This window comes from Hyalella azteca, unplaced genomic scaffold, assembly GCF_000764305.2.
Source record: "Hyalella azteca isolate HAZT.00-mixed unplaced genomic scaffold, Hazt_2.0.2 contig13709, whole genome shotgun sequence".
Classification (NCBI taxonomy): Eukaryota; Metazoa; Arthropoda; class Malacostraca; order Amphipoda; family Hyalellidae; genus Hyalella; species Hyalella azteca.
This window is the reverse complement of record NW_025943621.1, coordinates 348,223-420,311: the sequence shown is the minus strand read 5'-3', so window position 1 is coordinate 420,311 and position 72,089 is coordinate 348,223. Positions and strand designations below refer to the sequence as shown.

The 72,089-nt window shown below is 40.4% G+C and overlaps 2 protein-coding genes across 2 annotated transcripts; both read left to right on the top strand.

Annotated features, from left to right (window-relative positions):
- The first annotated feature begins 16,265 nt into the window (after positions 1–16,265).
- Positions 16,266–45,142, top strand: LOC108664735. Its single transcript, XM_018151410.2, has 27 exons — positions 16,266–16,373; positions 17,504–17,540; positions 18,326–18,446; positions 19,549–19,687; positions 21,083–21,238; positions 24,218–24,369; positions 25,247–25,517; positions 26,513–26,641; positions 26,915–27,076; positions 27,659–27,731; positions 28,111–28,244; positions 28,750–28,947; positions 29,479–29,607; positions 29,994–30,155; positions 31,399–31,532; positions 31,955–32,108; positions 33,314–33,439; positions 33,940–34,022; positions 35,383–35,542; positions 35,657–35,804; positions 36,436–36,584; positions 37,549–37,752; positions 38,255–38,394; positions 38,695–38,809; positions 39,617–39,739; positions 40,757–40,979; positions 44,858–45,142. The coding sequence occupies exons 2-27, from the start codon at positions 17,504–17,506 to the stop codon at positions 44,911–44,913; spliced, it is 3,678 nt and encodes a 1,225-aa protein (XP_018006899.1). The 5' UTR covers positions 16,266–16,373; the 3' UTR covers positions 44,914–45,142.
- An 18,432-nt stretch (positions 45,143–63,574) lies between these two features.
- Positions 63,575–64,200, top strand: LOC108664725. Its single transcript, XM_018151394.2, has 2 exons — positions 63,575–63,626; positions 63,660–64,200. Exon 2 carries the CDS (start codon positions 63,664–63,666, stop codon positions 64,108–64,110), a length of 447 nt encoding a protein of 148 aa, XP_018006883.1. The 5' UTR covers positions 63,575–63,626; positions 63,660–63,663; the 3' UTR covers positions 64,111–64,200.
- The last annotated feature ends 7,889 nt before the right edge of the window (positions 64,201–72,089 follow it).

The following is a 72,089-nucleotide window of genomic DNA, read 5'->3' as shown; positions in this document are numbered from 1 at the left end:
TTATTTAATTAGGCACATGATACTGATAAATGTTTAAAAAATACGTGTTTCCAGTCTCCTGAATTTACAGTCTTCCACATTTCTTAAAATGTTCATCTGTGCAGAAACCATCAAGAAGCCCCAGACTAGTATCACTTATTCATTTTCATGTTTCCTGTGAATTCTGGAATCATTATACCATGAGACTTGAAAATTTAGTTTTCCTGTCACTTCTTCTGCAATCATTATCGGTTTCAAACTCAAGTGATATTAATTAAAGCAAGTCCGAACTCTCAACCAACAAACAACCAAAATTTATCAATAAAATCGGACTTCTCGCTGATTTTGAAATTCCAATGAAATGTCAATTTTTCAACGATTAGTATTGTGGATATGTGGTAGAATAACCTCTATATATATTTTCAGTGTAAAGCTACAAATACTTTATCTCACACATTCTAAAACACAGTTAGAACAGATGTAATAGATAAGGAATGACATCTATGAAGTTTATTATCACTACAGCCAAGAAACTTCAACTTCTATATTTTATACTCCCTATGAGCTTCATTAATTTGCTCATTTTTCATCAGCTGAAATAAAATTTGTAAAAACTCAGGCTAAAAATTAAACTGACTCCTTCACCAATGCCTAAAAAATTGTTCCTTTCATGTCCAGGCGCCATGGGTAGAGGTGGAAACCATGCTTGCTGGAGATGCTAGGCGACTCTTTTGCCTGGACGGAGGGAGATGAACATCACCGACCTGAGCCCATACTTTCAAAAAAAAAATTGAAGAGATCGTAAGTTCGTCAGCCAATCATTGACGGCCTTTCAAGCAAAATCCACCAATCATAGACAAGAAAATAGAGCGTAAGTACTTACGTTCATTTAGCGAGTTATGAAAGTATGGCCCCTGAACCCCATCCTCTTCCATCTGCCCATCGCCATGCTCGTCAACGACACGCTCGCCATTGCCAGGCTATGGGTGCTTGATCGACTCGAGTTTGTAAAGGAATTCCGGAGCACTACCACAGCCGTAGTCCAGAGAAGCTGGAAAATTCCAATTACGGTCCAGGGTTAGCTCAGCCAAGGAATCTACCGCAACCAGACCTCGCCACGGGATGCAAATCGAAACACGCGAAGCTTACCTAACATTTAATAAACAATAGAAATAAAGCAGGAAAGGTAAAGGAGGGCAGGTTTACAGGTGCCCTTGAACAGCGTGAGTAAGTTTGCCGGGGTATCACGGTTCCACCAGGATGCACAGTCCCACCAAGATGCAAGGTTCCACCAAGATGCAAGGTTCCACCAAGATGCAAGGTTCCACCAAGATGCAAGGTTCTTACCCGAGAGTGGAAACGAGAAGTTCGCGTTCCACCTCCCACGAGTTTCAACGAGCTAATGACTAAGGCTACCTACGCTTACTTATTGGCTACGTATCTGCTGACGTGGCGCAGCGGACCAATGAAGATTGGCCGCTGTTGCCGTGCCTGATGAATTTCCTCTACAGAGTTGAATCTATTTTAATGAATAATCATCACTTATAACACCCACCCCCGCTTGAAACATTGATGACTTTCATTTTTTGCTACGCTTTTTTTATTTTTTATATCGCAATGAAAACAAAACTGTTCAAGCTGCTCTGTAGCTTTATTTTTTTTTAAATACCATTGACAGAAGCAAAAGGATGAACATAGCTGATTGTGTGATATAATTATCGTAATTATAATAATTTCAATAATTTTAAAGCAAAAGTGACATCATTAGCATTTTAATTATTATTTCTTAATCAACAACTGAAGACTCTTCATACTACACAGGAACGAAGAATTGAACCTCTGCATGAACAACTCGGTCAACAAGTCCGCCTCGTGCCCGAGTCAGGCCGAGTCTAGGGGCGAGGGGACAACACCGCGCGCCCAGTACATGCTGTCGCTGCGGGCGTGGCTCATCGAGAAGACCTACGGCGACCCCAGCAACTGGGACCGCGACACCTTTGCCAAGATGACCAACCTCAGCATCCTGCCCGACGCTGTCTTCCTACGCCTGCGTCCTGACGTCCTACTGACGCGCAAGGATGAGATCTTATCTGTGAGACAATATTGTAACTTGAGACGAGATATCAATACACCTTAAACTTTACTAATTCAGGAGCGTGGCGCCTTGGCATAATGGAGGCTCCTTATAGGCATAGGCCAATATGTAGTATGTACAGTAAGGGACAAAAAGAAGGAAACGGAAAAAACGTCAAATTAGTTCGCTTATTGATTAAATCAATGAATTGTGATGAAAATAATATAAAGTTTACTTCAATTATGCCATAACAAACTTGAAACACTCCAGAGAAAAACTTAATGTTTACAATCGTCAGAGAAAACATGCAAGTTTACATGCATGGTTCACAAGTTTTCGTCATCCTGTAAGAAGCAGAGTAATCCTAAATATAATAGTTTACATTTTTCTTGTTCCCTCATTCTAGGGACGGATCAAAGTTTAACCATTTTTTTACCTTTCTCTTACGGATTTCAAAATTTTCACATGAAAATGAGTGCAAATGTATCTTTCATTTGCAAACAGATCAAATTGAATACATCATTGAAAATAATTAGATCCCAAATTGCGCGTATCCTAACCACATTTTTTCTTGATTATTCCAGATTTATCGTTGTGTTACATCAAAATGATTAATTAACCCCGGGGCTGGAACCAAGGCATGCAATGCTGCAGATATTAAATTATTTTAAATGACTCTTATTGTAATTTTTCTCCTCGCCTTATTACTGATTTTATTTAAATTGTTAGAAATAAAAGTTTTTAGAGGCATGCCATAGTTTGGTTCAGCATCTAACGCTTCTATCATTTTCCCCTTACTGAAGTCTTTGCTAAATTTTTGGGATTGGTTTGTTTAGTAACTGCGAGTTACTTTTCTCTCAGTTATTATCATTTTAAAGAGTCCATGTTTCCTGAAAATTGTATCAAAGTGATATATATACGGTGTTTCATTAATTTTTACCTCAAATGAACAATATACAAAGGATTTTGTTTATATCTTCAGATATGTTTATCAGCATTTGACTTTGTCTGAATACTCCTCTTTCATTTCAAATGAAATTTTATGGAAAACGATTATGAAATCGTCTAACTTCGCGTGTATTATGTGTTGATAGTATTTTCTCATAAATTTCGATGTTGTTCCTGTTCCTCCACTTCATTTCCTGTCCCTATTATATGTTTCTAAAGTCTAATAAGGTTAGTTTCTATAAAGTCTCACTGAGTTATTGTAGAAATACTTGCGAGTCTACATTGAAATTTATGATTATGATGACACTTGCGACCTGACGGAAAAAGGCGTAATATCAGGATACCGAGGCATTAAAAAAACGAGAGACGGGAATCACTCGACATTGTGTTGATTAAGAGAAAAATTGAACAGAATCGAATAGTTGTGAGAAATCAATGCACATGAGTTGTAGGATTTGATTGGATGAACGGCTACATGGGTTTAACGAATTTCGATTCAAAAATATGAGTACAGGAGTTTAAGTTGAACGATAGCATCAATGGACGTTTGTGGCAATTATGAAAGAGAAGATAAAGACAACTGAGACGTCATGTGCCTAAAATCACTTGTTTGCTTAAATCGCAAGTTAACCAGGAATTTAAAAGCAAAGAAAATACCACAAATATTCACCATATCTTTATAAGAGAAAACGTTTCGGAGTCCAGCTCCATCGTCCGCTCATAACACAAAATTCTGTTCAGAAAAAGATCAGTCCTAGAAACAGAAACAAATCAATTAGTAACTTTAAAGGAATTCTGGGGCACTACTACAACCGTAGTCCAGAGAGCTGGAAAATTCCAATTACGGTCCAGGGTTAGCTCAGCCAAAGAATCTACCGCAACCAGACCTCGCCACGGGACGCAAATCGAAACACGCGTAACTTACTCAGTATTTAATAAACAAATAGAAATCAAGCAGTAAAATAGAAAAGTAAAGGAGGCCAGTTTACAGGTGTCCTTGGAACAGCAGAGGTAGTATGATCGCTGGGGTATCAAGGTTCCACCAGGATGCAAGGTTCCACCAGGATGCAAGGTTCCACCAGGATGCAAGGCTCCACCAGGATGCAAGGCTCCACCAGGATGCAAGGCTCCACCAGGATGCAAGGTTCCACCAGGATGCAAGGTTCCACCAGGATGCAAGGTTCCTCCGGGATGCAAGTGGCGCGGCTGAGTACTAAGCTTAAAGCGCCAAGGCAGGAATATGAGAACGAGGATGCGGATGTGGATATGGGCATGAATAAGGAGAAGGAGCCAGTACGTCTCACTCCGTGGATGAGTAGCCCCTTGGTGGCCAGTCAGGAGGTCTATCTGTAGCAAGGAACACGGGGGTCAACAATCACCGGTTTAGGGCTATTTGCACTCAAATAGCAAGCATGTGACAAGGAGCCAAGGTATTTTGAAAACTAACAGGAGAATCTAGTTGATTGATCGAAATAAAATACTATCATGAGCGTTAATATAGCCTAAGTGAATTCAGATCGAAGTTAGAACTAAGCGTAACTACAGCTTACCCGAGAGTGGAAACAAGAAGTGCGCGTTCCACCTCCCACGAGTATCAACGAGCTAATGACTAAGGCTACATACGTGTACTTATTGGCTACGTAACTACTGACGTGGCGCTGCGGACCAATGAAGATTGGCCGCTGTTGCCATGCCTGATGAATTTCCTCTACAAATGCACTGTCAGGTTTCAAAACGGAAAATAAATAAATAAGATATGAAATTATAATAAATAAATAAATAATAAGAAAATATGAAATTATCGCTAGTAAACGGCCCATCTATTTTCTATTTCAAGAGGAAAGGAGCTAAAAGCGGCATTCAGACTAGGCTTCTGTTTGAATATATACAGGGATTCTAAAATTCGTAGATCACTAACACCGGATGCGGAAGCTAGAATTTTTAAATCACTATCAGATAAGGTGTTACACTGCTCGGCATGAACACGTACAGCAGAATGAGGTGGATGTGCAAGCAGGTTCCCCGTTCTATAACTCCTGCCCTTATGCTCAGCCAGCCTTGTATAGAAATTGCGTGCCGTCATACCGACGTACGCTAATGTGCACGTCGGTAACTAGTGACGATCGCATAAGAACAGGTAGGGTATCCTTATACCTGAAAAACGAGCCGATTCTAAAATTGTATCAATTAGTAAAGTAAAATGCACTGTCATGTTTCAAAACGGAAAATAAATAAATGAATAAGACATGAAATTAACGCTAGTAAACGGCCTATCTGTTGTGGTTAACAATTTTGCTTCGAAACTGTAGGAAACTGCTTCGAAATTGCTGTAGCTTCGAAACTGAAGGAGGAAATAGGTTTCCAGTGACAATAAGTGTGAATGTTCAGTAAAGCCCGATAAAGTCCCGGGCGCCTCGAAATCGACATTCAACACTGCAAGGAATGAGACTAGACGATACTGGAGCTCAATTTCTATCAAGATTTGTTTGATGATCATGATACTCTATTTAATATTCTATGACTAATCCACTTTACTGCGTTCCGAACCCTGTAATTGTACGCATATATCATGAGATAGGTGTTTATAAACATCATATAGAGTTATTTGGTTATCATTACCATGAGATATTAATCAATACACCAACTGAAAAAATCTTTATTCGAAGTTTACCCAAATGCAAATTCAGCTTCATCGTATTAATGGGCTCTCGTGACTTACTAACAATCTCACTTGAATCACAGACTATATGGTGAATATATCGGCTCCATTATAACCATGGACTCGTTTCAACTCAAATTCTACTTTCCAGAAGTACAATCACTCATTTTCAAACTTGCCCTAAACCTCGTGTGAAGACCATGATACATTTGGTGATATTGGTACACTTGATTCACACTAAAAAACTTAGTTTTGATATTATTATGATTTTTGACGGTACTGTCTTTGAATAGAAGTGTTAAGTGGTTTAAGATTTATGTGTGTCTGCTATGTCGACCGCTTTTTATATTAGCGTAAAATGAAAAGAATGTAGATAATTTGCATCCCATCCACGTCCATTGAATTTGAATTCCCTATTTTAGCGATTAAATATGTGGGAATTTTAGAAATTTCATCATTTATCTGGATTTATAACTTAGTTAATTATGCAAATTCTCGAAGAAATTTATCCTGAGTGACCAATCTATTTTGAATAGGTGAATAAAATTTTTTCCAAAAATTGCAACCGACATATGCGTGTTACCATGTATTGCAACTCGCGTGGTATCAGCCTTAATTTCTTGTAATATTTAACACTTTATAATAACCAAGGCGGTCGTGATAGAACGAATTACAAACTGGTGACGTTGCTTCAGGTAGAAGTGTTTTTGGAGACTAGATGTGACTGTGATATTATATAATTATGATTGCGACTAACTGTAAGAGTTTTCGGAGCGGTCATTGTGGCATTCTTGACTGATTTTTAATAATATTAATAACATTATTAATTCTCTCCATACACGATTGAATTCAAGATTTCACTAAATTCTGAATAAAAATCTCAATTGAATTACCTTAGTATTTCTAAAAAAAATGTTTAGAGTAATCGTGTGGTCAATCATTGATTGCTCGATGACATCTGGCTCGATGGTCGCTATCATATAAAATTTCCTTTCAGTCTCGGAAATAATCCTCTGCGTTATTGATGTGTAACATGAATTCGTGGAAATTTTTTGCACTTTCTGATTATAATATAATTAAACTTCATTCATGTGCATCAGAAATTGCATTTGGTATGTTCAGAAAACCGTACCTGAATATAAAATATAGATACTAGTTTTTTGCCACCGTTTCTTGCTAAACAATGCTGACAAGTGTAAAGTACTTCACCTCGGGAAGAACAACGAACAGCAAGATTACAGTATGAGAAGACATGGTTGCAACGAGAGAGTAATGATTGAAAAGTCTAGTGTGGAAAAAGATCTCGGAGTTTATGTCGACAAGGAGCTGAAATTTTCTAAGCATGTTGAAACGCAAGCTAACACATCCAACAAACTTCTTGGACTAATCAGACGCTCATACGAGTTCCTAGATGCAGAAACGATAAAGCAGTTGTTTGTTGCCGTCGTACGCCCGAATCTAGAGTTTGGAAATGTTGTGTGGTCACCGAGATTTGAAAAGGACAGAAATTTAATAGAGAATGTTCAAAGACGTGCAACAAGGATAATTCCAGGCTTGAAGGGCAAGTCCTATGAAGAAAGATTGAAGATTATGAAGCTTCCAAGCCTCAGTTATCGACGTCTGCGTGGGGACCTCATTGAAGTATACAAGTATACTCATGGTCTATACAAGGTCCCTGAAGGGTTACTAGAATTTGAAACAAGAACCAATACCAGGGGCCACGGCTATAAGCTAAAAAAATTGCGCTGCAACATCTCCACGCGACAAAATTTTCTCTCGCTTCGAATCACCGACATGTGGAACAGCCTCCCCGATGACATGGTTGGCGCTCCAAGTATGAACGCGTTCAAGAACAGACTTGATAAAGCTATGGAAAAATATATGTTCAGATTTGAAATGCCTAGCTCCTTATCGAACCCGGTGGAAGTCTAGTAGCTACTTCAAACTATCGTCAGTTATGAAAAGATCCGGTCAAATGACACGAGTTTAGATCTATGAACAAGGCACGAAAAGGAAAAGAATCGGCGAAAGGCCACATCAGGCCTACACTTCAGCGCCGACATCACTATGTTATGTTAAACATGGTCTGGCTAAATGGCGCCTTGATTGCGTTTCATCACATACGTCATTAAAAGCATCCGATTTATTGTCATTTTAGGGGTTGATCGGTGAATTTACAAATATTTCTTGCATTTAAAGTTATTAACGTGGAATTGGCAAATATCTCTTGCATATAAAGTTATGATCGTTGAATTATCAAATATCTTCGTACATGCAGAGTTTTGGTTAATTTTTTATACATATTTGTTTGTTTATCACGAAATCAAGAGTGGTTCTCTACGTAAAAGCTTGCATTGCAGCTTACCCAGAAAAGCTTTCAGATATCCCCGCTTAAACTAAAAATAAATAGACGACTGCCTACTTCTTCTAGCTAAAATATTTTTGAGTTGATGGATCTATTGGTGCAGTTGGCCTCTCTTTACTAGCAACTCCGCTCATCAGAAAAACTTAGAAGAAAACGGATTAGAAGAAAACTCCGTTAAAAATATGTAAGTCTAATTCCTAACTTGAAATTCAGAAGCCGGTTTGCACTTGTGTCTTTTCGGTGAAATAAAATTGTCCGTGTAATTCTTAAGCGATGTTATACTTATCGTCAAGGAAAAGAGTTGATGAATGATGAGTCCGGCCACAAGAACGGTCATGCTTGTGAACTATCATTAAACTATAGAGGATCAGCAACGGTTAAAATATGGGTGAAAGCATTGCATGCTATACTTTCTTCAACGCTAGTATTTTGGGAACTATTACTGTTCTATTCTAGGACGCACAGCCCTGGCAGGATATGAAAAAAGTGTTCCAATATATACGGTTTTTTTTTTCAGAAAGCAGAAGAGAAAATTACATATGAAGTATACAGTGATGAGGTATAGAGTCATATGAACCAAATAATCAATAATCCAAGTAATTTCAAGATAAATCCAACGCCCCAAATAGCTTGGTTTGCCAGGGAACAGTAGGAATCTAGAAACAAATGCCAGAGTTGCAAGATATATGAAGTACGTCTAGTAGACTAACTTCTCGTTCGGCAAATTCTAACGAAGAAGGAATACCGAAGCTAACGATATATTACAAACTGCGACTTCAAGCATGAATATATCCCTAATTTTCCTTGGCAAATTTCATTGTTAATGTTTTAAGTTTGCATCAACGCCGTAAGCCCTCGAAGAGTTGGGGTTAGTTATATACTCCTCTTTTACTAAGTAGGTTCCCCTAAACTACACTGTTCCCATCTGAACACGGTAACACAAGACCAAATCACCCTTAACCGCGTAGGAAACTTTGCAAATTGTTCGTGGAAGAATGTATTATTTTTAAACTATTGTTATAGTTCGGCAGAAGTCTTTATATTATTCAAGTTTGAATTAAAGATCAGATAATGTCTTTATTATTGATCTTATTTTTTTCTATGAGTTGAACAATAATCCTTATTAGTTGGCATATCAAATGCAGGTTACCAAAAAACATTTCAACCGAATACGATATTTTGAAAGCTACTACGGTTTATAAACTTTTTAGCAAAATGATCGAGCGTATTCAGTCTTAACTATCCGGTTTACCGAATATTCTACCGTCAGCCTGTGGCGTTGTTATTTCAGACACAAAAACTAGATTTTCAAACAAAACTTGATCAGATCATAGTTCAGGGTGGCACAGTGGTTACAGTTCAGAGTGCCAAATTTGGAGCAGGAAGTTGCGGGCTCGACTCCCGCTTCTTGTAAAGTTCTGGCTGAATTATTCGTAACTATATGTATTTTTTCTCATACAAGTTGACAAAATGTATAATTTATGTGGCAATCTATCGGCCATCTGAAATTTACGTTGAAGGTGTTTCTTGATCATGAGAAAATGACGATAATTATATCGTTTTTAAATTAGAATACGCCGTTGCAATGCCTACAAATTTCTGAGTAAGTGCAAGCGTTCAGATTTAAGATTTTGAATAAAAATACCAGTTAAACTTCGCAAGTGGGAAACGGCAAACAGGCAAAGTTCAAATATAACCATAACAACCACGCAACATTATCACATTTTTCAAGCTTACGTATGTTTCAAAATTATCGCAGCTTTAATTTTTCCAAATGATTTAAAAAAATTTTAGGCTTCAAGATCATAGCAGGTTTCAAGATTATCATATGATTAAAGACTACAGTACGCTTCAAGATTCTCGAACATTTCAAGATTATCCTACGTTTCAAGATTATCGCATGATTATATATCATCGTGCGTTTAATATTTTCAGATGCTTCACGATTAACGTACACCTAAAGACTATCGGATACTTCAGGATTGCCGCAATTTTTGAAGTTATCGTACATTTCACGATTATGCTATGATCGTCTTATGATTAGCTTTTCCCTTGGATCATAGTTTGTTTCAAGATCATCGTGCATTTCACAATTATCGTACATTTCAAGATTATTGCACGTTACGAGATTATCAGTTTTCCATAATTCTTGTATGATGGATAATTATCGTATATTTCAGAATTATCGCATGTTTCAAAATCGCATACGTTCAAATCAGGGTCAGGGATGATGAGTTAACTATATACGTAAGATTTTTTTCATTTCGTATAAATATTTTGAGTTTTTATTCAAAGGTATGGTCTTGAATGAACATGAATAACCTGTTGATCATCACCATGACTGCGCTCGGTACAGACTCTAATATCGCTTTGTATCGCAGGTCCAGTAAACAGGTACGGTAAGAACCAGTTGACCATCAACCATGACTGCGCACGGTACAGACTTTAATAATGAATTATATATACTCTAATATCGCTTTGTGTCGCGGGTCCAGTAAACACGCACGGTTGCTACAACAGCGAGCTCTTGTTATGGCTCCAGTGAGCGAATCGATAACTGAATAATACCTAAGGCGAGTGACAAACAACTTTTAGCTAACCAATTGTCAGCATCAACACGTTGACTCCGATTGCATCATCTAGTACTATTATTTCATTTTTCTACTATCATGAAAATTTTCATGTACCACTATTATGAAAATTATTATGTACCAGAACATGCTGGAGAAATACACCTCGTGGTACGCATATGTATCACTTGGGAGTCAACGTGTTAAATATAGCACTGAAATAATTGGTACATCGATCAATGGGGTGAAGTGACTAATTATAGGAATGAATTTCGTTAGTGGATATCTAATTGAATGATTTACTGAGGCTGCTCCGGTACCAACGAGTTAGACAAAAATATTCCCTTTGGAATTTCTGTGGCTAGTTTTAGATAAGTATATCAACCTATCCGCCGGTGAACGGTTTCTAAGGGAAAAGATGCAAAGAACATTTTTCTAAACCCTCTGCAGCGCAACTAATGATGCACATAAAATAGGGAGTGACAGACAGACAGACGAGTAATTTTTTTCAATTTAAATGAGGGGCAAAATTCTCTATGCATCGGTTACTTCTGATCAGTCTCACCCAATCCGAGCAGTAGCGAAATTTGTAAATTTTTGTACAAACATGAAGGCTGCAGTGCTGCCGTTATTTAGATTTATTATTCTTAATGAATTATTATTGTTAATAATAATTATTGGAAACTCTGGAAGAAACAGGTGCAGTAAAACAAAAGCATGATATGAATGGTTTGATTTCTACTTTCATCTTTAAAAAATCATTCATTTTTCTACCTAATAACGTGAAACTATACTAACTTTTACGTGGAAACTTTTGTTAATCTCTTTATCCTTGAAATTATTATTAATACTAGCACGACATACGAGAGTGATGTTTAGCTAAGAGAGATGCCAAAATACGAGTATATAACTTAACCAATTACTTGCATTGATTAACTTGCACTGACCCAAAAATAAACAATTTCGATAATAAAAGTAAGATATTGAAAATCTTAGTATCTTTTTTAGAATCTTAGTATCGCTATTTTTTCAAACAAAGATACATAGAACGATGAGTGAGGTACAACAGCAATTCTATAATCGTATATACTTTGAAGGTAGACACGTCACGTCAAATTCTCTATGGCCTATACTGAATTCAGTGTTCTTTGTTTCATTTTTGTGAAATAATGAAAGATACAAAGAATTTTCCATAACAAAATAACAAAACCACAGAAAAATTGCATAAATAAGAAAGAAGAATACACCATACACGAAAATTATTCAAAACAATTCAATTGAAATAACAATACAAAACAAATAAATTGAAATAACAATACAAAACAAATAAATTAAATAACTGCAAAAGCGTCGCAAGCAAGAAGTGCTGCACTAAATCACATCAATCATACAAAAAATATAACTCAGTGCTCACTGCAGTGAGTGACAGAGAGCGCATTTTCTCGTCGACGAAAACTTGAGGTCACGGACGGACGGACGCACGGACAGACAAAAAATATAACTCAGTGCTCACTGCAGTGAGTGACAGAGAGCGCATTTTCTCGTCGACGAAAACTTGAGGTCACGGACAGACGGACGGACAGACAGACAGACAGACGAACGGACGGACATGGCGAGCACAATAGTGCATTTTTTTCATAAATGAGCAAATGCGCTAAAAATTGAAATGACTGCAAAGTCGTGACAGTAAATCACGCGATCAATGAAGACTCGCGCTGGTGAATCGATAGCCTTGCCATACATCACAGAGCGCAGGCACAGCGATAGGCACCTGCACCACGACTGCGTCTGGGCGGCGCGTCGTGATGCACGATCGATTCCTGTCCTGGACACGATCATCTGGAGGCAACAATTTACAGCTGAGAATATACTGCCTATAATATTTTATTATTAAATAGAAAAAATTTGAGTATACCATTGTCGCTAAAATATTAGTTTTATGATTATTATGATTATTATTATTATTATTATTATTATTATTATTATTATTATTATTATTATTATTATTATTGCAATTATTATTAATATTATTGAATTTCAATCCCCTAACTACCGGATATTCTAAAACTTTGCGTTACTACTCATAGTGATTCTCTTGTTCAAATTTTCAACTTGTATCCTATTTACGTGTATTTACGTTCTAATGTCCATCGAAATTTCATTAAAAAAATACTTCAAATCACTTGAAAATGAATGTTGTTGAATTAAAAACGTTGATAATAAAGTAAAATTAATTCCTTAAACCTGGTTTTTGCTCATTAAACGTCAACTGAAAAAAATTTTCGACTCCCTGTAAATTTTTTCTCAAATTCATTCTCTGGTCAGTAATCGTGCGTGTAGGAAGCAACTTCTGCCATCTTACGCTAATATTGTGAGTTGAGGATATCTACGTCGTGTAATACCTGAAATTTTCAGTACATTTTCAGCGGTGGGCTCATGAAGCATTCACGATTCATTCATGGGCATTTAAATTCAAGATTCAAGTTTCAGCTTCGAGTTTGTTTATAAAAACTGTAATATTTCAAATTTTCTTCAGATCTTCATAATATAGAAATTGAGTTAAACGGGCATATTTTCACTTATTTTTATCTCAAACTTAGAATGGAGCAGTATTTCCTATTAGGTTCAGTTAAGAAATTGCAAACATAACATTACATAGTGATGTCGGCGTTGAAACATAGTCCAGATGTGGCCTGTCGCCGATTCTTGTCCTATTCGTGACTTGTCCGTAGGAGATCCAAAAGCATGTCCTTTGACCGGATCTTCTCAGGACTGACGATAGTTTGAAGTAGCTACTCAACTTCCACCGGGTTCGATATGGTGCTTGGCATTTCAAATCTGAACATATATTTTTCCATAGCTTTATCTAGTCTGTTCTTGAACGCGTTCATACTTGGAGCGCCAACGATGTCATCGGGGAGGCTGTTCCACATGTCGGTGATTCGAAGCGAGATGATTTCATACTCATGATAGAAGACTTGATAGTCTTCTGATATCAAGTCAGAAAACTTGATACTCAACATGATACTCAATTTGGCAGTTATGAAGTAATTCACCCAATTGAGTTGCCCCTGTATTTGTGAACAAATTTGCAAAGAATCTAGTTATCATTTTGTGGAGATTTAATGCACGCGAAATGTGGTACTCGAAGAGAAACTTAATTAAATGTTTGTAATATTTGTAATTTGTTGCATAAGTTTGTGACTCGAGGAGATACTTAATTAAATATGTTTTTCTATTTGTTACATAAGGTTAAGAGGTATAGCATAAGGTTAAGTGAATACAACTGACGAGGTGTGAGGTGGCCTGAAATGATTCATTTATTATTAATCAAATGAGTTAACGACGTGTTACCAAGTTGGCCATTATTGGCCAACTTGGGTGGCCAACCACACACGTGGTTGGTCATTATTGTGAATAATGAGTATGAGTATGACATAGTAATATTAATCATAATCAAAGAACAAATGAGATTGGGCAAAGCTCCAGAGGAATGAATTTACAATTATTCGAAAAGAAACTTATGAATTAAATTTTGCAGTCTACTCCCTAAGTGCAGTCACCACACCGCATGAGTGTGGGAAATCAATACTAAAACTGCATAGGTAGTCATTTTAATTAATTTAATATAAATTAATTAAAATTAAATTTATTAAAAATTTACGGAAAAATAAACTAATTAACAATTAAATTAATTAATTAAAAATGCAAAGTCATTTTATTTCAAATGAATATTCTTTGAATGAATATTTATTGAATTATTAATATAATTGAATTATTCATATATTTACCTGCGCGGTAGGCTAACCGACGTTCATTTGGGCAAGTCGAACATAACTTCAAGCGATGGTCAAGGTCATGCCGACATTAAGGCAGGATTATGTTGCACCGAAAACAGGTACATACAAAATTAGATCTGTCATTGCAGCGAAGAATGAAATTTTATTTAGAGATTAACAAAAAAAAATATTTTTTTTCGTCGGCCTTCTGTCGACCGCTGGTACAATATTGTAAGCTGACAATGTATCTTTAAACTACGGCGCTACATGAATATTAGGTTCTGACTGGTCAACGTGCGTTTCTCGCTCTCAATTAACAATTAACATGCGTTCCTCGCTCTCAAATAATAAATAACGTGAGTTCCTCGCTCTCAAATAATAAATAACGTGAGTTCCTCGCTCTCAAATAATAAATAACGTGAGTTCCTCGCTCTCAAATAATAAATAACGTGACTTTCTCGCTCTCAAATAACGAATAACATGAGTTCCTCGCTCTCAAATAACGAACAACATGCTTTACTCGCTCTCAAATAACGAACAACATGAGTTACTCGCTCTCAAATAACGAACGAACAACATGCGTTCCTTGCTCCTAAATAACGAATAACATGCGTTCCTCGCTCTCAAATAACGAATAACATGCGTTCCTCGCTCTCAAATAACGGACAATGTAAGTTCCCTGCTCTCAAATAACGAATGACATGCTTTCCTCGCTCTCAAATAACGAATGACATGCGTTCCTCGCTCTCAAATAACGAATAACATGCTTTCCTCGCTCTCAAATAACGAATAACTTACGTTCCTCGCTCTCAAATAACGAATAACTTACGTTCCTCGCTCTCAAATAACGAATAACTTACGTTCCTCGCTCTCAAATAACGAATAAATTACGTTCCTCGCTCTCAAATAACGGACAATGTAAGTTCCTCGCTCTCAAATAACGAATAACGTGCGTTCATCGCTCTCAAATGACGAATAACATGCGTTCCTCGCTCTCAAATAACGAATAACTTACGTTCCTCGCTCTCAAATAACGAACAACATGCGTTACTCGCTCTCAAATAACGAACAACATGCGTTACTCGCTCTCGAATAACGAATAACTTACGTTCCTCGCTCTCAAATAACGGACAATGTAAGTTCCCTGCTCTCGGTGTTGATTTGTCCCACGGCCTAAAATATTCATAACAAACAGACTCTGTTGTGGCAACCGCACTTGTACGCGAGACACCGCGCCGCGGTCAACTCTGTAGCGTTCCGGGAACAATAATCATTTGTCATCAGAAATGGAAGGTCAGATCAGAACCTAAGGTTTTCTTAGAACTTATGACTCAAGGTCACCCTAGAACTGACTGTCAAGTTACACGAACTTAATGATAGAACTTAATGTCTCCTCAGAACTGTCGGATATCATGTGACTCATGATCAGCTTAGAACTATCAGATTGGTAGCAGTATTTATGGTAGAACTTAAGGTCTGCTATAACGTTCTCACGGATTTAAATTATTTTAATTAATTTCATCTTGGTGAAATTTTTTTATATTTTCAGAACTTATAATGATCTCAGCCCTCGTGATCATCCATAATGGCGAACATTTTTTTGTATTTTCAGAACTCACAATGATCTCAGAGCTCGCAATCATCATTAAAAGTTAGATAACTCTATTCTAGCGTATGGTTAGTTCCACCATCCCTGAATTTAAGATAGCGAGAAACCAATTTAAGATAACAAAAAAAACCTTGCGATCATCTATGACACTATTAAAATTACTCTAATTGATTAATTTATTTAACATTCCCAAATGATGATCGGTGCCAACGATAATCAATAAGCAGCATGGTTATTTGTAAGGCAGCTGCAGCGCAGCCCTGTTAGTCGAGCCTAAACCGTCGCCCGACAAGGTTCTTCTACTCGATCTGCTCTAGCGCTCAAACCTAGCATCATCTGGTGCGCTCGAAACGGCCAGTGCAATAAGGTGGAGAGGTTACCTCGCTAAAAGTGAGTATTTGATGTTACTCGTCACTGTTCCTAGCAGTATCGCTGTTATTTATCTAGGAAAATGGTGCTAACTTGTCTAGAGTCAAACCCCTTCAGTTAAGATGCGTATTTCAAACACGTTTAGAGCCAAACCCGTTCAGTGGAGACAATGTATTTCGTCCAATTTATTAAGCATAGCGCTGAAGTTCTAACAGTTAGAAAATGTTCTGTTAAGTTCGTTTAACTTTGGCTGCAAATTTTATAGAAGTTCTTTGTAAATGTACTAAACTTAATTTATGAAAGTTCTCATTTTGTTCTCAAATTTCTGCCTCAATCGCTTTCCCTATGTAACAAATTTAAATATTTTCAAGTGAACCAGATAAATTATTAATAATTAATTATATATCCGCTCGAGTAGAATATCAGAAATAACCTTGTTGAAGCAACACAAGAAACATGAATAACTATGAACTCCAGTTACAATTCTTGCAGTATGGCCATTAATTCGGAGTTTATCTCAAAAAGAAATCGTCAGAATTATGCTCGTGTTTTGCTCGCCATCGATGGTGATACCGAAAAAAAAATCCAAATTTCCATAGAGATGATCTTCCTTGATGACTGCAAATATCCATGAGTGCCGTTTTGTACGGAGGATATAGTTATGAATGGCTATCATCCGTACTCCTGCAAGAGATAGAAAGTAACGTTTGGCGGTCGAAAAGGCTTTATTTTTTTAAGCTATCAAGTCAAGCTGTCGAGAACGCATCGTCTCATGCGTCCCGGCAGACTAGCTGTTGGCCAACATGCTAGTCGAGGTATCGACATCTTTTCGGTATCGTGTTCGGTGACGAGTGTTAATTTGAATTTTTTTAATAAATAAGTAATAATTAATTGTTAATTTGAATTTTTGTCGTGAATTTTTAATGCTAACATTTGATTATCTTGTAATCCGATCATCTTGATGTTCAATTTGTTTTTATTAATTTTTATTCTCTCATTCCTGAAACTCTACATACGCTAGACAGATTCTCTCTGTTAGATTTTTGCAATGGTTGTTTCTAAATAAAAGTAAAGGCTGCACGTATTGTAAAGAACCGTAAGATAACATTCGCACATTGTTTGTAAATTCTGCATGTTTTTTTTCGTTCCAGATGCGACTCTTCTGCCTGTCCCTTCTCCTCTTCGCCGGTAAGTGGCGAATTGGTTTGTTCTTTCACAATTGCAAAAGATCTATAGGCTAATTATTATTAGGCCCATATAAGCTAATAAGCTTCTCAGAAGAATAGCTTAATTGGAATAGTTAATTTCATTATATGTGAAAACACATGACAATATACATTTAGGCTTATGAAACCAGCTGTTGCAGAAAAATTATACACAAAGCTTGTTTCCAGGTTATTCACATATTAAAAGACGTTTTGCTTTTTATCGAAATAACTAAATCAATTTTTTATTATAAATACAATAATTATGCTCGAGAATATTTTAGCTCCGACTCTTATTTTAAATGTACTTCGTTTTAAATTGTTATTATTTTATTTAGCATATAATAAAATATTGTTCGATGGCGCAATTTCAATTACCCATATGTCTGCTTATTCAACACGTCTTTGAAGTAGTACGGTCCACACCTTAAATAATTTATGGCTCACCAAACTTTAAATAAAACTAACTTAACTGTTATTGTGGAACAACCGCGGGTCACTTTACATAAACCCTACAGTTGTCTTAATTTCCAGTATACGCCCTATTCTCTCTGGGCATAGGGTCGGAAATGCGGGTCATTTTGACCCGAATACTACAGGAGGGTTAACTCGTGAACAGAACAACTTTAAAATTTACAGGAATAACTTGCGAACAGAAGAACTTTAAAATTTCGTACAGGAATAACTCGTGAACAGAACAACTTTAAAATTTCGTACAGGAAAAACTTGTAAACGCAATAATTTCAAAACTCCGTTACTCCGGAGCAGGAATGTTCCCTCCGGGTGAAGTTGACGCCACGTCGCAGCCGGTGTCGGCGGTGACGCCCATCGCGCCGTCGTACTTCCAACAGGCGATGCAGAGCTGGCTGACCGGCGCCCAGGGGACAGTGTAAGTCAGCTGCGGCCAGCCTTATTTTACAACATAATAGAATAGAAGTGTCGGCACTGAAGAAATAAGCCAATAGCCTGTTGCCGATTGTACTTTTCGTGACTTGATTCACAAGGGATCCGGCCTTTAGAACCCGATCTTTCCATAACTGACGATTGATTGAGATAGCTGCTGGACTTATTGCCTGGTCCGTAATTTGCTAGGTATTTTAAGACTGAACATATGCTCCTGCATAGCTTCGTCTAGTCTGTTCTTGAAGGCGTTCATACTTGGAGATCATATTGATCGAGAAATTATCACACAGGCCTGCGACCAAAAAGCAGTTTGATCATTTTATCGAATTTCTATAAATGTTGCTGCGCTGACAATAAAAACAATACTGCACAAGACCCTGGACGTGTGAATTTATCAAATTATGCCAAACTCTGTCGTGAAACATGAAATTTTTACGTTTCTTCTATATTTTCACATAATTTTTTTACTAGAAAAAACTTTATTACTTTTTACTATTTTTTTGATTTTTTTTACTATTTTTTTAACTTTTTTTACTATTTTTCTCAGAAGGAAATACTTTTCACTAATTCACATCAGTCCATTAGATTATGTGAGGATGATCCTTTTCACATCATGTGGCAGTTAGTCATGGGTTGTGGCAGTTAATCATGGATTGTGGCAGTTAGTCATGGGTTGTGGCAGTTAGTCATGGCTTGTGGCAGTTAGCCATGGGTTGTGGCAGTTAGCCATGGCTTGTGGCAGTTAGCCATGGGTTGTGGCAGTTAGCCATGGGTTGTGGCAGTTAGTCATGGGTTGTGGCAGTTAGCCATGGGTTGTGGCAGTTATCCAGATACTGTGCCACGTTCTCAGGCGTCATGTCAGCTAGCAAAGCATTCCAGCCTTCTAAGTGTGTTTAATGGATTGTCTCACATAGCATTAATCACCATTATCATGAATATAACAACACCAATAAAACGACATTCACCACTAAAGTAGTGAGTGTTTTAAGTGAGATAATTGACGTAGTGAGTTAATTGAAGCAGTGAGTTAAATGACTGATAGGATAACTTTAAGTACAACCGCAGCAACGATCATGTTCTTCCTGCAGGATGTCGCGCCTCCTCAGCAATGGAACGTTCGCCTCCTACAACGCCTCCTTCAAAAACCTGCTGGCACGAGGCAACCTCAGCTCACTGTCCGAGGCCCAGGCAAGAGCCCTGCCGACATCACTGTGGAACAAGTACGGGGTGAGTTTTGGGTGAGGGAGAGGCTATGTTGTGGCACAAGTACCGGGAATGTTTTGGTGAAGCGAAGGCTATGTTATGGCGCAAGTACGAGGTAAGTGTTGGATGAGGGAGAGGCTATGTTGTGGCGCAAGTACGGGGTGAGTTTTGGGTGAGAGGAAGGCTATGTTCTGGCGCAAGTACGGGGTGAGTTTTGGGTGAGAGGAAGGCAATGTTGTGGCACAAGTACGGGGTGAGTTTTGGGTGAGGTAGAGGCTATGTTGTGGCGCAAGTACGGGGTGAGTATTGGGTGAGAGGAAGGCAATGTTGTGGCACAAGTACGGGGTGAGTTTTGGGTGAGGTAGAGGCTATGTTGTGGCGCAAGTACGGGGTGAGATTTGGTGAAGGGAAGGCTATGTTGTGGCGCAAGTACGGAGTGAGTTTTTGGTGAGGGAGAGGCTATGTTGTGGCACAAGTACCGGGAATATTTTAGTGAAGCGAAGGCTATATTGTGGCGCAAGTACGGGTTGAATTATTGGTGAGGGAGAGGCTATGTTGTGGCACAAGTACAGGGTAAGTTTTAGTGATGGAAGGCTATGTTGCGGCGCAAAAACGGGCTGAAATTTGGTCGAGGGAGAGGCTATGTTGTAGCGCAAGTAGGGGTGAGTTTTGGCTGAGGGGGAGGCTATGTTGTGGCGCAAGTACGGGGTGAGGAAGAGGCTATGTTGTGGCACAAGTACGGTATGAGTTTCGGGTGTGGGAGAGGCTATGTTGTGGCGTAAGTACGGGTGAGTTTTGGGTGAGGGAGACGTTATGTTGTGGCGATAATACGGGATGAGTCATGTGTGAGGGAGAGTCTATGTTTTGGCGCATGTACGGGGCGAGTTTCGTGTGAGATATAGGCTATGTTATAGCGCAAGCACGGGGGGAAATTTGGTTGAGGGGGAGGGCGCAAACACGGGATAAGTTTTGAGTGGGGATAGTCATAGTTGTGGCGCAAGTACGGGGTGAGTTTTAGGTGAGGGAAACGCTATGTTCTGGCGCAAGTACGGGGTGAATTTTGGTAAAGGGAAGGCTATGTTGTGGCGCAAGTGCGGGGTGTTTTTGGGTGAGGGAGAGGCTATGTTTTTGCGCAAGTTCGGGGCGAGTTTCGAGTGAAGGAGAGGCTATCATGTGGTGCAAATACGGGGTAAATTGTGGGTGAAGGAGAGGCATGTCGCGACGTATGTACGGGATGAAATTTGGTTGAGGGAGAGGCTATGTTGTGGTGCAGGTACGGGGTAAGTTTTGTGTGAAGGAGAGGCTATGTTGCGGCGCAAGTGCGGGGTAAGTTTATACATTGCCTAATTTATTTCATTGAGCACTGTTTTTCATGACTTAATAATCAATTTCTTACATTGATATGCGATAACATCCCAGGCGTTTTCCCTGCTCACGCTGACGGACAACGTACGGAACTTGGTGACGCCGTATTTGTCGCAGCGCGTCAGGGATGAGATGGACGTCCTGAGGAGAGTCAACGTCACCCTGCCTCAGGCCATCGACAGGCTCAGGACCCAGCTAATAAACACCAGCGTGAGTTTTCCTTTGCATGGATAATAACTTCTCATAGTATTGTCCTATTAACTTATCATACTTTATGGTCGAGGTTAGGAAGCATCATTTAAAACATATAGTCTTAAGCTGCCTTAACAAAAATCGCATAACGCTAAACCTTCTTCGCAACAATCACTATGATCAGCTTAGAGTTATTTTAGGTCTGCTCGATAATCCGATCGAAATCAATGACTAGTTAGAATCTCCTTTAACTGCATTTAACTACATAATAGTGTGATTGAAAGTCTCCTTGGGTGTCATTCATATGATGGACGTTAATTTGCCTGACAGTACAGATCACCTTCTAACCAAATTTGGAAAGAATAATCAGTTTAAGCCCGGCATCACATAGCATATGAGTAGTAGTAGTAGTAGAATGGTTTGCTAGCGCTTCAGCTATTAAGCTATTTGCACCGGAGGTCAAAGATAACGTCGCCAGAGAGGCGAAAAGTCTCAATTATTCAAAATCTTAAATTAACCTTCACCTACCAGGGACGGAAGGTCTCACTCAATTGTCCAGTCCGCTGAAGCTGGCTCGAAAGAAGAAGCATAAGCATACGAAAGAGACGAAGTAATAAGGAGGGACAGGTGACAAGGAGGGGCAGGTAAAAAGCAAACAGAAGTCAAGACACTCGAACAAGAGGTCGCTTACACAGGAAGTCGGCCACCCGCACGAGAGAGGCAGAGAAGGGAAATGGGGGGAAATCCAGCCTACAAGATAGCTTAACCTCACAACTGAGACCTGCAGTCAGACACCGCGAGCCCAGCGGCGAGGCGCTCAGGAACAATCCTCCTACCCTCCTAGGAGCGCGAAATCCCACAGGACTTCTGACGAGCACAGACACGCGTCAGAAGACCACTCTGAAGGGACATAGTATATGAGTTATTTCGCATACCTAGAATTGCAACAGACGCCACCTCATATTTTTACACGCGTATTTGTACAACACACCAATAGTGGTAGTAATTTAGCACAAACAGTAATTGTTATATATGCCACTTTAGATTTTACACACAGTTTTACAACAAAAAAAGATTCAAATAAGATAACACATACGGGTTGAAACGTGGCGTTTCTCACATGGAGCTTCAATTTTCCAACATTGCACAGGGTGGGGCAGAACCGATTGCGCAGTTTTGAGGCGAAATAAAAAAGGTCCCCATCCTGCTGGAACCACACGTCTCCCAATGCTTCATTTTCAACAATGTTTTCCATCCTTGGCTGCAAGAAATTTTGCCACTTTGCAGCATAGCGTTCGGAATTCACTGTCACGGTTACTCCCTCCTCCTTTAAAGAAGTATGGGCCTATCACACCAAATTGTGAGATGGCAGACCAGACCGTTAGTTTGGGAGAATGATGGATAATTTATGGGTTGTCTTCAGCCCACTAACGAAAATTTTGTTTATTTAGTCCCACAGATGCGAAAATGCGCCTCATCACTGCTGAAGAACGCTGCGTCGGGAACAATCTGTTCAAGCATGTTCTCACACAGATTTCGGCGGCTGGTAAAGTCTGCTTCGTTCAATTGTTGGGCCATCATCATTTTGTAGGGATGAAAATGAAAATCCCTGTGCAGAATCCTCCTCAAACTGCGTGAGGAGATTCCCAAAGCAACGGCATGCCTTCGTACAGATCGTCTTGGCGAGTGGACGGCTGCTGCTCTCACCCACTCGACATTTTCTGGTGTTCTGATGAACCTGCGTCGGCCGTGTGTATTTCTTCTTAGTGTGCTACCAGTTGCCTCCAACTGCCTAGCCCAGCACCGAATTGTGTTCGCCGGAGGAAGAGCATCATTGCGTGGAATATTGAACAGCCGCCGAAAAGCTCTTTGCGTTGCAATCACAGATTAATTGTTCTCGAAATATGCGCGCACAGCAAAGCCACGATGTTCTCCTGACCAAACCATGTTGGCTACTGAAATGAGAATACCGGAGGGGCTGGAAAAATCCACCCGCACGCCCATCCCCCTCCTTCCCTGCAGACTCTGACTGCTCTAAACTGCTCAATCGGTTCTGCCCCACCCTGTTTTAGAATCAAATTGATAATTACTTCGATTTTAAATTTCAATCAAAATTAGAATTAGCTTTTGTTTAAGGCTCGTTGTCAGAGTGCGGGGAAGTGCGTCTGAGCGCGAAGGATGTCTAAGTAATGAGGATGTTTGTAATAGGATGTCTAAATTAGCACTCATTTATGGACCACGTGCGGCTTCCAGGTGGCTGAAGATTGGACAAAGTGATAATTTTGACGAAAATTCCGTATGAAATAAAAACAAACATGAATTATCAACCTGAAATTGAAGGCATGCATATCAACACCTGCTTTAAAAATTCTTTTAGTAAACACTCCCTATTGATTTTAAATGCTCAATTTTAGGAGGAACAACGGTGGACAATAATCTTATACCCATCTGGGAAAAAATTATTTTTGCCTGCTATATTTAATTTACAGCATGAAATTGAAATTCGAGCGTAAACATAAATTAAAATGATTGTCATTTGTGATATTTGCTCCCTTGAATTAAAATGATTTAATAGATGAACTTATAAAAAACATTGACTGGAAGTAATGTTTGCAAGGAAATTAAAAATTCTCGTATGTGTGTTTTAAACAAACCGATGTGTGTTCTAAACAAACTCAGATGTGTGTTCTAAACAATTCTGCTAACAAACAGCCTAGGAAAATCCGAAAATGGTTACTTTGTATGTCGCATGTTTATTTTAATCCTTTTAACATTTGTAGTTTCTCTACAAATTTCTTTACCTCATTAGAGTCAAACTATTCACATAGTTTGACTCTAATTATTCACATTAGATTCACCCGATTATTCACATTAGATACAAGGGAAACTTTTTAAGGAGTCTAGATTTGACAAAAAGTGTTAACGTCACCTCATTGATCAACGGATTGAATACATCCTCTCTACTTGCTGAAAAATAATATATTTTTTCATCGTCAGGCCTCGCAGATGGAAGTGGGCATCCTGCTGCAACAACTGGGAAACTCCTTTGCCTGGACGCCGGAGAACATCACCAACCTGAAGCCCATCCTCTTCAACCTGCCCATCTCCATGCTCACCAAAATCTACGACACGCGTGCCATCGCGAGGCTGTTAGTCTATTTTTAATTTTTTTTAATGTAAATTAAGGGAGTACAAAAAAGCATGCCCACATAAAAAAAAACATCGTTTTTCCCACATAAAACTTCATTTTTTCATTCTACTGCATCCCTATTCTCTCTTTTCAACCACTTTTTGGAGCACAAGAGTTTATTCGTACTGGGCTTCCTACGCGTATTTTGCGCAGAAAAAAATCGAAATATCAGTATCAGATGACTTTATAGCATTACTGCAGCTAATGAGAGTAAAGTTCGAACTGTAATAAGTCACTTAATTCAAAAATAAAATTTCAAAAGTGAAAAAGGTGAGGACATTTGACACTGAAGACTTGACAAACAATATCCTACCTCGTGATTACATCACTAAAAATACAGCTTCCTCGTGGCTGGATTCTTGTCGTCGCCTGCACGAATAATAATTCAACATTAAGAATGCTCGCGGTTCTTCACTATTGTCGTCAACCTTCCTGTTTTTGTTCCCGTGATATACACCTAACAACGTCTTGAAAGACTGCGCTGGCAACACCGGTGTCGGTGCCTCCTCTTGCTCGGACTCGGTGTCATTGCACGCTCTGTCTGGTGCCTAAAGCGTGCTCGTGGTCTCGTTAGATTGTAAGCCAGACAAATAATTTCTTGGAATTTCCTTCAGAAGTCCTTGCAGAACTATGGGATAGTTTTGATGATTTGGAACTAGATATAACTAAAATGCAAATTATTGAGCAATTACACTGCTACAGAGCACGCAATATGTGAACCAGGAGTGAATGTCCGTGCATAATCTTTCTATTGATTGTTCCTGTTTACTTCGTGTATTGTATTGTTCCTCTGTTCGTGTATTGTTTTTAAATTGAAGAATCGCCGTGCCCGACAGGAACGAAGAATTGAATCTGTGCATGAACAACACGGGCAACAAGTCAGCCTCGTGCCCGAGTCAGGCCGAGTCTAGGGGCGAGGGGACAACACCGCGCGCCCAGTACATGCTGTCGCTGCGGGCGTGGCTCATCGAGAAGACCTACGGCGACCCCAGGAACTGGGACCGAGACACCTTCGCCAGGATGACCAACCTCAGCATCCTGCCCGACGCTGTCTTCCTTCGCCTACAGCCTGAAGTTCTGTTGACCCGCAGGGATGAAATTCTAACCGTGAGACGTGTTTGGGACACGTGTCCCGATATGGACACATTTGCAACTTGGTATTAGCATACTTCCGGCTTCTTATGATACTAATTCGTTACTATGTGATCTGTCATATGTAAATTTATGGGCTATAAAATTCATTAAACATTATGGGCTTCAAGTTGCAATTGGATGAAAATAACTATGAGTCGCATTACTTTAGGTTTGATGGATATAAGTAACTGGCTTAATAATATGATGGCTTCAAAAATATGATCGACTGACATGCGTGATCAGTCGAAGAACGCATTGAATTGAGTGGTTGGCCTCTCCATGACTTCATGAATCAGCACAATGATTTCGGAAACACTATGGGCCACTGGATGAATGAAAAATCACGAATGGTTTGAGAACAAGACGGAATGAACACGTTGAGTTAAACAGCGCGATTGGCTGGATAACACGATAAGTTCGATTAAAAAAATTGGCTAGGTGGATGGATAACAAAATATTGTGAGTTATACTATATCTTTCAAGGACACTTTATGGTGCGTTGCATGTTGGTGTAGATAACCGAGAGCTAGGTTAAATAACACGATTGGTTGTATAAGTTAGTGGTTGAACAAGAACAAAATTCGAGTACCGCCTAGGCTTCGGCCTAAGAGTAGCTACACAGCTTGCAGTTATTCTGGATCGCTTGGCCACCCGAACGAAATAAGCTTCAGGTCAGAATCTCAAATCAGACTTTATAGTTGCCTGAGAGCATGGACTTGGGCAGGGTTGTTCGATCAAGCCGAGTCATACCGAGCTTGTAAGCTGCCCAGACGCTGCCCTTCCCACCCAGAGCCGAAGCGGGCGCAAAGCTGCTGATTTACGTGCTACCAGAGTCCTAGGCGGCACCCACTTCAGAGTCGGGCCTGCATCAAAGTTTTTTTAGCGAGGATGAAAGAATTAGACTATCTACTGAATTAAAATATTTATTGTACTTATAATGGGATTAATAGCAGTTTGCATTTCCAAAGATGCTGCGCGGCAATATGACCAAGCTGAGGGCTCTTGGCCGGTATGTTGTGGAGAAGGTCTTGATGGCCGGAAACGTGAGTCGAAGCAATACATCACAGCCGCTCGTCTCGCAGCAGGAAATAGAGAGGGTGTGTTATTATGCCATACATCTTTCTGTTGTTCATTGCTCTAATTTAAAATTTTTAGAATGAACTGAGTACGTGCGATGTCAATTACTTCGAACGGAACTAGTTAAAGCGTGGCCAGAGACTGTTTCGTCTGAAACACTTAAAATTTAATTGCCGTAAGCCTTTTTTCTTTTGCACCAAATGTGTAGATCAATTAAATTTATTCTCCTGCGTCTGATTTATGCTTGACTTCCCTCAAATTAAATGGATTGACTCGTATATTTCATCCAACAGATTAAGAACGTCACCAACTCGCTGCGCACTGCAGGTCTCATGCAGTTCGTGTACTCCACTGATCTGCCCAATGAGGTCCTCGACGCCGACAACAGACGCATCCGCAACGAAACCGACAACTTCACCACCGCTGCGCTGCAGGACGGCTCCATCGATGCTAAGGTGTGTGTTGGGTGACTCACTTCAGTGGGACTTTGCCCTGATTGTTGTTGTCATATTTTGTCTCTCCTCTGCGGATACATGTGTACTCTGTCTCCACTATTATAAGGGTGCACTATGTTCTGTGCCTGTGCAGGTGCTAGCTACAGACGCAGAAAGTGGGGTGTAAGTAAAGAGACATGATGCCCTGAGAGTTTGTGCTTATATTCGCTGAAATCGCATGGCTACAATGTAAGCTTCCTCACAGGTAGCCTCGAACTCACAGCCTGTTAAATTTCAGTGCAACGCCTAGAAAATTTCGCCTGAATACTGCCGTTTCACTCAAAAGTATGTGATGTCTGATTTCACAACATTATCCTTCTAACCCATGACCGTGCAATATCAGTCTTAATGTCTGTTATTTAAGCCACAGTTTCCACAATCGCAACAAAAAATCTATTCTAACATAACATTTGTAAATTTCATCTTCAAACTTTGGAATTCAATCATAAAACTTCATTACTTTGATCAGAAACTTCTCTATTCTCATTGAACGTTTAATCCCGGAAGCTTGAAACATGCACTTGATATTCATCGTCATCCTAGGTGCTGGAAGCCAGCATTCAGAGTCTGCTCAACTACACGCAGCCCCTCACCAACGACCAAATCCGGAACCTAGGTGAGAGATTGTGATGTAAGATGAGTGAGTTTTGTACAAGTTTCATAAGTGAACACTTTCAATCCATCCGTGTTGCCGATGGCTTTTTATTTTGTCCCGTGTTATAGGATGACAAAGTGTTAAGGGCGTAAAACAATTCGGTGCCTATAGTCTGAATTAAGAAGGAAATAATACTTTAAAGTGTTTTTCAAAAAAATATTCACTCAACACCAACTTTCCTCTTAACTCATAATGAGTGCCCTACACGATAGGTGGACTATATGAGCTCATCGCTTATCGTAAGTTCACAAGGTGATTATAATTTTACAAAATAATCACCTCAATTATTTTCAATAATAATCACCTCAAGTATCTAATGAATGACTATCTCAACCGGCAGGGATGAACCGCCTGGCGCTGGCGTCGGGTCTCATGCTCAACCGCACGCTCAGGAACTACACCATCTCAGCTGATGACCTCAGGAAGCTCACGACGACCATCCGGAACACGGCTGGTAGCACCGCCATGAGCAAGGTGGGTGGGCATGACGATTTAGGGGCTGACTATCGCGGGATGGTGATGTGGCGTTGATGGGATGTTTTTGTAACGTTAAGGTATAATGTTGATTAGTAAGGATGCATCTGATGATGGTGTGATTTCAATGTGCACATGGTAATAATGCCATGTCCTTGTAATGCTGATGTAATTTTGTTGTGATGTTAATGGGATGTTAGTTCAACAGAATTTCACCATTTTCATCTCAGTTTGGTTTTGATTGATATCATCAATTCATTAAAGCTTAAATTAACCATTTAGCCTAGCTACAGCTTGATGCTTGATTCGAATATACTTGAACTCAATTCGAAAACAATCCAGTTGTGTTGTTTTTTTTACTAATTAACGATGATTAACGACAATGTATTGCATCTTTCAGATGATGCTAATTAAGAGCAATTAAAGTGTTCTTGTATACTGACTTACTATTATATTATTGATCATACTTGCTGATGATGTAACGACAATGTGTTGCATCACTCAGCTGATGCTGATCAAGAACAAAGTGTTCGAAGTTGCCTCTGGTGGAGGGACGACGCTGGACCTGAACGCCGTGCCTGACGAGCTCCTGAGCGTGGCGCCCTTGCAGTACCTCGATGGTCTGTCCATCACCAGCAGGATCTCCGCGCTGGGCAGAAATGCCTCCTACAACACGGCACAGATGGCCACCCTCATCTCAGGCGTTAGTGTCTGCTTCAAGAATAGGAGTCTTGACGCTAATAACGTGCCATTTCATTTATAACTATTCATCCTCGTGGACAGTTGCTGCTACCATCCATATTTGGCAAGGTTCAAGTTTCACTCTCTAGATGCCTTCTAGGCCATCATATTTTGCAGAATTGCTTCAACGGCCTATTTTCAAAATAAAAGGTTATATATACATCATTCGGAACGCGACTAATATTACACATTATATTTCAATAAATTTTGCGATTTTTTTTAATCCAAATTCGAGCTAACGGCAACCAAAGAAGAATTTCCTTTAAAAAAATCTCGAACATTTTCCTTAGACGACATGGTATCGATATTGATTTTAAATGAGAGTCATGTTTTTCAGATACATAACTGCAGTCTGAGTGAGGTATAAGGAATTAAATCCTTTCAAAAATAAACAACTCTTTCTAAAATGATTCATGACATTTTGAAAGCTCATCAGCAGCACTGTTTGTCTTGGATTGTATTTATCGTAAGTAAATGATCAACTTCACTTCAGATTGGGTCGGACAGGCTGAAGGATATCTCTGGCAACGCTAAGGAGGCCATCCCTACAAATGTTTACAAGGATCTCAGTAAGGACGCTCTGAAACCGGTGGCTACAAACATGTCTGCCTCGTCCAAGATTGTGAGTAGCGAGTGGAAAAATTATTACAATGCTCTATCTTCCTTAAAAGCCTATTATCAAAGTTATAATTTCAAATTGTGAACATTTTTGTGCGTGTCTATGCCGAAAAAAAATAATTTTAAAGGCTTTGGATAACTTACTTGCTTAAAAACTTGAATACATCATATTAAGAAATGAGAAGGATAGCTATTACGTCATCGTGCGATGCCCAATAATCCAGATATTATTCTTTGTTATTCTTTGTTTGTCATTGAAAAGACAAACAAGAAGATTGTTAATAAAAAGCATGCTCTGGTCTTCAATCAAACTTGCATAAGAGAAAAGCTTCTGCCTAACTACACCAATATTATTCTTTATGCACAACTAACTTTTGGATCACCGCCTAGGGCCTGATGATATCAGACAAGGCCTTCAAGAACGGGGTGAATATGAACACCGACGCCAACGCGGCGATGTTCCTGCAGGCGGTGGACGCCAGGAACATCCCGACCTCCAACATCGTCCAGCAGCTCGAGTACATGAAGGATCGCTTCCCTACTCTCGAGGCGGTTAGTGTGGTAGCTCAATATTCACCGTAACCTTACCCAACAGTGACTATATTCATGAGAACTAAGTACATGGTGATTGGTGACTTTTAATAGATATGACATAGAAGTGGCCATGAGGGAGTGACAGTAAAGCTGCATTATGGCTGGATCTTACTAGGTCGATTTTGCTGCATTCTGATGTGATGTGTACTATAATTAGCTAAAGAAGTACGTATAAGTCATCACAATGAAAAAATCATCACAATAGAAATAAATATATTTCTATTGTGAATAATAGATTATTATAAAATGCTCCTTTCTTTTATCTACTGAGGTTAGTGGTATAGAATCTACTAGGGTCAAATATACGTCATAAAATCGAGTAATTTTGTGCTGGCAAATGTAGGTTCCGTCTTATTATTTGAATCATCATCATACATTCATTTCTAGTGAAAGTATTTTAGATACTCCTCTGCTCTGTGAAACTCAAAGAATGCTTTTTTTTCGACTTTCCCGTTTGCATTGCTCACAGCAAGCCAGATGTTTAAACTCTGAATTGATCGTAGCCGTCAAGTTCGAGTCGGATAAAAGCAACCGCAAGCAACGCAGTGCCAGATAGATGCCGAAATTCATGCACTGCATAAACCAGATAACTTCTGCATAGTTTTTTATTCAGTTGATTACCATTTATCACTCTCAAGTGCTCCCTACCGATATAGTTCGGCTATGCACAAATCTGTGAGAGCATTATCAACGTTTCCGGATAATTTGCATAAATCTGAATGCTATAATTGAAGGAATAGGTTTTGCTATATGTATATTTCAACGTAAGTTACCTAAATAAATGCATCTCAATTACCATCGTGTTCAATTATTGCTTCTGGCAGCACCGTTTCCCTAGAGTTCTTTCAAACCACAGCATTGATAAATTCAAAGTTCAAAGTTATGTTATGAAGTTATGAAGTTCAAAACTACTAGTCGGTAAGTCTACTTCTTGCCTCCAGTACCACGTTCTTTAAGACATATTGTAAAACTACTATTGCGAACTACTATTGCAAACTTGAACGTGAACTCGAACTACTATTGCTAACTCGAACGTGAACTACTATTGCTTCTTGCAGTACCGTTCCCCAATGTTCTTTCATACCGCAACATTGACAAATTCAAATTTTCCTATTTGAACGTTCGACCGTACCATTGAAGTGAGCTCTTTTTTGAAGTTCATAACTACCAGTCGGTATATAAGTCCACTTCTCGCCTCCAGTGCCGAGTTCTTAAAGACATCTACGTGAACTACTCGGCGACGGAGATGATGACGCAGAGTGAGGAGGAGGTCTTCCAGCTCCTCACGCCCGCCGCCATCGAGCGCATGCCCATCTGCGTCGTCGCTTCCTTCCGGTTATTATTGAACAACAATTTACATTATTTCAATAATTAATATAACAAATACACTGCATATTTTCAGAAATACAAGAACACATATTTCTGACCCCAAAGTCTAAAATAAAATTTATTGGTAAACATCACGAATAGCGATGTTTATACCAAGATTAAAAGCATATATATTCCATATAGATATCTCAATAAACTACAGATCATTTAAATGTAAATTAGATATTTGATTAGTGTTTTTATAAAAAGGGAAATATAAAATCCCGGTAAAAAAATGCAAAAGTTGTCCAACTTGAGTTGTGGAGCACAAGCGGCACATTCAGAAATTTGTCAAGAATTTGACCAAAATCAAATAAAACTCGTGCAATGGATGACAACCGTTGCAATACCCAGACAACGTTCTTCTTATACGCTGCACATTTGTTCAGCCCCGACCTTCTTCGGGGCCTGGACGACGTCAGCAAAATAATGCTGTTGGACCGCCTGGTCGCGAACAGGAAGATGGCGCTGACCTACGCCTCCCTCGGCCGCTATCGCACTGGCCTGTTAATGAACATTGTGTACGAGGGTCTCAGCGCTAAGGTAAAGTTGGACAAATCACCAAACAAGATTGAGCACAACAAAAGTGCATGGGCTTAATATTATAAATTTATTTATTTTAGTGTTTTTATGAGTTGGGAATTCGATTACGAGCGTTGTAGATGCATTTGAAATTAGGATATGAGTGAGCAGGGCTGCTGCCATTTGCCGTAAATATTTCCGGCAGCGTCAGTCAACCTGAAAACGGATGCAAAACCCATAGAAATTAGCAGAATAATGCTTCCTTATTGGAAAAATCCTCCTGCCATTGTTGTGACGAAAATTTGAAGCCAATAATTATGAATTTAAAGAATGTCTACAAAAATTTGTCCTATCTTGATTGAAAACATTTCGGATAAAGCTCCATTGTCTGATCAAAAATACAACTAGAATCAGTTAGCACAACTACAATTTACAGAAATACTATAACCTAAATTTAAAATGTAGAACAAGGCATTGTATATGTAAGCTCATGTGTCAGCTATACTAATTGATTATACCTTTTTATGATTTTACCTTTTTAAATTATGATTATACCTTTTTAAAGACTTCTGAACTGTCGATGGTGCTGGCCAAAGAACCTTTTTAATGATGATATGGTGAATTTGGTGACAATTTTCCGCATTTTTAATACTTGGCTCACTTGTGTCTCGAACAATCAGGTATCCCAAAATTTGAAAAGCATCGTGTGAGTGAAAATTGTGCGTTTTTGGGCCACTTGCATGGGAGATAGGCGTATATTAATACTAGTATATATTCAAAATAACGGTTTTGCAGTTGAATGTTACGCAGCAAAGTAAAGAGTACCGTCATAAAAGATCAAAGGTTTTTGTTGCATAGTTAGTTTTGCGTTAATTCTAATTTGGCAGCTCGAGATTTATAAAAATTTGATTCTCGTCTAGTTTTACAAGTTGAAATTTCGTCTGGTTTTACTAGTATTGATGAAAATAGTCGACTGAGTTAGCCAGCACATTTTCGTAAAGCGAAAGTTTGGAGTAATTCACAAGTTTCTTCTTAGCAAAGGACTAACATCAATATGACGAGTAGAGACCTAGTTTGAAGCCGCCGCTACACCACAAGTCTCGTGCTATTTGTTATATCTTGCGACAAATAAAATTTGAAATAATTGAGTATATTTTGAATATGTTGATGACAACGTAAAGGAAGCAACCTCAATTGACGGCAGCTGAGAGCAATAACCCCCACAGGGCCTTTGGAGCGTGGTGACTGGGGCGGACGTGAACACGTACCGTGAAATTCTGCTCTTCTTCCCCACGTACCTGCTGAATAACGTAACGGCAGAGGGAATTCCTCTCGCCCTCGACATCTTCAACGTGAGGAGGGGAGGAAGGGAAGAGATGGTTCGAAGATTTTTTTTCTGGTCTTTTTGCTTCGAAGTTATGGGAAAAGTATTTGTTTAAATAGAGCATAGCCAGCAGGAGATTGTGAGGGATAATCATTATCCTTGGATTGAAGAGAGGCTCCAGGTTAAAGGAGTTATTTTGGAAAAGTGGGTGTTTGGGGAAATAGGAGTAATGATGGGCAATTCAAAAGAAGGAGCGCATTTGGGCAAATTTTTGGGATGCAGTTGAAAAAGGGTTGCTTAGTAGGGCAGAGGGAGATACCTTATTTTTGAGTGAAACCCAGACACTTGAAGAAAGACGGAGAGCGGAGCGTTCTCATGTTCGAGTGTATTTCTTTCTTATTAATTCGTTCACATTAAATGAATGGTATGAGCGCAATTTGCTTCGCAATTCCTACCTTTGTTCGCTATGCTATGATTAAAGCGATGAACCTTATCGTTTCCATATTTAATTTCAATGAACATCTCCAGTCCTTTGCGGCAAGCGCCCTGATGCCGTGTCTTGACAATGAACGACGGGCGGCCATCGCCAATCTCATCACCAAGTACAAAGGGTGAGCATTCAGCATGTTCCTAAGTGGGGGCTTGAAGAACAGATTTCTGACAAACAAGGGCCCGCTAAAGAAAAGTCTGATATTAAAAAGTGTTTGATTGATAAATGCCTGATGATCAGATGTCTGATCGGTTGGTATCTGGTGAACGAATATAAAGTGTGTATTTTATGAGTGGCCGATAAAGAGTACAATTTAACTCAGTTTATTTCCACACAAAATATACTCTGATTGTGATATGACGGAAGATGACCTTGAATCTAAGGGGGCGCAGCCGTATGAGACATATGTTACTCTTAAATAAGCCCTGGAGCCAACGCTCAACTTCACCATGCATTAACTTTACTCAGCCTCAGCACTAGAAGCCGCAGACTTCGCTTGAACTCCGTAATCCAAACAAGCGACACACTGCCGAAAGATAAAAGCGCCGTAGGTCTTCAGCCAATGCTAAGCATGCTCGCTCATAAGCAGGCAGTTCCCCATCCGGCTGAACCTACTCCGGCCTAACCTCTTCTGGCCTAACCTATTCACGCTGTCCCGGCTCACAACCTTCTTGCAGCCACTGACTGGCTCTACCAGCACACTTGGACCGCCATTCTAACTTCTTGCAGCCAATGAGGTTAGGTTAGGTCCGCTCAGGTTTGTTCTGGGTGGAGAAAGGTTGCAGCTTGTATATAGGTTAGGCCTGAAGAGGTTGGGCCGGATGAGGTTTCGCCAGATGCAGTATGGCCATGTTTACTTTTGGCAAGCTTATTTTGTGGCTGTGGACATCCGGCGCTATGGCTTTGAACACTTGACTTCATAGGCCGTTATGCACTTATAGCGTTCTTACCTACGGAAAGAAATATGAACCAAGTGCGAAGTTTGGCAAAACTGGCCTCCGGCATGCGCCCCGAATCTAGAGAGTTTCGCCTATACTGTATAATCAAGATACGATTTCGACTGGAATATTTTCCTAATAGGTACTACCATTAAATCATTTCGACATCTTGTGAACCCTAACCATTCATTAGATATTACGACTTGCGTATGACAAAAATTGGATGAGCTTGTCATATTGACAAACTCATCAAAATGACGGATCTATCTCACGTGACTCTACGTCGTGAAAATTTACTTTTGATAGACACGTTAATACTAATGAGATATTTTGATGCAACACATGATCTCTGATATGAAATAAAAAATGAATTACGTATTTGAATGCCTTTATATTGCAAATTTTTGTAACATTGATGATTTCTCCCTAAAATAATAAATTTTCCTTCAATCAATTCAATTTTTCCTGTCAAAATTTTCATTATCATGAATTTCATACTCAGTAATCAAATTGATTGAAATATTAAAAAACTTTTTCCGCCAGGGACGACCCGACAACGTGGCGGAATATGTCGGGGCTGTGTTGCCTGCTGTACACGCTGCCGTCGGGGACGCTGAGCCGCATCCCCCGCGGGGCCCTCATGTCCTGTCGCTGCCCCATCGCCGACCGCGCCCAGTACGCCCCAGACGACGAGGCCCGCCAGGTCTCTAATATTTTATGTTCTTCAATTTTACCTAAAAACACAGCCTCAATAATTTGTTGTTATTATCTCCCTACAGTACGAGTACCGTATTAACCAGGCACTTCCCTCCTACAGTACGAGTGCCGTGCTGTCCTCGGCAGCGACTACGACGACGAGCTCAGGCAACGCGAAAACGTGCGTCGGTTGCAGGTGCAAGCAGCGCTAGACTTGCTTGATCCCAGCGCCGTCCCCGGCTACCGCCCTAGTGGCAGGAGGAAGAGGGGTCAGCAGGGAATACTGTACATTCATTTCTCGTAAAATTGTTGGAAAAAAAATTTGGATTCATAGTGAAGAATCTTTCTGTACTTGATGACAGTGTATGAGTTTTTGTGTGTTCGCCCGACCAACCCCCCTCCCCAAAAAATTGGTGTTTTTTCATATGTATAAATGTTCTATTGGTAAAATGGCAATGCAAAAAGCTCGCTCAGTGAATTTTTTGTTTGCATGGATCAATTTTGGAAAAGTGACGGAAAAACATGCAATATTCGTAAATTCACATATGACAACAAAATTTGTAAACCTGCGCTTCCTAGAATAAAAGTCTTTCATTTGATTATATAAATCTACGCGTAACGCAGAAAGCGATTAGCAGGACTTTCGCACCAACCCTGAGTGATATCCAATACCCAAGCGATTATATCAAGATATATAAAATTTTGCGTTAATTGTAATGTAATTAAGTGATATTACTTCTCATGCTGTAGCAATGCTAGACCCATAAGACTTGACGAGACGCGATGTCCACTTTCAAGTTCAGCACTTAGGCTCTGTCACTAACTATTACATTGAGTCCGTTAGTAGGATTCCATTATTCGTCGTCATGGTTCCTAATCTCGGCCACAATATTCGAGCAGCTGTGAGCAACATCGCGCTGTGCGATCGCGCATCGGTGAGCGGCGTAGACGACATCACCACCAGCGAACTGAGCGCCGCGTCCACCAGCGACATCATGCAGTGCCTGGGGGCGCTGGGGGCCCGCTACATGAATGACACAAAAGCTCAGGTTCTTAATGTCTCACAATGCGTGTTTTATATCGAGGAAACACGACCATGAAATGATCATGATTCATTGCAATTAGTCCCTTCCTATTCTAGTGGTGAAGAATGTTCCACCAGTGCCCCAGAACCTAGTTAAATAATCATATCTTAGAGCTGGATGCTTGAGCGCCACGGAAGAGCAGCAATAGTGCAGGAAAGACCGCTACGGAGCCATTGTGGGGTTCGAGCGTTTGTACTGAAGCAACATCGTTGATGCCAAACTGCCAATTCCGTAAACGCGTTATCTGCAAACGCTATTCCCAATAGAAAAACTCCATTGCACGCCATTCATGAGGTGTGAACCACCACTAAAACATGCACCAAAATCATTCCCCTAACAAATGTACGAAATTAGACCCGTGTCATTCATAAAGACACGTACCTATTGAATCAGTCGTTTTAGAGTTCGAAACATAGAACATTTTGTTAAACTCGTCAATTTTAGCAATGTAACGGTCATTCATCCAACAGATGAGCGTTACGTTGACAGTAGGATATCTTCTGCGTTGTAAAAAAAAGTCAGTATATCTCTCGAATAGCGTCTAGACGACGATTTGTTATCGAGCGAAATTTGGTTGCTGCGGGCAGACGTCACCGCAGTAACGTTAGACGTCAAGATTTAAAGCTCTACCGCCGTGTGTCACTCTCCGGGAACATAACTTTCAGCTTAAATTATACGTAAACTATTGAGTGTAGCAACCTGAGGACGTTTGTACGCAACAGAAAACATTTTAAAATTGTACGTGGCGGCAACCATCAGTGCAAGTCATTTTGCGCTCACTAGAACGTATCTTTTTTGTAAAGTAGGCTTGTGACAATATTGCTCCGGTTACTCTTGTCAGGCGGTAGAGGGTTGAATTCCATTTTATGTCGCTACCTGGTCGATCTTTCCTAAATAAACTATAACAATAATTAATCTTCTCGCACAGATCCTGGCAAACAAAGTGCGAGATTCCCTGACCTCTCGGTCGTGGTCGAACCTCACGAACGACCTCATGCGTGACATGAACTTCATCATGAAGGGCATCCCGGCCAACGAAATTCGTAATCTCCCCTCCCTGTCTCCCCCGAATGTCTTCACCGACACCGTCGCCGTTCTGGGCAATGAGAAGATGAACTTTTCCGATGACCAGGTGAGAAATTCTCATGATATGTTGTGGCCATGATTGATGATGAATGATGTATTGTGACAAGTGGTCATGAGTGATGATGAATGATTGATTGCGACAAGTGGTCATGAGTGATGATGAATGATATATTGTGACAAGCGGTCATGAGTGATGAAGAATGCCTGAAAATAATTTAAAACGATGGTGTATAGTGATGATCATCGATATTATCGTTTTATTAAAATTTCAGTGTCTGGTTTGAGCCTACATTACGGTTGAACCTTTAATGATAAAATTTATCATGTAGAATTTATCATATATTGACGATATTTCATTATTATTGCATAACACATTAAAAATATTTTAATGTGTACTAGGATGCATAATAAAGAATAGTTCATATGGTATAGTAGTGAAGGAATGTCGGCAGTGAATATTAGGTCAATCTGGCATGTAACAATCATGAACTCAAAATTAATCCTGACCCAAAACGTTGAAATAAAACATGTATTTTGTTGCTGACCAGCTCCGGGCGTACGCTGATAAGGTGCTCACGACATGGCGGGAGCTGGCCGACATGTCGGACAAGCAGCTCGCCATGTACAACCGCCTCCTGTGCGCCGCCAACGCCTCCCTCATCAACACCCTCAGTGCTGAGCGCGTCGGGTGAGCAACTTGCTGGGCTACTAAGTAATTTCAAACTTCGATGACGAATCTTAAATAAATTTTAATACAATTATACTTCATATTCCCATTGATCAAATGTCTAAGCGTTACTTACATTAGACGGAAATTGATGTTTATAATAGCATGCGTAGCACACGATGGCACTCATGAAGGCGTTACTTACATACCAGAAATTGACGTTTAGAATAGCATGTGTATCAAACGTATCACTCGATGACACACAAAAAGACCTGCAACAGAGAGGCAGCATGATCATTTATAAACATTTTCTACCTGCAGAAACGCCCTGACTTACCTCGGGTCCACCCTAGCAGGCTGCAGCAGAGAGAAGGTGTTGGCGCCCCTGGCATTGAAAGCGACCGCTTACTACCCTCCTGCGATGTCTAAAGCCCAGGTAATGGTGGCTTTCTACCCTCCGTGATGTCAAAACTCTATTAATGCTTGCTTAATACCCTCCGCGACATCTTATATATATAATTAAGCCCAGGTAATGGTGGATTCCTCCCACCCGCGAAGTTAAAAATCCAGGTGAAGTGGCTTTCTCCCCCAATTGTTGTTTAAAGACCAAATAATGTTAGTTTATCTTCCCAACTTGTCGTCTCAAGTCTTATTTATGTTGTCCGACTACTTATACCCCGAGTTGGGTACTTTTAAAGAAAAACCCTGCTGCACTTTTTCAACATGAGCGCTTGTTAGTTCGAAGCCTCATGAGTAGAAAATGAATTGCACGAAATGGGTAATGCACTAACCCATATTATGAGCCATCAAGAACGCATGGATTTTACTAACTACTCGGGATTTCAGGAACGTGTAAAAAACTTTTGCGAGGGACACGATCAACTTATTCTTTCTTTGCCGGATCTTCAACTGCCTCCACCATAAGGGGTGCACTTCTACATCGTCCTTTTCGGCGGCAGTGATGTTGTTGCGAAGAAACTTCCCACCCTGCCTGCATTAATTAACCTTTTCTTACACCAAGAAAAGTTCGCAGCACGTTATTTCCTGCTGGTAGCGGCGTCATCTCAGGTACGGTACGGGAGATTGGTGCTGTGTTCGCCAGCATTGTTCCGTATTTAAATTATGGCATCGTACGTTACTCATATCGTCATATCTCAGGTACGGGAGATTGGTGCAGTTTTCGCCGGCATTGTTCCGTATTTAAATTTTGGCATCGTACGTTACTCATTTCGTCATATCTCAGGTACGGGAGATTGGTGCAGTGTTCGCCGGCATTCCATCCAACAAAACTCGTTTGATCGACCCGAGCGCCTTCGCCGGCATCCAACCTGTCTCTCTGCTCGCCATGACCATGGAAGAGATAATGGTACGTGACTGCTGACACTATTCACTTATATTAAATTAATTAATTAAATTACGCAACCACAAAACAAATCACATGGAATGCAACACCAAACCCCCTGTTCTCATTGAACCTCTGGCTCATCGTGGACTCTTTGACGGCCTTGTTTTCCCGGTTAGCTAATTACCACAGGTCTGCCACTTGTCCTAACTGTTGCTAGTATGTACACGACTATTCACTCGTGTTATGTTTCTTTTAGCATTATTGTTGTTATTAACCATCCAGTCGTCAATTTATATTTTTTAAATGTGGAGCAAATATGCAGGGGTTGGACCAAAACCTTGAAAATTAATAAAATATTTTGCTATATTTAGTTGCACCACCTTTTGATTCAATACAGATTCACTTCATCGCAGTGTTGGTTCATGTATATTTTGTATGGTTCAATTCTTTTATTCCATTATTTAGGTAATTAGAATTCTTCCAAGTAACTCACGGACAGAGAAAAAACGGTCTTGGTTCAAATCCCTTTTGTCTTCTTTCAAACGTACGCCGAAGTCAGATGTAAAGTTGAAATACGAGTTTCCGTAAAAAATCAAATATTGCCACTGCTCATAGGAGCAATTATGAAACTTTTTACTCCGCTCTAAACGTTTTGAATAATTAATTTGTCATCAAGGGCAGAGCTTATAACTACCTGATTGTGCTTCTCGTTAACCGGTTATTGTAGAAACCGGGTTCTGTTGGCGCTCATTTAGCTGTGCATTGATACTAAGAGCCTTGAGATATATGTCAAAAAATTTACTACTCCAACTGACGTCTTCAGACAACATTTTCCTTATTTTACATTAAATGCAAGATGTTTTGATCATATAAAGTAATATACTGTAGTGCACACGGTAGTGTGTGTAGTATTGTATAAGGTTGGTAAACTACATGTTACTTTGGCGTTGAATACTATACGGAAATATTGGCTGTTAATTTCATTTTCTTATTTATCACAAAAACACTCCCTATAATTTGCCACTGTTACTCCTGGAGGCGCTGAGTCCAGCGCAGCTAAGCAGTATTTCGGAAGCGACTACAATGGCCGTATCCGAGCGCTTCATGGGTAACTCATCTACTGCTGGCAGTGGGACGACCAACGGCAACACGATCAACAGAGGAAATGGGACCGCCATCAACGGAGGCAACACGATCAACAGAGGCAATGGAACCATCAACGGCATCATGCCCCCCAGGGGCAATATGACCATTAAAGAAAGTAAGATCACGGAGCCAGGTAGGGTTTCCTCAAGGAGGCAGTAAGCCGTTGGGTAATTAGGCAGCCCTGATAAGTGCAGGTTAGTGGAACGGCTTTGGAGGCAAGGCAGAGATGAGGTGGACGTGTGGAAAGAAGATTTTGCTTCGTAAAAGTGAAGAGTAGGAAAGCGCATTAGGATTTCTGTGAAAACTTTTAAAATACCAGCGTTGCCTAGTACCTTATAGTATCGCTGGCAAGGTCACTACAGAATAGATATCGCTGCATTTTTGGGAAAACCCGATAACATGGATTTTTATTAAGAATTGAATGCTTGAGAATTGATTCATTCGAATGCAACTCAAGGAATAACGGATATAGTATAGATTTAACGCAAAATAGCAGGACAGTTGGTCATCATATGAAAAGGGGTTCTTTTTAACAGACTTCGTATATTACTTCTAATTATCTACTCGTATTTTATATGGGTGTGCTTCAAGAAAATTTTGTGTTCCTTTTCAACTCAATCTTGCAACACGTCTTCTGTTCTATTATCTGAAATTCAAATTGTTGTTTGCCAGCATTATGCGATAGTAAACCGCACCAGTATGGTAGTGCACTTCAGTTGTGATACATATTTATCCAATACAAATGATGGATCATAAGCACGAGCATGGTTGTGCTGTCCACTTTGCGATACGATGTATACTAACTTAGAGAAGCTGGGCAGTTTCATGACAAAGTGATAATTCGGAAGTCTGCAAAAATGTCATTATGTAGAAAATAATTCAAGATAGAAAAGGTCAATGCGGTTGGAAATTCGTTCCTTTTGCACAAAATAAAAACTTACAATGAACTTTAATTATTTCGCTTATTCAGTGTTTAGCTTCAAGATTCTTCAATTAAAGATGAATAATGAGAGCGAACACCGCAGACGATGCATCAGAACTCATGTTTGAGCTTTAATTCCACAATCTGCCGGGCGGATGACAGCCTGATTGTTGACAATCTTTGGCTATTGATATTTAAAATAGGAGGGTAACGGAATATCATCGGTTGACTATTGACAATGTTCATTAAATGCGCCTTTAATGCCGAGATAATATCATGTGTCATGCACACATGATACAAGGAAACATTGCACATTTGGAAGATTGTATATGCCTTTACTTGTTAGCATAAGGCAACTTCGGGAAGGCTGCAGCATGCAGAAATTAAAGAAGCCTTCTTCAAAAATGTTCTACCTGTTACTTAAACTTTTCTTAAATACGATACTTGACATTCAACGGTGCTTGTATGAAGATTGAAAGATTATAAATCTTTTTTTTAATCAAGTATACAGAATGCGCAATGTTCGCACTTGAGAAGCTCCATATTACCTTCGAAATCATTTATATCCTCGCTTTTCTTTTACAAGTTGTTGTTTACACTGTCATGCTGAGCACTTCTAATCAATTTAATTGATGTTTAGGCACTGAGGCGAAGGTTTCATCTGATTTAATATATGTATGTTTATTCTGATATGTTTATCAGGGGCTTCAGTTTCAAAAATATTGACAAAGGGGTTTTTATTTCAGCAAGTGTGCAACCATATAAGGAACGCCTTGATTTTCTTTTCTTGATAAAATGTAAAAATCATTTATTTACAACTTGCTTTCGTTTGCATTGCAAAGTTGAAAGCAAACCCTTTTCGTTGCTGGACTACTGTAGTTTTAATTTTTATTCTCAATCTAAGTGCTTATGTCGCAAGTGAACTTTATTTTTACATGTTTCACTTCGCTGTAATTAATGTTATTCATTTTAATTCATTATTAAATCATACGATGCTTCGTTAGAAAAATGTATATGTGTGCACTTACTCTGGCTGAGTTTAAAATCCCATTTTCTTGAAACTGGTTAACACCAAGATAATTTGGAACTACTCACTTTGGGTGACGACCGACTAGACCAAGTCAGTGATACCCCCGCTGTCCCTGAGAACTGCATGTATATAGGCTTAGCTAATATAAGTGGCTAGTGTGTAACTATAAGTGGCTAGTGTGCGACAACTATAGCCTTTAACTGAAAGTTTTCCTTATAACCGTTTCCTAGTTAATGGCCGTTATAAGTGGCTAGTGTGCGACAACTATAGCCCTTAACTGAAAGTTTTCCTTATAACCGTTTCCTAGTTAATGGCCGTTATAAGTGGCTAGTGTGCGACAACTATAGCCTTTAACTGAACGCTTTCCTTATAACCGTTTGCTAACTTTATTAGACAAGTGCTTGAAAGGACTGCCTCTTTTTATTATCCTATAATAATTACGAATAAAGTCAGCTGGTGAGACGAAGTTAGCGTATTGTTTTGCCGCATGGCTATAACAGCGACCAAGGGTGGACTATTCCTCAGTTTCATATAGTGCGATCAAGCAGTAATATAATAGTGACCTAACTACACTGATAGATACGTATCTATATGATTATGATTAAATTACGAAGGTAATTCGTAATTGAAATATTCAGACTTGTGTATTGTGGATTGTCAAGATATTGTTGACGATGATTCAATTAACGACTGTGAATAAATGCGAGGCCTGTAGTAATAACGAAAAATGTACGACATAGAACAAACTGAACAGAAAGAGGAGGCAGGAATCTAAATGACAAAAACGAGACCAAAAAATTGCGGTACGTACAGGTTTAGGACATTGGTGGGCACTTGCATGGGGCCAAGCTTGGGTTGGTTTGGAAAAGTAGGGGAGGAACCCTTTAAGTTTTAGATGAGCTCGCACGGAGTAGCAGGAGGTTAGTGACTGGTTCATTACTTACATTTCAGCGTAATTAAATGATGTTGAAAGATGATGCATGTTGTCGTTATTTTAGTCTATTGAACACCATGTTGCATGATGTCTACGTTTGTTTGGTTGGTGTTGTGTTGGGCTTTCTCGTACTGTGTTAGATGTATAGCCTGTTTACGATATGGGTATAGTTGGCCTCAAGTGTACGATAGTTGAGTGTAATGATGCATTAAATGTATGTGTGGTCTTTGGTACCGCATATGACCATGTGGGGCTGTTGGATATTGATTTACAGAGTATCTTCATATAGTTATAGGTTTTTTAGATTTAGGCTTCGTTAAAGAGCGCCGGTAAATGGGTCGGCAAAATAGTTTCGTGTCCTTTGCCCACTGGCATCAGCCTGTCGAGTTCAGGACGTGAGCGTCCTTAATATCCTTAGTATCCTTAGTATCTTTAGTATCCTTAGTATCCTTAATATCCTTAGTATCCTTAGTATCCTTAGTATCCTTAATATCCTTAGTATCCTTAATATCCTTAGTATCCTTAGTATCCTTAGTATCGTCTCCCATTGGATGAGACATGAAGCGTAAGGATGGGAGACGGATTAAGAACATAATGGTACTGACATTCAAATTATTAAATGGAGGATATGAAAGGAAGCACTGGAAGAATAGGACACTAGTTTTAACAGTCGCACACTCTCGGGTTTTGGAACTGCAACTCAGGGTAGAGAGAGAAAGAGAGCACTGCACTTAGAACGGAACAACAGAGCACATCAATCCAAGTTTGTTCGGATGATTGAAATAATGATTATAATTATGAAATATTATATTATAATTATTACTGAATATTGATGTCTTTGAAAATACTTAGTGGATGTAGTGAAAGCACTTACGTAGGTCTACTTGCATGCCGTTGTGATATTTTTTATATTTAAAATTGATATTCTGGCTTATCTTTTTCTGATAAAATTATGCCTTTTATAACATTGATGAAAATGTTATAAAACATTGTTATAACATTGATTTTATTCCGTTTTCTTAAAACATTGGTTATAATGTATCAACGACACAACTGCTTGGAGGGGGTGAACCGGTGTACGGCTCCTCGAATATCTCCTGTCCGCAGGACTGACGGCGGCTGCTGCCCTTCTGGACCGACTTTTTGATGTCTTCTCCTGGTAAATAATTGGCAATTGCATCGTCATGGATGTCTACAACGCGGCAACAAGAGCAACTGCAGCAGTAAATCCTTCTAGATCCTAGCAGTAAATCCTTCTAGATCCCACCAGTAAATCCTTCTAGATCCTAGCAGTAAATCCTTCTAGATCCTAGCAGTAAATCCTTCTAGATCCTACCAGTAAATCCTTCTAAATACTAGCAGTAAATCCTTCTAAATACTAACAGTAAATCCTTCTAGATCCTAGCAGTAAATCCTTCTAGATCCTACCAGCAAATCATTCTAAATACTAGCAGTAACTACTTCTAAATACTAGCAGTAGATCCTTCTAAATCCTAGCAGCAAATTCTTCTAGATCTGAGCAGTAAATCCTTCTAAATCCGAGCAGTAAATCCTTCTAGATCCGAGCCGTAAATCCTTCTAGATCCGAGCGGTAAATCCTTCTAGATCCCAGCAGTAAATCCTTCTACATCCTAGCAGTAAATCCTAGATCCTAGCAGTAAATCCTTCTAGATCCTACCAATAAATCCTTCTAAATACTAGCAGTAAATCCTTCTAGATCCTAGCATCAAATCCTTCTCTAGCAACAACTGTGGAAAATAATACAACCGATATCGAATTTCCATCACTGCTACTTCAGCGTCACATAAAATGATATACTTCATCAATATTATGAGGCTATCTTAATAATTATTGGAGAACCTGTTGCTCTGAAATATCGTCCCAGAAAAAATGTGTAAATCCTTTAATATACAAAATGCAAAGAGGAAAAAACTGCTATTCTAACTTGACATCACTTCAGAATTAGCCGCATGAATGTGCTTGCTGAAATCAGAAGGATTTTCATCTGAAATATCCTGCAAAAACAAATGATATTTACACTCAAATTTGAAGAAAATATTGTTCGTGTGAATATAGCCACTAAATGAATCAGAATACTGAATAAATTATTTATGGTTCAACGCATCATAATTAACAAACAATACACAGCAGCAATTGGATGTCGACTTGCGACCTGAATATTGCATTTATTTATCATAGTAAGAGCTTGGCATTTACATACGCATAATTCGCTTACGAATAGCAGGAAAAACGTGTGTGAAATATCGAATAATGTTTGCCATTTCGATTCCTTATAGGCCTACGAGTCATTGAATTGTTTCATTTATCGAATTTCATTCATCGTTCAATTATTCATTAATTGAACGATTTCATTTATCGAATTTTACTCATCATTCAATTATTAATTGACCGATTCATTTAATGAAGTTTATGCATAACTAAATTAAAATAAAATGTATGTATTATCTTATTGCATTTAATTAAAGTTAGGTAGTTCACCAGTGGTGATATTATATGGACGTGGTTGTCTCGACGTGCCTTTAATGGGTCCGTTATTGAGTGTGAATTTGCATATTTATTCATTAGAGCGTTTAACTGTCCACAAACTGGATTTTTATAATATCTAATGCACTGATTTATACTGAATATTATCTAGCAAGTCTATTTCCATCCGACCGTTTCAGAAATCAGTTTATATATTTTTTCATTTAGCAGCCTATGTTATCATAGCATCGAATTATCATTTTTTTAATTAGAGGTTAAGATTCATGTTGAGTTTCAAATGCCTGTTGTATCTTAGGCTGTTTTAAAAGCTTTTTAAAATTAAAAAAGTTTTCATCATAAGATGCATTTCACAATCGCTGTTGGATTACATGTTTATGTAAAATATATGATGTATTCATTACGATATACATTTCACAATCGATCATGGACGACATGTTTGTGTAAAATATATGATATATGGATTCTCTGGTGACACTATCTACTGTCTTGTAATGCCATGCAAGCTACCACAAGAGTCCATAATTCATTCTTCTCACCCTTACTTTTACACACTCATCATGTTGATCATGATGAAAGATCCTGCCCATGCTGCAGATATACCAACGGTGCTTAGATATTCTGCTAGCCTAACGCTGTTCAGGTTACACTGTCATATGCTGCTTCAAAGCCTTGCAGTCTATGTAGCAATCATGAATTATAATTATTTATTTAATTATGCTGCTTAATAGACTTGCAGTCTATTAAGTAATTAGGAATTATTATAATTTATTTTTAACTATGCTGCATAACAGGCCTGCAATCTATCCAGCGATTATGAATTATTAGTATAATTTATTTAATTATGCTGCTTCCCAGACCTGCAGTCTATTAAGCAATTAAGAATCATTAAAATTTATTTAATTATGCTGCTTCACACACCTTCATGCAGTGTATGCAGCATTTATGGCCGTGTATAATTGAAGGTTCCTAGCCCACTTTACCTAAGCTACTGCAGCCTACGAAGCGACATCCTCTAAAAAGCAATACTGTCCGTTTCATTACAAAACCATTGTGCATTTCATTTCAGGTTGTGTGTGCAGCATGAAGATTCAGTATTATTCGGTGCTACAGTCGAGTTGATAATGTGAATGAACTTACAATAAATTATTTCTTGATTATTATTTATATACCAATATTTTGTTCTTATTATTTTTTAAACCAAGAAGCGATTCGTTATCCACTCAGCTTGTGTGTTTCACATCTGTTTTTATTACATCCTGATGGCATCCGACACTGTTCGTCATATATGAGACGAAATCAGATGCAAAAACGTAATTAACATTCACGATAAAGTTTAACTAACTGTACTGCAATCAAGAAGTACTTATACAGCTCATATTTATTATTTAGCACAGTATTTTTTATACAAATCTTGGGTTGGAGGGAGACTGGCGTATATCTTACTAGAACGTAGATCGTTAGGTGCGTTTTGTCTCAGGCTGCCTCAACAAATTATTAATATTTATAATTATTATTAATTTACTTATAATTAGCTCGTATATTTTTACGCATTTTTAAGTACACTGAACTTTGTGGTGTGGGAGTGATATTATAAGTACTAGAAAATGTAGTAAATGTCGACTGCGCGACTTCTGCGAGACTGCGAAGATATTAGCTAATTTTTTATGGAAACACGAATAAAGTGAAATAAGATTTGCCAGCAGATGTATATGTACACGGGCTTGGTAATATGTGCGCGCAGCAGTTAAGCAGCTTATTATCATTGAAAATTTTCATATCGCACATGATGTGATACTATCATGATGGTCGTGTTATAGCATGATGTGATGCTACCATGACCTCCTGGCCATAGCATGATGTGATGCTACCATGACCTCCTGGCCATAGCATGATGTGGTGCTACCATGACCTCCTGGTCATAGCATGATGTGATGCTACCATGACCTCCTGGCCATAGCATGATGTGATGCTACCATGACCTCCTGGTCATAGCATGGTGTGATGCTACCATGACCTCCTGGCCTGGCAATACCAGTGACCTATAATAGGAAACGATCAAATTATAAGCCATATAGGAAACAAAGTCAAGCATAACAACAGCTCTCGCAGCTTCTGCACGAATGATAGACAAACTTCCATGTCACTCACAGAGGTCCACTACGGTGCACGTTTCCGAAGAGAGTTGTTGGCACCAATGATGATTAGGATATTAATCCAAAGATATTAAATATATAATCATCACAGACGTTATTGTAACTTATTAAACCGGCTTCAACGTCAGCTAAATGAAGCAACACGTAATAGTGTACTTGAATAGCAATGAATATATTGTTATAGACTGGAAGACCAGTGTGGCATCGGTAGCCACGGTGAAGACGCCACCGAGGCTTTAACAATTTAGATGTGGCTATACTTCCAAACAGAATTTTCTTTCTTCAACTCGGTTTACTTTGTAGGGTGGCCCAGTGGTTACAGTTTAGAGTAACAAGAATGGCGCAGAGAGGCGCGGGTTCGATCCCAGTTCTGTGCGCCAGTTTCTGGTCAGAATCGGCAAGGAGGCTGGGCGGTTAAGCAGAGAAAATTTGAAGCAGTGAGTTGCTAGTTCGAGACCGCAACAAGCTGTGAACTTTCTGCGATGTTAAGAATCGGCGACAAGCCTACGGATTAATAAACGCTGAAACCGCTATTATTATTATTATAACTGAGGATCAACTAGCCTGCGTGGCTTTTTTGCTTCGATGGTGAATCGTTGTCGCTCGAAAACGCATCCATGGCCACCCTTCAAAAAAAAATTTTAAATTAGTTTTCTGCGGAATACATACCAAAATTGACGTTTCAAGTCCCTGCCATTGAAGACATATTCATATAAGCATGTAACACTAATTCATGAAAATTTTAATACGATGCATATTCCCAGAAACATTATGTCTGCATATTAATTCATATTGTTTACATATTAATTAAATGTTATAATCTTAGCTTTAAGTTTCCTGAATCTTGAAGCAAATAAACATGCCGGCAATGGCGCTCATTGGACGTCAAATTCGTTTTGTAACTTGTGCTGGAAGTGTAAAAAGACGGCATGTTTTATATCAAATTCTGTTGATAATCTACAATAAATAATGTATCGCATAAATTCTATCGAATTTGTTAGAAATTAAGAGAAATAATTAAACAAATTATAAACGGGTTAAATAAGACATATACGCAATTCATCTCACCGTACACCTCCATTCAATTAGGTTCTCAGCTCGCTTTTTGACGTCAGGCTGCAGCCCGGGATTTAGGAGCAAGTAGATGCAAAAGATATTAAAAAATAAACGGTGGAACGCTAACCATGTGTCACCATCGGTAGTTCCATTTCAGTCAACCATTTCTCTGATTACAATTTCCTAGTGAACAAAATTCAATGATTTTTGCTCCAAAGAACTATAGATAGAAAAAGATCACTGTTAGTCCATCAGATGCGTTATTAAAAGTGCTATTTATCATTATAATTCAACTGTAATACTCGCTTTGGAATTTTAAAATATATAAGTCGTTGGTTGTCTTCAAACAAGTTCGTTCAAAAAAAATACAATAACATGGGCTCAGAACCGAGTCAAAATAGCAGTTAATGATTAACTCTCATTAGAGGCATAATCATTTTTGGGCGCTCACTGAAGGCAGTCTCTGAAGAGCAGTCATCGAATAGCTGTCACTGCATGGCAGTCTCTGAACAGCAGTCACCGAAGAGCTGTCACTGCATGGCAGTCTCTGAACAGCAGTCATCAAAGAGCTGTCACTGCATGGCAGTCTCTGAACAGCAGTCACCGAAGAGCTGTCACTGCATGGCAGTCTCTGAACAGCAGTCATCAAAGAGCTGTGACTGTAGGGCATTCTCTGAACAGCAGTCATCAAAGAGCTGTGACTGTAGGGCAGTCTCTGAAGAGCTGTCATCGAAGAGCTGCCACTACAGGGCAGTCCCTGAAGAGTGGTCATCGAAGACCTGTCATTTAATAGCAGCCGCCTGGTGAAGTTAAGCCAAAGAAGATCAGGTAATAAAGAGTTCCTTGATCAAAGTACGCTTGCCGCCTCAGGAAGTATATGTGTGTGTGAGGCCACAGCTGTTGTGGCTGAGGCTGACCTCCTCCAACTGCCTCATCCACTTCTACCGCTTGCCTGCCTCAGGCCTAGTAAGCCTTGGCATCTGTCTGTATTCCTGAGGCTAGTTCACGCGATATAATATAGCTGTTTCATTAATTAGGCCGTAGGCCTGTCACCGATTCTCGACATTGCAGAACATCCACAGCTTGTTGCGGGCTCGAACTCGCAACTCACTGCTTCAAATTTTCTCTGCTTAACCGCCTGGCCTCCTCGCCGATTCTGACCAGAAACTGGCGCACAGAGCTGGGATCGAACCCGCGCCTCTCTGCTCCAATCTTGGTACTCTAAACTGTAACCACTGGACCATCCGGCACATATTAAATCTATTCCTGCCTGATATATGAAAATATATTAACACCAATTGACTTGTTGTACAGAGTTACTGAAGTCAAGCTTCAGGTATTCAGGCATCGATGTTGGGTGGTGTGAGTAGCAGAATGAACGAGGCGCTTTTGTAAACTTTTTCACGTATTAAATTTCTAGTTTGCTGTGAAGTTTCGTATTCGAGGCATCAGTAGCTCCCACATGTCGTTTCATGGACGTTCACTCACCCCATGCGCACATTCCGCGTTTCCGTGGCCAATCCTTCACTGACCAGACGAAGCATTTATTGTTGAGACGTAAATAATATTTGCAAAAATAAGCTTTGCTACAAGTCAACGTGGAGTCCATATAACATACCAGCGAGATAAAGTATTTCAATATTAATTGAAAGGCTTCATTCAAATTACATTCATATTCAAATTCAATAATCTTCATTCAATAATTCAAATTACCAACGCAATTAAAAATAATATTACTAAAAATCATAAATCAAAAGGCAGCAGGACAGCTAGGAAGCAGGCTTGCTTGCCACATTCGGCCGTGGGTAAATATTCAGATGAGTTAATGATGGTTAGATTAATGCAAGGCAATTGAAACATGATTTGCGTTGACATGAGCGTTTTTGAAACACATAATATTTACATGAGTGTTATATTGTAACAAATGATGTTGACATGGGCGTTACTAGTACATACTGACATCATTGTGACTTGGCTGCAGTAAGCTAGGAGTCTTCTCCAAACAAAACTCAGACAAGATATTCATTTGGTCATGAAACCTAATGACAAATTGCCGGAAATCCAGGAAGTTTTGCTCAAGCTTCTTTTGCTAAATTGAAGTTCTCGATTTTATTGTCGAGTTGTCTAAAGAATAGGTTGCCGTCTCTGAGGAAGTCGAGTGAATCCGTCGCACGTGTTCTTGTTATTTAAAATTTTCATCTTTCATATACCATTCAGCGGCTACTGAGTCAATGGTGAACCTAAATAATAAGTTGTTGGTAGAAATGTTGTCGTCGTCGTTGTTGTTGTTGTTGGCGGTTCAAAAATGAGACCCTTTAAACTCATTCAGCATTGCCCAGTGCACAGTTCAATAACCAAATGAAGTTTTTTTTAATAAAGTAACAACACATGGAGGAATGACGCTGCCCTTACAGAGAGGCCGGAAAGTATGCTGTTTCTTTGAATAAACCGTATCGATTGATTACGCAATGATTGTAAGAAGAAACTAGTTTCTACTGTCCCGAAATGGTCTTACTATACCGGTTTGCATAGTTCATGAAAAATATTTTTTTCTGCTCATTATCATGCCCATAATTTTGGGAGTAACATTATTTCGAGATGTTTTCAATCGTGTTTGGCAACTCATAGAAGACTTAAGATCAACAATTGTTGTTGTTGTTATCAAGAAGCTCCAAAGAAGCTTCATCAACATTGATAAAGCGCCAAAGAACAAAGATTAAGCTCCAAATACGCTTCAATCTACATAAATGAAGCTCCAAAGAACAAAGATGAAGCTCTAAAGACGCTTCAATCTACATAAATGATGCTCCAACGAACAGAGATGAAGCTGCAAAGAAGCTTCATAAACAATTTTTACTTATTTAATTTTAACTCTACAACCGAATTACCGGCCTAAAATAAAATCATGTTTTTTATGATTGACACCTCTTGCGACAAGCTGCAACAATTGCCGATCCATTAAGTAATAATATAATGTGTATAACTCGTCGTAGATTAGCGAGTTATATGTGGTATTTGGGTACTACTTTAAACCACATTCAAGTAGTATTTGATCCCAAAAATTTAAGGAACCACAAATTAATTGAGATCGCTGCATTTTAACAGCCAGCGCGTGAAAGCTATGTTAGTCGCTCCATGGCTACTTTGTTCAATGCCTTAGTTTCGATTGGTAAAAATCGATGTAAGCGCAGCTCAGCAGCGCATCTTTCAAGACTTTTAATCAAACAGAACTTCAATAATGCGGGCCTTTCGACCACTAAAAATAACTAGAAGTGAGACCAGCGGGACCGCCGCTGAAGAGAAGGGGATGTTCGAAGTACCTATCAAATTGGAAAATATATATCTATGTATTCATTTAAGATCATGGGAATCACAACACATCCCCCGCAACCGGATGAGTTTTCAATTTTTAAGATGTCAAATTCTTTTTACAATATTATTAATTAACATAAAATTGGGAGAAAGTAAACGTATTTCATTAAATCCAGCAAATGAAATTTTATTTAAATATATAGATAACTAAAACATAATACGATTACACAATCAATCTTATATACGGAAATAGCTGCCTTCTGAATTATAATACCAGTACTGTTCAATATCCTGGATAAAAATTCAGTATGAAATTATTATATATATAGCCTAGGCGCATTGATAAACACAACAACAGTCTCTCCAAAGCGTACAATTGCGTAAATCGTATAAGGGAAAGGGACGCAACGGCGACATGAAGCGTGCAGAAATTTCTGGCTTACAATACTCGTACTGTAACAATTATTAAAGTATGCAATACTAGATCATCTTTTTTCATCTGTTCTACATGCCATAGGGAAGGAAAAACGTACCAAAAAGTCCTTATTATTGAATGTTGTTTGCATTAAGGTATTTTCATTACTATTTTGCAGCTCGTCATAAAGTTAAAATAGTTAGCCTCGCACATTCTTTGCGATACAGAAAACGCTGAGAAAATGTTTTTAGAAATGATGAGTGACTGACTTAATCCATCACAACTTGCATGAATCCAACACTAGGCGATATATTGAGGCGGAAAAATAATAATAATGAGGCCTAAAACATGGAGTCACCAGCTGAAATGAACAAATTTATATGACACCAGACAGTTCGTTTATTAAGAGTATATGCATTAACACACACAAGGCGAAATACACCACTTGATGCATCAGGCTGTGTCACTTGACGGGCGTGGCGCGCCAGGCTGCTGTGACAGGAGCGACCGGACTCCGATGTACCGACAGGCCGTCATCAGGAGTCCGATGTACCGACAGGCCGTCATCAGGTCCGGAGTCCTGACCAGAGAAAGGGATTGTCGATAGCACCGCCGTCAGCAGCTGCAACAGCGCGTCTGTCCAGCCCTGGAGGACAGACCAGAGGCAAACTTTTGGTAAAGAAAAATAGGACCCGTCCGGGCATTTACTCGGCGGGATGCATCATGTCAGGTATCACATACCAAGTATAAAGTAATGTAAGGTAGGTACCTACTTGATCCCATCAATTCCCATGATGTTTGTAGGTGTGGTACCAAACGATGTCTGGACCGGGGAACGATAGTTAGAACGTTTGACATTGATATGAAAAGTGCTGACATGAAGAAGCCTTATATGATTCAATTCTAATGTCGTGACTTTACCTGCCCTTGAACCAATTCTAATCCATCATTTATTTCCATTTTTCAAAATGGAACAAATTATTATATTAATAAAATTATTAGTAAAAATTATTTTAAAAATATGAGAAGGAAATTGATGGTGGAAGTTGGACCATCAATGGTCCAAATCTTGGACCATTGACAGGGTGACTTGGAAGTTGACAGGGTAACTTGGACCATTGACAGGGTGACTTGAGTTTCGTTTGGTCACTCGTTAAAGTAAGACGTGTGGTGTGTACTCTCCCTAAAAGCCGGCTGTGACGCAGAGCCCAGGAAACGGGTAGCTGTGTATTGAAGTGTGGTGTCGTGAAGTGAAGTGAGGTGCAGTGTAGTGTCGCAAAGTGAAGTGTTGTTTGAGTGATATGAATGCTATTATTCGAAGTGCAGATTCAGCCGACCTAATTGATCCCGGCGATTCTCATGGATTAACCAACTCACAATTGAGGCAATTTTGCGAAGATGATCTTACTAACTCTGAGATTAACGACTCTCCCCTGGGTCCAATTCCCAGTAAAGGGCTTCTGATCACGGATGTGCCAGTGCATCCTCCTACTAGTTCTTCTGCCGGCGAACTAGTCATTCTTATCCGCCCCGCCGACGAGGCTTCAAGGAAGATGCTTACTTCACCTGAAATACTATGCTCAGCAGTAGAGGCCGCACCTTTTGCTTCTTTACAACTTGAGGATCGATGTCCGAGTGAACAGACGGAAAGGTCTAGTAGCCATACAATTGACAAAGTCTCCCCAGTGTTGTGCTGAATCCATTGAGAGCTTGCTAGAACTGACACAGTTGGGCCCATGGAAGGTTTCCTGTAGTGAACCCAATCAAGGACGGTTTTCCTATGGAGTGATCTCTCCTGTAGATGTGGAAGACTGGAAGCTGACATTAGAGCGATGGAGAACAGGGTGCGAGTCCCAGGCTCAAGTAGATTTGTTAAAATGGAACGGCTGACTAGAATTGTGGATGGTAAACGCATTCCTTCCACCTCCATTCGAGTCACCTTTGAAGGCAAAGAACTCCCTACAAACATCAAGATTGGTTACATCTCTTACTCCATAAGAGCTTACTCCTTCCCGCCACTACAGTGCTACAATTGTCAACGATATGGACATTCTGCAGAAGGATGTACCAGTCGAAGAAGGTGTCTGGTATGCTCAGAAGAACACCACCACAGAGACTGCAAGAATAACACCCAAAGTGTGCAAATTGTGGAGGTCCACACAAGGCAAACTGGGCAGAGTGTGTGAGAGCCCCAAGGCAGGCCGAAAGAGCCGGATCAAGAAACAAAGATGTGAGTAGAACTTTTGTACATGGGAAGGGAGGTATGGTAGCAGAAGGTCAACACGTGAAATATGGAGAGGAGAGAAGCTACAGAACATCAATGCAAAAGCAGCAAAACATGAGAGTGTCAGCTGAAGTTCATCATTGCTTGGATAGTCCAATTCAGGGGTTCTCTTCTCCATTATACAGTGAAGTTGTCACAAGTAGGTCTCCAGATGAAGATATTGGTGATGGATCCAGCCGTCATTCCGTTCCGTGTGTTTCAGCCTGTCATCAGAAAAATTTTGCTCCATCACTTGAATTTTTCTCTTGTCTGACAGACTGTCTGACAGATCTGTTTGCACTCCCTTTGCACAGAGAATCTCCAGCTAAGTCTCGATCACTAATAAATTCAGCAATCCAAAAGCACTTTAGAGTGGCTCTTCCTGACTCTTGCTTGACCTCTATTGTTCCTGGAACTAGAAGACAACCGGAGACTCTTGCAGAACCTGTAGACACAGCACTCAATATAGCCGTGGCATCACCAAATCCAGATGCAGTTTGCTCTGGAGCTGAAGATCTTGACTCATATCTGGGAGTTGACAATTTTAAGTTGGTCTCTGATTCGGACATGTCGGGTGAAGATGGTGCAGGTGACAAGGAGAAGGAATGGATGTCTGCATCTCCTGGAAGGAGTCGTGGTCCAAAGAGAAGGAAAGCCAGTCTGCTGTCTGAAGAATCACCTCCCACTCCTAGCCCTGTTTTGGGCCCTGGAAAGAAAGGCAATAAGGAGAAAGAAATCCTGACTTCTGTTACTGATACTGCAAAGAAGGTTAGGCGTCCTAATACCCGTCAAAGGAGTCAGAAATAGCCAACACGCCTATGGATTTGATGACATTAACTGTAGTGACACTAAACAGCAACAGTCTCTATGCACGCCTGGCAGAAGTTAAACTACTGTTATACAGCCTGAAGCCAAGCATCATGTGTCTCACTGAGACTTGGGTGAAAGATGCTTACCTTCCTAAATTTTATGGCTATCACTGTCTATGGGCAAATAGAACTACACAGGGTGGTGGTGGCATATGTATTTTGATTCGTCAATCAGTGTGTTTTAGGGAGGTGCACTTGGATCACTTTAGGGTGGAGTGTTGGAGCGGCAGGCTGTGAAACTGGGATTGGCTTCTGGTATTTACTTGTCAATTCTCAACCTGTACAATCCAAATGCATCAGTAACCTTACAGGAATTCACACATTATATAGATCAGCTTGCTCCCCCATATATTGTTACTGGTGACTTCAGTGCCCATTCTCCATTGCTTTCTTCTACATGCACAAGAACAGATTTTACAGGACATTCCCTTGAGAAATTACTACTGACAACAAATTTGACTCTCCTCAATGGATTAGACTTCCATACTTATATTGACAGGCGGACGGGAAGAGGTGGCTGCCTGGATTTATTTCTCATTTCAGCAGATGTTTCTCCTTATTTTCAACTGGATCGCCTCAGAGATGTCGGAAGTGACCATTATCCTATTGCTGCATCCTCGGCCATTCCTCTCCATATGCTTGCTTCGACACCAGTTCCAAGATGGAAAATTGACACTGAAACCCTGAAAACATTCTCTGGAAGTGTTGCTCCCTGCACTCTGGTACAACCAGTATCAGTTGAAGAACTCGCCACTGATGTGACCTCTCGTATCATTTGTGCAGCATCTACTTGCACCTCTCGGTCTACAGGGATACATACAGATCGGCTTACTTCCCCCTGGTGGGACGATGCATGTGGAGAGGCAGTAAGGAACAGAAGACGAGCACGCAGAGCCCTGGAAAGACACCCAACGCAGACTAACCTCATTGAATACAAGCGCTGCCAGGCAGTAGCTCGCAACTGTATAATAAAACATAAGCGCACCTACAAGAGAGAATTCCTCTCTAAAATCACATAATAAACACCCATTGGAGTGGCCTGGAGGAAAGTACGAATGCTGCGCTCCCGCCAAGCCATGCCTGCCTACCCTGTTGTGGATGACGGAAATTTGCTACAGACAACTCTTGCAAGAGCCAACTTGTTTTGCCGTACTTTCCAGGAATGTGGACAGACTGGACAAATAAGAGTTCCAGCAAACCTTCACAACTTGATCATCAGAAGTTGGACTTGGGATGGGGAGTACAACTTGCCATTCACAAGTGAAGAACTGAGTAGAGCTATGAATCGCATGAGAATGACTTCGCCGGGTGGAGACGACATTCATAATGGCTTCCTGAGAGCTCTGGGACAGGAACACCATGGACCTCTCCTCACTTTATTCAACCAAAGCTTTCAACTTGGCATACTCCCTTCATCTTGGAAAGAGGGGATTGTTCTCCCAATCCTGAAACCTGGTAAAGATCCCTCCCTGCCTTCATCCTACCGACCAATAACGCTGCTTTCATGCCTGGGAAAGCTAATGGAACGATTGGTCGCTGCCCGTCTGGAATATATTGTAGATCACATGCAACTCCTGTCACCAAGTCAGTGCGGATTTCGTCGACAACAGAGCACCATGGATGTTCTCATTAGACTGGAGAGTTTTGTACGTACCGCACAAGCAGCATCAGAGGTGTGTTTGGTCGTTTATATAGACTTACAGGGAGCCTTCGACAAGCTGTGGATTGATCCACAGCTTGTCGTGGGTGGATCCATGCTTATTTGACCTCCCGCTCTGCACGTGTACGAGTAAATGGGGTGCTGTCAGAGTCACTTCCCTTGTTGGCCGGAGTGCCTCAGGGTGCTGTGCTGAGTCCACTTCTTTTCAACCTTATGCTGATGGATGTTCCACAGCTAGCAGGCATAGAGGTGATGCTGTATGCGGATGATATCACTATTTCTTGTCGGGGCCCAAATATGCTTGCTGCCAAATCTCTCATGCAGAGATACTTGAGTGAGTTCCATACATACTGCACAACATGGGGTCTTGTGGTGAATATTCAGAAAACCGTCTTCCAGTACTTCACTACTAAGAGGGTGAATGTGCCAGTACTCCGATATCATCATCAAGCTATCACATATAGACGTCAGCATAAACTACTTGGAATGGTGCTTGATGCTCCTCGCCTCAGATGGATCCCACATCTAAAGTATCTGCGGATTGATGTAATGAGACGTATGGATTTGCTCAAACATATGGCCTCTCCAAACTGGGGAGCAAGTTCTCGTTTCTTGCGCCTATTTTACTGTGCATACATTAGAGCAAAGATAGATTATGGCAGTATTCTTTATGCAACAGCTTCTTCTGCTCAGTTGGAGCAGCTGGAAATCCTGCAGAATGCATGCCTTCGACTTATCCTTGGAGCCCGTCGGACCACTCCCATAGTCTCCCTCCAAGTGGAGGCTCATATTCCTGCCCTGAAACTGAGACGTCATTATCTGACTGCCAGTATGTATATTCGCTTAAAATACCGTTCAAATGGGGATAAAACTTCTGAAGTTGTCTTTAGTGACAAGATCTCAGCACTTCAACATGGCCCACGGATACTGCAAGAACTCGGTCTCCCTCCATGTCATGGTCAGCCCACTCCTGTGCTTGATCCGGTTCCGCCTTGGTGTTGTTTGTCCCCACTTGTCTGCCTCAACTTCCAAACAAGCTCCATGGATGTCACACCCAGTCTTTTTGCTGCACATCTAGATATAAAGTACTCTAACTACAGGGTAATATACTGCGATGGCTCACGAATGGTTGATGGTTCATCTACTGGTTGTGGTCTCTATATAGGGTAACATGGGGCAGCGAGCCCACTGCGGGTCACGGGCCCATAGCGGGTTTCTCGCTAAGTATGGCAGATATTGGTCCGTGTTCTCTACCGCCGGTCGACAGTTTCACTGGGATGAAGTGTACGGATTTACGTTTTGCTAAGTGTTTGCGTTATTAAGATATTTGTGGATAACTGTTTCAGCCCAGATAAAGGTTTTTTTTGCTGCTAAATAAAACTGTTTTCGATTACTGTAGATGAAGCTTTTGAAATTACTGTGAATTATATTTTGAAAGTAATATTTATAGGCATAATTTTGAGAACAAGTTTAGACTATTAGCTTTTAAAATAAAATTTTGACACGATATAAATTGAAAGGATACCTAGTGGGGGCAACGGGCCCACGCGTGTCACGGGGCAAAGCGCCCATGGGGAAGTCTTGTGTTATACATCATTAGATTTGTCTCAATGACCTTTTCAAAACAATGACTAGCTTTTGAATTACCAATCACACTTCATATTGCATGATTTTTCGATTTGCCGCCTCAAGGCAGCAAGTTTAGTTTCTAGTTATGCGTATTTATGACCCCATATCGAGTTATTGACTCTTGCCTTGCCAAAAGTTGATTTCAGTCAACATGAACGAAGTTTTTTCTGATCAACTAAATATATTTTTTCTAGTCAAGAATACATTTTTTCATGTCAGGACGAATTTTTTATCGCAAGGATATATTTTTCAAGTCAAGGATCTAAATTTTTATGCCAATGAAATATTTTTCTTCACGTCAGTGATAGATTTTTTAAGCCAAGGGTATATTTTCTTTATGTTAAGGATTTTAATTTTTTGAGTTGTTAATAAATGAATGAATGTCATACTTTTTAATAAATTTTTTCTTATTTTTAAATGTAAAGTGTTGTTTTATCATTTTTAAACGAAAATTATGAAATTGTGGTAAAGGGACCAAGGGTGGGCGCCTTGCCCCAAGCCCATGGGCCCATTGCCCCAGGGGTGGGGCAATGGGCCCATTTTGACACTTTTTACAAAATAGTGTTTCATTAAAAATTGAATATCTCTATAAGCGTCTAATTCACATCATACATTCCTCATTAGTTGCACCTTTAAACAAAACAAAGAACCACCTCGTATCAATTAAAACTTAATCAAAAATTTAGTTCAAAAAAAGTGTGGGGCGCGCTGCCCCATGTTGCCCTACCATCTACCAAACAAGCTGCTGCATGGAGGTTGAACCCCCATCATGGTATATTGTCTGCTGAATTAATTGCAATTTTGCAGGCTCTGCGGATTATTGAGGTGGACCCCTTCCCTCTGTTGGTAGTTTGTTCTGACTCTCTTGTTGCTTTACAACTTTTGATATCCCCCACTGGCACCTGCTGTAGTCTTATCTACGAAATACGTGAGAGACTTGTACGGTTGAATAATTTAAAGACTGCATCTACAGTGGGTCAAGGCCCATGTCGGAATTATTGGTAATGAGAGGGCTGATAGAGCTGCTAAACTGGGACATCACCTTGATCACTCTGCCTTATTTCCTTTGCCCTGTACGGATGCCCTTACTGTCCTCCGGTCGTGCTTTCTCGGATATTGGGAACTGGACTGGATTGCTGCAGTAGCTGCTGAAGGAAAGGGCCAACATCTTGCTTCTGTCCGCTCTGGGTTGTCTCCTGTCCCATGGGTTGCAAGTCAATATCGCCGTGTCACAGTAGTTTTAACCCGCCTTCGTCTTGGTCATGTTGGGGTTCGTTCCTACCTCCATCGTTTCGGCATGGCTGACTCTCCCATGTGCCTTCATTGTGGGACTGAAGAAACTATCGAACACTTTCTCCTTGCGTGTGTTCAATACGATCAAGTTTGACAGGAGATGGTCTCAAGTATTCATGCCCTGGGAGTCCCTCACACAACTGTGCGTGTGCTCCTTAGTGGAGGCAATTTCCCCTGAAGAGTCCAGCGCTCCATTATGAAAGCAACTGCTACGTTTATTACCAAAACTGGTCGTCTAGCTACCTTATAGCAAGTGAATTGTAACATATTAAATAAGAAACTGCCAATTGGCACTGTGCTGGAATAAATCCCAGTATTAGCTTAACTATTAGTTTTAGTTTTAATATTTTTTAGTATCCGCGTACACGGACACGCTCGTTCCGGGTTATTTAGAAATTTTGGCGGTTAGAGAAGCGTCGATCCCTGTTCCTGGGATAAACAACGGTGTGACGCGTAAACGAAGCAACATTTAGCACGTCATGTGAAGATGGACTGAAAAGAAGTACAGAAAGATACCAAAAAATCTGCATTTCATTCTCCGCAAACCATCTGCGGCCTCTGGTATTGAGGACGCGACAGTGCTAAATGCTGTCTACCTGTCACCAACCTGGCCAACCTGAACCCTGACTTGCCGTGGACGCCGGCAAGTGCTAAATGATGTCTACCCGTCATCAACCTGGCCAACCTGAACCCTGACTTGCCGTGGACGCCGGCAAGTGCTAAATGATGTCTACCCGTCATCAACCTGGCCAACCTGAACCCTGACTTGCCGTGGACGCCGGCAAGTGCTAAATGATGTCTACCCGTCATCAACCTGGCCAACCTGAACCCTGACTTGCCGTGGACGCCGGCAAGTGCTAAATGATGTCTACCCGTCATCAACCTGGCCAACCTGAACCCTGACTTGCCGTGGACGCCGGCAAGTGCTAAATGATGTCTACCCGTCATCAACCTGGCCAACCTGAACCCTGACTTGCCGTGGACGCCGGCAAGTGCTTATTTCAATCTACTTGTCGCCAACCTGGCCAACCTGAACCTTAACTTACCCTGGACACCGGCAAGGTTTTGTTTTCAACCTGTAACCTGGCAAGCCCGAACTCCCTGCGAGTCGGCAACTTACCCTGGACACCGGCACCGGCAAGGTTCCGTTTTGAACCTGTAACCTGGCAAGCCTGAACTCCCTGCGAGTCAGCAACTTACCCTGGACACCGGCAAGGTTCCGTTTTGAACCTGTAACCTGGCAAGCCTGAACTCCCTGCGAGTCAGCAACTTACCCTGGACACTGGCAAGGTTCCGTTTCGAACCTGTAACCTGGCAAGCCTGAACTCCCCACGAGTCGGCTACTTACCCTGGACACCGACAAGGTTCCGTTTCGAACCTGTAACCTGGCAAGCCTGAACTCCCCGCGAGTCGGCTACTTACCCTGGACACCGACAAGGTTCCGTTTCGAACCTGTAACCTGGCAAGCCTGAACTCTCCGCGAGTCGGCTACTTACCCTGGACACAATCAAGGTTATGCCTTGAACCTGAACCTGGCCCAACTTTTCAACCTGGCAAACCTGGAGCCTGTGATTTACACCTAAATACTGGCACCTGAAAAATCATGTCTAACATGGAAAATGAGGCAAGGAGGCGCCGCGCACCATCTACACATCTTCTGAAAGAGCATGTTGACACTGCTCGAACAACCCTGCAGGGGTTACTGGACATAGTTTTTGACAACATGGAACCTCAAGAAGTGACAGAAGTCACTCAAGCAATAAAGGACGCCTACAAGTGCTATAAATTGAAGGCAATGATCTTGACTAAAAGGCTCAAAGACACAGGGCACATGGAACGATCAAAGGATTTGAGGACTGAACGACTTGCCTTCAAGGAGGAAGTCTATGAATGTCTCTCCCTTCTCCGCGAACTGGAGAGAGACATGGACCCCGAAGATACCTCTCAGGTATCAATCACCGATACTACTGAAACGTCTTCCAAATCTCAAGTTTCTGCTTCCGAGCCTGACTTGGATTTAGTTCCTCCTCCAGCCCAATTTTCGGACAACCTGAACCTCAAGGTCTTACCTACTGAAAACAGAGCCTCACGAACCCAGTCTCACCTTGATGAGCTTGCTGAGCTCCCAATACAAGAAAACGATCTGAATCAACCTGGCTCGAACCCTATGGTGGAACCGCCTCCACCACTGCCCATTTCACAACAGCTCTCTACACAACCCAACACCATTCTTCTCATGCACCCCAATTCAGCACATCTGTGCTCCCAGGCCAGTGAGAAACTTCACTTGGAACCCACCACCAACAACAACCTGCAAGCCCTCCCAGCCTCAGAAGTCAGCACCGACCAACCTCCTTTGAACGACTGGGACAATCAATTGCCACCAGATCACCTGGAATCTTGGAAAAACTGGAGAATTAACCTAATTGCAACATCTGTGTTCGCAGTGCCTCGTGGTTACTGCCCCCCTGAATTTGGCGAAGTAAAAAGGCGCGAACTGCACAGGGTGCAAAACGTAAGGACCTACGCTACAAAAAGCAAACCTGTACCCGAAACATTAGTTTACGACCCTGGTGGAAGAGACGTATGTGTGCTTCACCCTACTGCAACGCATCTCCTGAAAGACTGCTAGATTTTTGCGAATAAACCGTTTGAGGATCGAGGAAAGATACTTCTTCTGAATGGTCTTTGTTTCCGATGCCTCGGGAAACACAGACAATCTGACTACAATGAAAAGCCCAAGTGCGACAAATGCGACATGGGCATAAATTTCATCAGCAAATTCAACCAGGAAAGGGCAACCGTGTCTCTGAACGATTTGGAAACAGAAGCTCAAATCCAAGGCTGTCAATCGCAATTCAATCCTCCCAAGGCTAGCCATCACGGCGGAGTTTGGGAGAGGAAAATTCAGTCCGCAAAGATTTTGGATGCGTCTCTGTTACTGCTGGGACCGAGAAGTCTTTCTCGCGACGAATTCACTACCTTCCTGGCAGAGGCCACCTCCATCGTCAACAACACGCCACTAAGCGACATCAGTGAGGATCCGAATGACCCCGTCCCTCTGTCTCCTGCTATGCTACTCACACTGAAATCTTGCCCGAATCCCACAACATTGGAAGAGTACACCGAACGCGACATTCTCGCCTACGGAAAAAGGCGTTGGAGACAAATCCAGTACCTCGCCGAGCAATTCTGGATCAGATAGCGTAAAGAATACATCCAAAATCTCCAGCCAAGAAGGAAGTGGCTGCATCAAAAGCCTTCCCTGAAAACTGGAGACGTTGTCTTGGTGAGAAACATTGCGATCAAGAGAAGTCACTGGCCAATTGGCCGGGTGATGGAGACAAAGCGCAGCGCCGACGGTCGGGTACGAACAGCCACAATCCGCGTCGGCACCTCGGGAAACTTTCTATCCTTCCTACGCCCTATCACCGAGCTCGTCCTGCTGATGAGCGGCAAATGATCCTCCTGCATCCCCCATTTACTGTACTGGATTTGCGGGCGGGGAGTGTGCTGGAATAAATCCCAGCATTAGCTTAACTATTAGTTTTAGTTTTAATATTTTTTAGTATCCGCGTACACGGACAGGCTCGTTCCGGGTTATTTAGAAATTTTGGCGGTTAGAGAGCAGAAGGAAAAAACTTCAGAGCGAGTAGTGACTGAGTGAGTAGTCCTCCGGTTCGAGCTGCGATCGACGACGGACGTTAGTAAGTTCCTAAGCCAGTGAGCCTACATATCTGGTTTTAATTTTGAAACTTGAGATTACTGTGGTTTTGAACTCTGAGAAACCTAAGAATTAATCAAAAGCGCGACATTGTCAACTACGAGAATGTCGCGCCATAAGAGGCGGAAGGAGAGTAGCCTGTCTTCAGATGAAGGCAGCAACTCTCCTTCTGTGCCTGAACTAGTTGGGTCGCCTTTGGAAGATGGACTGAAAAGAAGTACAGTAAGATACCAAAAATCTGTATTTCATTCTCCGCATACCATCTGCGTCCTCTGGCAATGAGGACGCGACATATAACGTAGGAACTTAGAACGCGAGTCGGGAATCCGGCGGTTCAGCACAGCTGTGGCTGGAGGCTTACACACAAGCAGCAGATGTCAGGGTAGACGGCCTGCATAAGTAGGAGCTGTTATCGTGCACACGCAGAGCGAGTTTAGGAATAACATTTGCACCAACTCTTTATGAAGGAATACGATTAAACGTTGAGGTCAGAAGAATGAACTTCAAAATTACTAAAGAGACACCACAACTTCAATATAATTTCTAATTTTCAAAATTAAAAAGTATTTGAATAGCATTAAATTCTGTCCTGACTGCAGGACAAAGCTCGGGTTGCCATTATAGGATAACGGTATTCTAATGAATTTTAAGAGGTGCTAGAGTCTATTGAACTGCTAGGTTTATCGCTGGTAAACTTCTTCGAAATGTTATCCAACGGGATTAGATTTAAAATATAACAGACGCAATACCTATGAAGAGAGCAAACTAAATGTGGGGAAAATTCTTGAATTGTGATGCACGATATGCGTGCTGTGCTAAACGCATTCTCAGCACGGCGGCAATAGGTTGCTACTTGGTGCAGCACGATGCGCGCAACCCAATACAGCAGCATGAAGCACGCAGCACCATCCAGCGTCATCAGCACGGCAGGTCATCAGCACGACAGCAGCACGTCAGGTCATCAGCACGACAGCAGCACGTCGGGTCATCAGCACGACAGCAGCACGTCAGGTCATCAGCACGGCAGCAGCACGTCAGGTCATCAGCACGTCAGCAGCACGTCAGGTCATCAGCACGGCAGCAGCACGTCAGGTCATCAGCACGGCAGCAGCACGGCAGGTCGGCGCAGAATTGGGCGGCTGGAGCGCCGCGGCGACGGCGCTGTAATGAAGGCTCCGGCGCTGCCGTCCTTGAAGGTCGAACGGTTCCTCCGACGCGGGGCTTCCTTCTCTCCCTTCCTCCCCAACATGGCCGCACTGAAGTCATTTCGACGAAATACTACGCAGCAACTCGACGGTCGTGGCTTATAGAACGTAAAAACAAAACGTAAACAGCCAAGTAAATGGATTAACATTCATACATAACGTAAACAGTCATGTAACCAGAATAATTTTCAAACCTAACGTAAACAGCCATGTAACTGGAATTACATTCGAATAGAACATACATAGCCATGTAACTGTTATAACATTCAAGCAGAACGTAAAAAAAGGAATGCACTGCAACTTGAATTATTTGCACGTGTATCATTTGATTGAATTTAAACGTGCGTGCTGAAACATGTGAGTAAAACGAAATTATACCGTAAATAATGAAGATCGGTATTTCTCGTGATGATCTACCTCAACGTTTTCAACAAATATTACAAATACTAGTATTTATTCGATATCTTTTGGCATTTCCCTTTTAGTGATAAAAAATCACTTCCGCCGAAAATTCTTAACGTAATTAAGAGCTCAAAGATGGTGGGAACTTTTCTCGCAAAATTTCAAATTTTTTAGCTTTCTTCAATCGTCTAAAACTTCATGTGTTCTTGAACTAATAAATTAATTGGGATTCTCACCGGGGTGTGTTGCCAACGAGAGTTATTATAAGGTTATCGGAGGGTTTTAATAAGGTTATCGGAGTGCTATCAGAAGGTTATCGGAGGGTTATCAGAGAAAATCAGAAAATTATGACAGGATTCTCAAAGAATAATCAGAGGGTTATTAAAGAATAATTCAGAGGGTTACCAGAGAAAAATCAAAGGGTTGTTAGAAGGTTATCAGGGGGTTAGCAGAGAATTATCCGGTAGTGGTCACACCATAAAGCTGAAAACCATCACTAGCTTTACATAATTTTTAGGTACTAGATCCGAGACGTACGTGGTCGTTACACTTAATGCAATCATAAAAAATCATATGCAATCAAAGCGCACACACAGTAACTGATAAATGCAATTGCAAGGAAACCCAATAAAGTTCAATGGACACCTGCTCGGTGCAAAGTTGTTGTTATCATTTGCTATAAAAGGTGACAAATCCCACGTGAAATGGTCCACATGTCCATGCGATGAGGAACTTTCGCAATAATTTCTTGATATAAAATGTGAACGCGATTATTGAAGGAAAAAGGAAAAGTTGAATGAGGAAAGGCTGTTCTTACGACGATCGCAGGTGGTTCGTTATCCGCCAGCCGGAAACTCAGGTTAGCTGCATAAGATTAGTCAATGAAGAGTGAATGATTATTTGGGTTTTGCATCTCTGAAAACATACAGAGTAATTGGACAGAAGAATCTATAATCCATTGCAAATCTGCAGTTTATATATAGAGTTGAAAATTTGTAGAGAACCATTAACCACCTAGTGTCGCAATATTCATAACAAAATTTTTAATAAGGATTACCGCAATTTTCCACCAATTTTTCAAGATAAACGAGGAAGGAAGAGAGCTGAGCTCGGCATGCGTAACCACAGAGCACTAAAGTGTGGTTGTGGTGAGTGACCATGAAAATGAGCGCGTTTTGAAGAGCAGACGTTGTCATCGATATATCACTAAACAACGATCTGAATGTCTTGCGACTAGTGCACACTTTAGAACGGATATAGCTCATGCTAAGTTTGCATTACAGTTTGCATTATATGTCGGAATTCAGTTTTAAGCCTTGTAAACATAAACACAATGAACATCCATCGCTTTCGGAGATGAAATTCATTAAAATCTTTCGGTATTAAGATCATATTCTTATCAGCTAAAGCATATAACAACCATACAGTCATTAATAAACAAATATAATGACTTTAAATACTTGAGGAATGATAAAAATCATTTATGATGTTTTTTTACAAGACAGTTCCTAAAAGCCGAACAATCTAGGTGCGTGAGATTGAGGATAATTTTCGAATTTCTGGAAGGGACGAAGAGCCTATGCTTTAGGGAGAAGGTAAAAAATTTATACTGAAATGTAATGGAACTGAGAAGTAGAGAAGAAAGATGACGTGAATTCGAACCGAGTAGGGACAAATGAAGTACACGCAATGAGAAAACTAGTCGTGATAAGTAATTATGAAGTGAGAAGGATGGTGAAGTGAGAGGTACGAATTTGTTAAATAAAACCAGGAAAACAAGCATTTTCGAAAAGGAAAGAGAAACCGCGAAGAGAAAAGGACCCAAGATGCGAAGAGAAATCAAGAACCTCATGCATGCATGGGTACCGGGTAGGAAAGAGGAACCGGTTCACATACCCAACATATGTTGAAGAGCGGCCGCAAATCATCAGAGGCCATAGAGATCTGCCAGACCAAACTGTCGTCTTCCAGCGATCATCAACTGGCCTTCAAATGCTACGAAACTAGACGAGCTAATTGCTGGGTTGTTCAAAAATGTCTCGGGTTCATCAGAATTTACGCCTGGAAACGAAAATCCACACGAAAAATTTTGCGTGATTCTGATCGATGGATCTGTAGATCGCTAAATGAAAAGTGAAGTTTTTTAAATAAACTTTTCACTTCAGTGAAGCAATTTACTCAATTTTAGGGGACGGTAGTTTTGAAATAATTCAAAATTATTTTCGAAACACAACAACAAAGATGGAAACCATACATGATTTTGTCAGACGGCAAAGATTCGTTAAAATAAAAAAAAAATTTAAGCCCTACATGACGACAGTAATCTTAAATCACGTACGCAACTGAACGTACATAAAACGTCTGCAATACACGCTTAAATTTTGCGCTAAATTACAGTATTATTATCATCGGCGCTTCTTATTCTTATCATCGTCGTATTCTTATTCTCGCGATCTTATTCTAGTATTCTTATCATCGGTGTCACTCGCAGGCCAATACAAATTTGTTTGAAGTAAACTATTACAGTTAAGCATTTTTTCAATATCATTATCAGTAATGTCCTGGCTTTATACGAGTAGTATCAGGCACCGCTATATAATGAAGTGCAGAGAACAATTAATTAGCTTAGTAACAGGTTAGGCATAATTGATGCTGGAAATTAATAAAAAATTATTTTCGATATCGGACATTAGCAATGCCTACAGCGATGCGTTCGATATTCACAATTACTAACGTATTAATTTAAAAATAAGCTAAAAATCCAATTGTAGTTCTTTTGCAAATAATTACGAAAGAAATCGATAAATGTTGACTGCGGCACGGAATTTCTGTAAAAGCACTTAAACCTATATTATTTAATGAGAAATTTTACAGAAAATTACTCGGGAATATTTGACTGAATGAGCTAACATTTCACTCAAAGATAACTACAGAGCTGCAAGCTACGTAATATTTCGGTCATCGAAAATTCGCGCTACAAACAATCAAAGGAACCGAGTTTGGAATATAGTTTAGTGACATTTGAGTTTTAATAACACACTATAAATTGCTCTCACAGAAAATTATTATTTTATTTCTGTTATTGGACATTCGGTATAGAAACAGTCATGAGAGAGAATACTCTGTTCAGGTTCTATATTCAGAGGCCGGAACACTAAACCTTCATTAATGAATATAGTGGCTCCCTGTTAATCAGTTATGTGCGACTTCTCTGCCAATTACATCATTCATGGAATATCCGTAGGCCTGCAAAAGCCGTGCTGAATTAAGGCATGGAAAATTATAGGCATGGATGCGGAAATAATTAGAAGGTCATTAGTACCAGGTTTAACCTGATCAGGTTTGGAAACTTGTCTCAATACCGCAAGTTTTGAACCGCTTGTGAAAATGGCGGCTTCAAATCCTCAAACCGGCATGGTCTAGGAAGAAGAAGTTATAGGGCTCTGGAATATAATTGCGGGATCGTAAATTAATCATACTGATGTACTATGAATCAGCCTGATGTACTATTGAGGCGTCTTGCTAATCCTGTCTAAATTATTCTTTGAAATAGTATTTACAATCATCGTTAAACTTATGGTGATCTTGAAACGTTCGATAATACCAGTATCAGTAATCAGGTTTACTGGTGAACGCTTTCAACGCCTCATAAACTGAAGTAGTTCTCAAAATTATCGGAGTCTTATTCATCATACACTTAATGTAGAATCACATGCAATTTCTCAAGCATTTTAGGTTTTCACGTTAATAATATGTTGAACAGAAAACTTTTAGCCAGAGAGCAACCAGATTTAATGCTATCAGGACTCAGGGATGAAAACGATTAATTAGCTCCAAACTACGGCAAAATTATTGGCCTTAGACAAATCCTTGCAGATCTGAAGAATTAGTACAGAGTTACTACGCTGGGGGCGACGCAAAGATTACTACGCAGTACATGCAACACAAAAGACAAGCACCGGTTGATCTATCATTTCATCATTGCTGGACGCGTGTGACAAGAAAGAAAGCAGTCGGCGCTTCAGATGTCCTCGGAACTGTATGAAGTCGATCAGCCTCGCTACACTCCAGATTATATCATCATGCAAGCGAAATTGCAAGACCAGTTAATGATCTCAGGAGGTGATGTGGACGCGATCTTGCAGCCAACATGGCGGTTCTTTGAAAAAGCAGCACAACAGGTTCTTGCAGGCTCATGTAATCGAGCAAGCACAGGACAAGTGCCTCGCAAAAATGTCCAAGTTTGGCCTCGCAAGCACTTTAAGAGAAAATGATTCAACCTTTTTAGGCTATAAAATATCGCGAATATGATTTGAATACAAAAGTAAAATATGCAAAGAGAATCTACCTCATACATAGCCCCTTCAGTTCCAAAGAACAGATAGACCAACAGGTGACCCGCATTCTATCGTGGTAAGCGAACAAACCGAACAAGTTTGAAAGCAGTGCTCAGAGTACGAGGTGTGCCATCATCAACTCATCTGGGCTCGGCCACTACAATTTAGTCCCGTTGACTTCCAAGAAACTGGGAGGCGAGCTGTGATGGTCAAGGTCGGAGACGGTCAGGCGAGCCGCAGGGCAACCGCATGCATCACCGCGCTGGCTCCTCCCCCCGCCGGCGTGGCAGCTCCAGAGATCTTCGTATACAAGCGGGAAAAATCGCTGCTACGTCAATGGCGTCAACATTGCTGCATCACCGTGCGATATTCAAACACTTTGTGATGAAAATTGGTTAACTTTTGAGGGGACTGACGGCGTTTTGAATGATTTTTTATATAATCCTTTCATGTTTTTAATTTCATTTTGCCGTACATGAAATTCCCTTTAAGGTATAAAAATTTTTTCAACATACGTAATCAGCATCATGACAAGCCGTGGCCATCTGAGGCTGGTTAATCAAGTCCCCTATGTCTATTAGAAAATGAGTATAATATTTTCTACGAATTACGATAATTCTAAACGAACCATACTATAGATTACGATCCTGTAGGTCAACATCCTCCTGTAATATCGTTTACACGAGAGCATATAGTCGTATCAACCGTGATCATAATTTTGAGCGGGTTATGTATGGCCGGCCATGCGTCCCTAGCCCTAAAAACCTAAATTTAATAAAGAGAGCATGCATGCTTGGTTAATATTGAAAAATTACTTCTAGCAGTGCAAGTAGGAGTTATGCAGCATGTTTGCGTCACTCAATTCTGATGGTGACACAATGCGCGACTAAATTACTGGCATTATTGACGATGCTATTTAAAGTAACTCAGCCACTCCTGCCACACGCAACAATAACTCTGCCACTCCTGCCACACGCAACAATAACTCAGCTACTCATGCCATGCGCAACAATAACTCAGCCACTCCTGCCACACGCAACAATAACCCAGCCACTCCTGCCACACGCAACAATAACTCAGCCACTCCTGCCACACGCAATTGCCACACGCAACAATAACCCAGCCACTCCTGCCACACGCAACAATAACCCAGCCACCCCTGCCACACGCAACAATAACTCAGCCACTCCTGCCATGCGCAACAATAACAAAATCCCACGCACGAAACCTGAAGGAAATGATTGCATATCCTACGAAAAGTAATAGAAATGCGCGCAAATCCTGACACGAAATTTTAAGGAATTGCACGCGTGTCCTCACAAGGAATGTGAAGTCAATGCATGCAAATTCTAGCACGAAACGTGCAGGAAACACACATAAACACGCACAAATTTTGAAGTAAACGAATACATATCCTGCCACGAGATACATATGAAGGCAACCCATGCAAATCCCGCACGAATTGTGAAAGAAATGCAAGCATATTCTCGTACGAAGTCGAGTCACAGCGACTGTT

Coding starts and splice junctions, on each gene's coding strand:
- LOC108664735 (XM_018151410.2), top strand. CDS start 17,504: ATGCGACTCTTCTGCCTGTCCCTTCTCCTCTTCGCCG. Junction 19,688..21,082: donor CACTGTGGAACAAGTACGGG/GTGAGTTTTGGG, acceptor ATAACATCCCAG/GCGTTTTCCCTGCTCACGCT. Junction 31,533..31,954: donor TGCGTCGTCGCTTCCTTCCG/GTTATTATTGAA, acceptor ACATTTGTTCAG/CCCCGACCTTCTTCGGGGCC.
- LOC108664725 (XM_018151394.2), top strand. CDS start 63,664: ATGGGCATAAATTTCATCAGCAAATTCAACCAGGAAAGGGCAACCGTG.